Source organism: Neltuma alba, unplaced genomic scaffold, assembly GCF_004799145.2.
Source record: "Neltuma alba isolate B1F8T4 unplaced genomic scaffold, ASM479914v2 tig00011406_pilon, whole genome shotgun sequence".
Lineage (NCBI taxonomy): Eukaryota > Viridiplantae > Streptophyta > Magnoliopsida > Fabales > Fabaceae > Neltuma > Neltuma alba.
The window spans coordinates 1,699-72,969 of record NW_021636093.1 but is presented as its reverse complement, the minus strand read 5'-3'; the positions used below and the strand labels follow the sequence as shown (position 1 = coordinate 72,969).

Sequence of the window (71,271 nt, the reverse complement as noted above, 5' to 3'; positions counted from 1 at the left end):
AGGATTTAGAATTGCAGAAGAAGCAAAGGGTTATTATTGAAGCCATAGTTAGCTTACTTCCTACTCAGTCAAGGAAAAGCCAAGTTCCAATGGCATTTCTTTCAAGTTTGTTGAAAGCTGCAATAGAATTGTCAGTATCTATTTCTACCAGATCTGATTTGGAAAGAAGAATTGGTCTACAACTTGATCAGGCAATTCTTGAAGACATCTTGATCCCGTCAAATTCACATCAAAATCTTCATGGTACAATTTATGACATAGATTCGATATTGAGGATCTTCTCTATTTTTCTGAACTTGGACGAGGATGACAATGAAGACAGTGACTTGCGAGATGAAAGTGAAATGGTGTATGATTTTGACAGTCCTGGATCTCCAAAACAAAGCTCAATTCTCAAGGTATCCAAGTTGATGGATAGTTTTCTTTCTGAGGTAGCACTTGACCCAAGCATTTTGCCATCAAAATTCATAGCATTAGCAGAATTACTTCCAGATCATGCACGTATTGTAAGTGATGGACTCTACAGAGCTGTTGATATCTTCCTTAAGGTAAGATGAATCACCATAATTTCACTTAATGATTAGAGTTAATACTGTTGTTAATCTGTACAGTCTGATCGAATTTTAAGAACCAAAATCAAAATTTGATCAAACTGTAAGAGCTAACAATAATATTGTATTTCAAATAGTCCCCAAGCTATATGTTCATTTGGGTTTGGTTATATTAGGTTCATCCAAACATGAAGGATTCAGAGAGACACAGGCTGTGCAAGACCATAGATTGTCAGAAGTTGAGTGAAGAAGCGGGAAGCCACGCGGCACAAAATGAAAGGCTGCCAGTACAAATGATGGTTCAAGTTCTGTACTTTGAGCAAATAAGGCTTCGGAATGCTATGGGTGGTGGTGGGCACAGCCACATGTTCTTTGGTGGACTGCATCATCAGTTTCCTCAGCGTTCAGGAAGTGGTGCAGGAAGTGGGGCCATATCTCCAAGAGATAACTATGCATCAGTGAGAAGAGAGAACAGAGAACTGAAACTAGAAGTTGCAAGAATGAGAATGAGGCTCACTGATTTGGAGAAAGATCACTTTCATATGAAGCAAGAGTTTGTCAGGTCTAATCCTGCCAACAAGCTCTTTAAATCTTTCACCAATAAACTCAGTAAGCTTAATTCTCTGTTTCGGATTAATAGCATTAGGTCCATTCGAGGTAGGGTTGGTTCTGATGGTCGCTTTCCTTTTCCAAGGCGTAGGCGTTATTCAGTTTCATGATCATATAACACTTGGCTAATAATTTGTAATCTATAATATGCCATATTTACATATTGTATAGTATGTATGCGTCCACAGCGTAGTGTCATTGTCATTATTTTCCAACTTCCAATCAATAGTTTCAGAGTAAATTTTGGTTAGATTATGAGGGTGGATGCTCGATTAAACGAGCATTTGCTTATCAAAAACTTTATCAAAATCCCTTTATAAGACGTCAAAGCGTTGAGAGGGAGTAGTTTGGGCTGCTTGCTAATCTTATACTACCTCCGATCCTCATTATAAGACTTTATTTGTGTTTACAAATAAAATTTTGATAGGCCAATGCCTATAAACGAAGTCTTATAATTAGGATAAAAAATAGTAATTTGTAAGAAGATGACCCAATCTAAATCATAATAGAAAGGTAGTTTACTTTGGTAGGGCATTACTTTATACTACTCAATTTGATGCTTGGGAAAGGCAATGGATTCGCTCGGTTAAACATTTTGAATTTTGAATTTCAATGACGCTTCATCTTTTTGTTGTATATCAGAAATTAAGAATCAACTCGAAGTATAAAATTGGAAAGAGACCTGTTTCTTGATTCTAGTATTCTTGGTTTCTTCTCCCTTTTTATGTTTTAAAGCGCTTTTCCTTCTTGATTCAACCTCTTAATATATAAGTGAACTCAAATATTATAATCTTTTATGACCCCACCACAACCATCACATTCATTGTCACCCAAGCAATAGGGGTTTAGACTACTATATGTAGCTTAATTGCAACACATTTTAAGAGACCCAATATCTTTTAATTGAACCCAAGATATCCACTGTCAGTAGCAATGACTAATCTCCTTACAGTGTAGACTTCATAAAAAGGCTTTAGTATTGGCTACAAAACTCTTTTCATATATACTTTTAGGGATCAAACTTCTAACTAGATGCTCAAGCAACCTAGCTATAGGAAACCAAAATTGTCTTGCTGATATTCTTTAGCAAATGAAGATTACTTAAATCATCCTTCTTCGATAGGTGGACATGGTTCTTGGGATTGGATCGGCCCTAGTCTTTTCTCATGTCTTATTACGGGCTTTGGCCCCCGTTAAAAAATTAATTAAAAAAAAAAAAAAAAAAAAGCTTCGCCCTCCGTCTCCGCTGCCTCCCTTCTCGCCCCTTGAGGTCGAAGGTCGAAGCTTCTTTCTCCAATCTCCACTGCGGCACGGACCACTCTCCCCTCGACCACTGCAGTCTGCTTGTCGTCCACTTTCCAATTTGCTCGACATTTACCCAGTCCCTCCTCTCTTAATTTCCATCGAGGTTTCGGAGTTTCAGTTTCTCCACCTTCTTCTTCGTGTTTTTCATGGCGATTCTTTTGAGTTTTGCGTCAATCACAATTCATCTGGCTTAAATTTTGCAGTGTCCGCGTGAACATAAGTCTACGGGAATGCGAGTATCCTTAGCAGGGTTTCGAAGTTCCTTGCCCCTTTCAGGGCTAATCAGGTGCCAACACTGATTTCTGTTCGTCTATCGTCTGTGGGATTCTACCAATTTTGATTTCTTCCTTCTTCATCTATCTCGATACTTAAAAAACGCATTCTAACTATCTGAAAGATAGCTGTTTGGCTGGTCAATTTTCTTCGCTAATCGGTGGCATTTTGATAATTTTGGTTGTTGAAGCCATTCCGAAAGATCACTTGACATAATCCTTACCTTGCAAACTCACTCATTTGTGTGTATATGTGACTGACATTGTAAATATCCACTCTAATTAGGATTGTCTCCTACTCTTATCCCTGACTGCTCTCTGAATTCTGAGGGTAACGGGGTTCATCGCATCATCATATTTATACCGGGATGCACATAATGAAAACTCAAAGCTACTTTATGAAGAAAATGTATAAAATGAGAACTAATATTGATGGAATGATTTTTCTTTTTACCCAACTGGCACTGAGAATTCAATCCTGTTGAGCATCGATGGAATGATTTTTTCTTTTTACCCAACTTCTATGTGAGATTTGGACGTAGGGTGTCCATAAATTGCCTCAACTCATTTGCTGGAGTAACTCTCTGAATAACATCACTGCCTATTTTATTGCATTTATAATATGCAGAAGTTCTTTCTGTTAATCTTTGGTCAATTTCTGTAATTGAGGAGTAAATATAATACTCCTCCGGTCCTTAATATAGGACCCAATTGTTGAGTTGGTTTTGGTCCTAAATGTAAGACCCATTTCTCATATTTATCAATTTTCTCTAAATTAGCTCTATGGATGGTATTAAGAAAGATAATTATGGTATTTTAGGAAAAACGTGTCACATTTTTTGTAATTAACTAACTTACCTAACTTCCTTAATGTAATCAAATTAGTTAAATGGGTCTTATATTAAGGACCGGAGGAGTACTACATTTTATGGAGTCAGGAGAATCACTTTGTTATAAGCAATTCGGATTCATGGCCGTGTGATGCTGTCAACAAGAACCTCAAGAGCCTGGTCATACTATATTTTGCATTTTCTATCTTCTCATTTCACATGGTGGCCTGATTGAAACCAAGGCCAACGACTTTATGAGACTTTCATTTAATGTCAACTCTAGGAGGAAATTGCAGAAAGTGATGCAGTTTTGTGAAAATGGGACAGTAAACCGCAACTTGCGAGAAAATTATGATTATAATATTTTATACATCTTGTGAAATTCTCAGGTATTGACATTCCTTGTGCAAGATTTCTTTCTATTTCTCACAGACAATTTGAGCAAGAGATGGAGACTGTGATTAACGTGCTGCAGCCTGGACCATTGGGAATCATAGAACATAAATTTTCAGCTAAGGAGATTAGTGAGGCTAAAGCTACAGTCCACAGAGCTGTAGCAAATTGGAAAAGAAATGCGAGCCTAGAGGAAAGAAACATTGGTCTGAAAGACTATATTCAGAAATGAAGAAATCCCGGTATCAGTGTATTGTTTTTAAATCCTCTATCTTATTTCCGATTCTGTTTCTTTCCTTTTCTCTCTCTTTTTTTTTCTTTGGCTGCTCCCTTAAATTGTTGTAATGGATTTTGCAAATGAGTACTTGTTGATAAATCTGATATTACTGGGTGACTGTCTGTTATATAGAGTGAATAAGCATTATGAGCAAAGCCATTGCATGTCAATTGTGTAGGTCAAGGCAATGACCAATTTTGCTTTGTTTTTGTTTGTCCCGGGAGCAATTTTATACAATTGAACACACAAATACACAAAAACATGTCAACTCCAGCACCAAGCCCAAGCCCACGACCTCATCTAAGCATGATAGGTTGCTCTGCAACTAGGGCAACTTGCCATTGACTTCGGTTTTGTTTATTGATTTATCTATCTTTTAGTTGAGAACGAGCTGAAGCAATCCCACATAACTGACCGGGAGGTCACGGTCTCTGATTTGTAATTGTAGACAAAAGGATACTAAATCCTCAAGATCCTGGTTTTTTCTTTTTTTTTGGGTGAAAAGAATCCTGGTTTTATTAATTCAACTATGGTTATCCCAGCACAAATGAACATTTGATTCATGGCCGCATTAGCTTTCCAATTGTGTAATTTCTCATTAGCGAATGAATTGATATTGGAGCAGACATGATGTTAATATTTTCCAAAGGGAAAATTAATTTGAAGGTCCTTATAGTTTTGTTCAGGTTTGAATCAGGTCCCTAGAATTTTTTTTCTTTTTATTGGCTCCTTTAACTTTTTATAGCTATATTTCTCGGTCTTTATCGTTAGATTTGATTAACACCGTTAAAAATTTCCACTAGCCAAATATGTTTGATGAAGATCTGCTTTTTCCTTCACCTTCAGTTCCTTCACCATCACTCTTCCGATCCCCATCCAACCTCTCCATAAAAACCTTTTCTTCCTCGGTTGCAAAGCTAGGGACCCTCTCTGACTTTTTTTCCTGGCTAAAATATAATGATGGATGGGGTTTGGAAGACTTTAAGGGATGTCACTTTTACTTGCTTTTGTTTTTCAATACTGGTTTATTGCTTTTATTTTCTGTCGAGTAAAAATCTTTTGATACTCTATCCTTTGCACAAAAAAGATTCATGCAAACCTCCCCACTTATTAGCTATAGCCAAAGAACTAAACCAAAGCTGTTTACAATGACGATCACTCACTCTCTCTCTGTTCGAGTGTGTGTGTGTGTGTGTAATCTTAGTGAGGTCAAGAGAACTGTACCCTATTGAATTCGTGGCTTGCTAGTTAGAGCTATTCACTTGCTAGTTACACACTCATCACTCTTAAGTGAGAACTATTGGTGTTCCATTGAAGTTTTGAGGGTCTCTGTTTTTTGTGTTTGAAACAGAGCCGAACATAGTCTTTTACTTAACAAAAGTGCTAATCACTCTAAGTACTCAAAGGACAGTTACAGTTGTGCCTAAAGACTGGTCATGGCTGCTGCGGCACCGTCTTCCACTTCTACCCCGTCTCTAATGACTTCTTTGCCTGCAAAGTTATCGAGGAGCGCCTCCTCACCGATTCCCTCCATTGCGACTGCCTCCAAAATGAACCCAACCACATGCCTCTCTTCCCCATACCCTCATATTCCTCAGATTTTTGACGTCTTCAACAACGGTGATTTCCTCTGTTGTTCTATAGCTTTGCAAGCTCCTAAATCTCCTTGACCACATCATCGACCGTCCCTTGCTAGAGACTGGGGCCGCTTCCACCATGAAGCAGCTCCTCGAAGCAATTGTGCACTAGCATTTACAATAGGGAGTATGGTGTGGAAGGAGATGATCAGCCTGTTTGGCCAAGTGTTGGGAGGGCAATAAGCAGCTTTTTTTTCAAGCATAAGCCCGATCGAAGAATTTGTATTGTTTGGCTTCGCGATTGAGTACTCTGCCTTTTGTATGAAAAGTTACAATAAGCTATAAGCTAAAATTAACAGTTCATAACTTATAGCTTATGGATTATAGCTTTTGAAATATGGAGAGAGAAAAAGTTAAGAAATTTATTACCTTATTTGCTTTTTATTATAAGCCTCAAATAACTAATTTGTAGATAAAAAAACAGTTAAAATTAGTTTAAAGTAATAAATAAATTAGAAATATACTTTTATTTTCAAATATGCTACTAGAAATATACTTTTATTTTCAAATATATCCTTATAATAAATAATAAAAAAATAAAAGAAAATATATGAGATCAACAGGAGTTTATAAATAATTTGGTAAAATTATTTTTTTAGTAATGTTTCATCATTTATTAAAACTTATAGCCATTTTGATAATTTTATAAAGAAGTTTACTTTTACTTAATTATAGTCCAAACAACTTTTTACCAAATTTCACTTTTACAAACTAGTTTTTTTTAACTTTAATCCAAATACAATTCAACTTATTCAATTTAGTTTTTACTCAATTTTATTTTTTTTAAAACTACTTTTTCAATAAGCTATTTTTCTTCCAACAGACCTAATGTTGAATACTGAGTCGGGATGAGAAAAACCAAACTGTAACCGAAAACCGAACCGAACTGAATTTAATTTCAGTTTTTCTGTTTGGTTATTTCGGTTTTTGTTATATATTCGGCTTTTATTTTTTAAACAATTTGGTTTCGGTGTTCGATTCGGTTAATAGGAAAAAAAAATTTCGGTTATAATCGAAATAAATATATTATATATTTATATTTAATAAACATTATTATAATAAATATATATGTGGGTATATGTGAACTTTTTAAGTATATTTATATTTAATAAATATGGTTATGATAAATATTATTATAATAAATCACATTGAATGATGAAATATTTATTAATTAATAGTTGTAATTGTGTTTTATTATTATTTTTAATTTAAAATCGTTTTTCATATTTATATATTTCGGTTAATCGGTTAATCGAACCGAAATTTTCGGTTAATTCGACTTCGGTTAGTTCGGTTAATCGGTTTCGGTTCGGCGTTTAAAATTTACTCTATTCGGTTATTCGATTAATTTGGTTATCACCGATAACCGAACCAAAAAACCGAATACTCACCCCTAGTACTGAGAGAAGGGGAGGGAAAGAGCGTTCGGTTAGACTTGACGCTTAACAGGCTAATGAAAACAGTGTTATTCAATATTTAACTGCAAGGACTGACATATATGACGGTGGAAAGTAAAAAGGTATAATAAAATGAAAAACAAGTTCAAGGACGTAGTTCAAAATCAAGTCAAATTATAAGGACCTTTGAATTAATTATTCCTTTTCCGAACGAAGATGAAGGACTTGTTTGAATTGTTATTGGAGAAGCCAAAAGCGCTTGGGAAAGTGTGTAACTAAGGTTACTGGCTTATTTGAGTAAAATTCATTGTTTGGATGTGTTGCTTTTGTAACTGACTTATAAACAAAAGTAGCTTATTTTTGCACACTATCTGGAGGAGCTTCTTCATCGTTACAAAATGCAATCTACCATTAACAAGCAATTTCTCTCACCTATCATTCCTACCCGACCGATCAACCCTCTTCAAAACAGAGAAACTCCTTTTGCTCTGCATTCGACTGTGTTCTAGCTCAATGAGAGTTACTTTTGAAGCATTGGGTGGTTGCAAAAGCCAATCTACCGTTACATATATTTATTTACCCAGATTTGCCCTTCTCTTTCTGCTCTTCCAAGCTTGTCGAACTTGGAGAAGAATCAAAGTAACTCAGCGACGCCTCTCTCTCATCTCTCTCTCTCTCTCTGACTCGCACTTGAAGAAGGTTCAGCAGCATGAACTAGCCCCCATCTCTAGCATTCTTGGACAGCCCATCAAGCCCACCTTATAGAGAAGAAGATGACCAGAAGCTCTCACCCTCTCCACTATTTTTTCTGGCTTCAATTGCGGTCCTCCAGCTGAAGAAGATAACAAAGAAAAGTGCACTCCAAACCAGTGAATAAAGATATGAATAGTGAAAATTTGCAAGCCCACGTGTTTCTTGTGTGGCCCCTCACAATTCTGTAATCTGATGGGGAAGGAAAAGATAAAAATAGAACGAAAAAAAAATACAAGAAATATAAAATTAAGACAAAGCAAAATATTAAAAGAACTGCTCAATGGGTCATTGTTTTAAAATATTTATATTTATAGTTTTTTTAAAGTAATTTGTCTCACTTATAAATTAGTATAAAATATAATGATATATATAAATATTTTATGTAGATCATCTAATATATGTTATAATTAAATAATTTAATAACTCTCTTATTTTTTTTAAAATTAATTATATGGGTCGAATATTAAGGATTACTTTTAACACAAATTAAAACAATTTTTAATTCTCACATTTCTCTTAAAATTATCATATGTGTATATATATTATTTAATAAAATTTATGTCTTTTTTAATCATTTTACATCTAAAATATTTTTATTTTATTATAATAATTTTAGGTTTTTTTTTAACTGTTATCATATTAAAAACATAAAATATCAAATACTACTATTCAATAAAATTCATACCATTTTTAGTTATTTTACAACTAAATTTATTTTTTTATTAATTATCCAAACAAATTTTAACTTTTTTAATTGATTTTTTAAAAACATCTATCCAAACATATCCTAACTAACTTTTACTCTAACTTTAATTACAAAAGTCAGTTAGGTTAAAAGTCAATTTTGTCCAACGTCAATCTAAACATACCCGAAGTTATGCTTGAAGCATATGAATTTAAAAAAGCTGCAGTGATGATCATGTCGATGCACACAAATCTAGACAAAAAAAAGGGTTAAATTTTCACAAATCGGATGTCAACACAGTTTTTTTTTTTTTTACCAGCGTCAACACAGTATTTTACACTATACTCCTTATGCAGGGTTGATAAAAGTTACTTGAAGCGACATTATGTAAATATAATTGTTTGCAATGTTTTAGGACTCCCTCCGTATTTTAATATAAAAGTTGTTTCAGTAATTTGAGTAATACATTTTTAAATAAATTAGTTAATTATAATATATGTAATATGATTTTCTTAAAATATTTTATAATTTATATATCAATTTATAAGTTAGATAAATTAATTTTAAAAAATAATATAAAAGATAAAGGGAATTAAAATCTTATATTTAGAATTAAATTTAACAGCCAGTTAGTTTTTATTAATATTTAATTAATATATTTAATAGTAAATATTTAATTTTAATTTTAGAACAATACTTATATAAAGCTTCTTGTATTAATTATGTCAAGTTTTCTAATAACACATATAGTGATATGTTTTATGACCTAAGTATTTTTCTAAATCTTATTAATCTATAAAAGCTTGTATCTTCTAAGTAAAAGTATGAGGAGTGAGCATATTTAGACTTTGTTTTATAAGGCATTAAACAAACTTAGAGTAAAATACTCTAACCTCCCTTTAATTTTGTCTTAATTATACAGACCTCCCTTCTATTTTAAAAACATACACTTAAATTCAAACTGTTAACTCTATTAAGGATATTTTAAAAAGATGTTTTTAATTCAAATTTATATTGAAATACTTTCTATTTGTCAAATTACTCTTCATGATATTAAATCCCAAAATCTTGATTAAAACTATATCGAAGAATTTAAGATTTTCTCATTTACCTTAATTTTACTTTTTTTATTTTTGAAAATTGTTGTTTGTTTAATGTTTTTATCGTATTGGGCTAAAAAATTAAGTAATTTAATTAATGCAAACATAAATTTAAATTATTTATATAAGTTTCCAAACTCGAATAATTTGTATTATGTAATAAAAAAATAAACATTCAAAATATTTTCTAGCCATTTAAAAAAGTCTCAAGTTTTAATATTTCATGAGAAACTAAAATTATATAATTCTATAATATAAGTGAAATTAAAAATTTTATAACATATTAAAAATTTTGAAAATACATGTATTATAATTATTTTTATTGTATCAAAAAAAATTTTTTATAGATATAAATGTTTAAAGGAGGATATTTTGGTCAAAATAAAAACTTAATGGTCAACTAACGTTTGGATGGGCAGAAATTAAATCTTAAAAATATAAAGAAAATTTGTGTAACATATATTTCAATTTAAAAGAAAGTTTATATATGTTTTCAAAATAAAAAGGAAGTTTATGTAATTTAAGTAAAATAGAGAGATAGTCAATATATTTTACTCATAAAATTATGGGTTAGTCCAATTTTACTCAATGTAATCCTTTATATGTTAGAAATGGAAAAATGTGCATGTTTCGAATAGGGGTGGAAATCCCTTATAAGCATGTTTTATATAAGTTAAGACAAAACTTCTCTCACATATTTATCTCGTATTCCGTAAATCACTATTAAAAAGTTATTTATAAACTATTCCAAACAAGCCTAATATCAATCACTTGTCCCTACAACTTACAACATCATAACAGCTGGTAAGCTGAAAAATTACAGAAAAATTTCAAACATAAAACATAAATTTGCTGAAGAACTAATCCTAAAAATCACAAAACAAGAAACTTTGCTGAAGAATAGTTTCTATCGCAGGCGATTATGGATTTACTACAAAAATTTAGATATTTTGGACAATAAATTTTAATTTTCCCCTGTAAAAACTAAACTGAGAACTTGGCTTCTCCCGCGGAGAGTGGCGCGCGTCGAACCTGGAACATGGAGAAGAGTGAGGAAAAGCGATATCAGCCGAAGCTCTGCAAAAGATGCAATCAATCTTACGATCCCACTTCCAACACTTCCACGTCTTGCCGATTCCACCCTTCCTTCTTCGTTTGTCGCCGTCACGACGATCAAAAGAGGTACCTTCCATTTTCGTCTATTGATTCAGCAACTCACATGCAATTGAAGGACAGCCTGAGTTCTTTGTGAAATGAAATCTTGAAATTCTTATCATATAATTGATTTCCCTCATCATCTGTTCTTTCTAATACACATCTTCCGGAATCGTTTACATTTGTGAACTATAGATTCCATACCCTCTGAGAATTATAAAAGCATCATGTGCTTTCAATTGGGGAAAAAAATATTAATCTGTGCAGGGTATTTACCATATTTTTAGTTGGTTTTCGATTTTATTTCCTTCTAATTTTTTGCTTTCTGTCTGTTTGAATTTCCCCTTTATTGTGCATATCTGTGTGAGGAAATAATGTCCTGGATTTTTTGCTCCATTAATCGAAATTTAGAACAGAAGGAGTTCTTGTTTTTATCTCCAAAAAGTCAGAGAGGCTTGTTTAGGGTTATAGTTTATCTATATATAGGATTTTTACGGTTTTGAGGGAGGTTCGTATCCCAATTAGATAATGCGGGGGAGATTGCAGTAGTTTATGCTAGTCGAGAAGGTGAAAAAAAACAGAATAAGTTCCCTTATTTAGATTGATGTCAGGCACAATGTTGTAGTAGACTAAATTTTAAACCTTATATCTTTTCCACTTACATCAAATTAATCATCTTTTGGTAGTGATTCAGGCCCATTTCTCTTAACTATATTATGTCTGGACGAGAATTGTGAAATTTTTTACTTCACATTTCAAATCTGAACTGGATATTCTTCCATTTCATGGTGTGCTTTCATTGTAGATTGAGGTAGTATTAGTGTTAGAATGCTAATTTTGATTTTTGTGGAATTCACAATATATTGTGGCTTTACAGTCCATGGCATTTTGGTTCGTGTAATTATGGTTTTAATAAATTTATACATCAGTGTTGGTAATCATACAGCTCATGATTTGGAGTTCAGATCATGTTAAATGCATTCTTTTCCACTGAGTTTGTGTAATGTTTCATCATGATGGAATCCTCTACTATTCCAGAGAAAGTTAGTGACAAGCAAAATGAAGCTGAAGAACACGCCTTAATTCAGCAATGTTCTTGTGCAAGAACTAAATACTGCCGCTAAGCAAAGTTGCAATGTAACACTCGAATGCAGGATTCAGCGACATAAATATAGAAAATCCCACCGAGACACCTATAGAAAGTCACTGAGAGACGTAGAAATATAAAAAATAATGTACACTAGCGCTTTGGAGGCTAGCACTCCCCACATACTCCTCTAATGTTTCCCACACCTTTTCCATCATAATTCATTTTCCTAAATACTCTGTTTCCCACACTCCCATGAGTTCAGAGAATTCCTGGCACTTTTTTATTTGTTTATCTTTCAATTCTCTAATCTCTAGTTTTTTTCAGGTTTTTGCTTTCATTTGCTTGCTTCCTCTCTTTCCCTTTTTTTTTTTGGGGGGGGGTGTATTTTTTTGGGCTTGGCTTTTTCCTCCGCTTTCATTAGGCAGTTTCTTTCCATTTCAGCATTGCTAAAGCTGTTTGCAAGAGAAATAAAGCTAGAAAATTGGACTCTTCTAATACAACAGTAACATAACAGAGAATTATCATTGTAAAATTGTATTCAGGTTTATCTAGCACAGGACAGTGTACCAAGCCTACCTCAGGTCCAGAGACCACATATTACGGTGAAGCATCATAACATGATCTGGATAAAAATTCCAGGAACTTGCTATATGTCTTAGAAATATTTACGCATTTGCTTTTGGTTTGCAACTTTAAGACTCCAAGCTTAAACTGTTTTGCTCATCATAAGGGAAGAAGTTTTGGAAAACAAAAGGATAAGACTAATTTAGATCGGTACAAAAAGAATTCAATTTTTTTATTGTAATGGTTGCCTCAGAAACTGGCAATGACTGTTGGGAAACTTCCATTAAAACCTGCTTGATGATATAATAATCTCTGCACACAGTTGATGCGGGATGCACTAGCATCAAGAATTACAAGCTAGAGATCAAACTATCTCTATTTTTTGTTTGCTTAAATTTTGGAGCTTGCTTCTGGTTTTAAAAAAAAAAGGATATGGAGCTTGTTCAATGACCTACATTTACCCAAGGAAACACAGAACCTAACAATTTGATGGTCCTGCATCAATAGCTATTTACTATTGAACCTACACCTGCACTTCCGCTATGGATCTTGGAAATAGCGAGGACCAGATAAAGCGTTATTGGTGCAGGACCAGTATAGCACTAAAGTAATTGGAATGTAAGGAAAGATAAAGGGGAGAGGGACAGCGTGTAGTCTTAGGTTTGTTAACCAAGGTATTGTCAAACTAAAATTATCTCTCATTCCATAACATTACTTTCTTACCACTCAAAAATCCCAAGTCTGCTCCAAATTCCACTATTAACTCTTTAAAGCATGTTTCCTTTTTCTTTTCTTTTCTTTTCATCACTTTTTTTTTTTTTTTTGGGACATGCTGATATCTATCCTTTCACATTACATCAACTACATTTCCTCAAGTTCTCAAGTAGCTGTGCATTTTCTAGTTCGTCCAAACACTACAAAATTGTATGACTCTTGTATTAATGGGCTGAGGCTTAGTGGGACTATGCTTCCAGGGCTGAAAATTTGAGTTCAAATTCTAATCAGATTCAAAATTAACCCATAAAAATTGTATACCAATGGCCTATTGCTAAATGATACAAGAGTTGTCTTCAAGATCAGAGGTGAAAGATGTAAATTTAAATCCTAATTAAAAAGCCAACCAAAAAGAGACTATAGGCTATGCATCATTGATGGTTATGAATCATGTAGACTTGTTGCCATCTCACTGTTTTCTGTTTTCCTCCCTAATTTGGAAACTTAGAAGGAAACTGAAAAGTGTTCCCTGAGTTTTCTTTTTTCCAGTATATTTCTTGTCTTTGTTAGTATCTTATTATTCTGTACAGAGTTCTGTATGAATTTGAGACGCCATTCAGTAGCAATAGGGACATTTTATGAAAAATAGTTTTTCTGGCTTTCAGTATGCTGGCTTATTGGCCTCTGTAAATGCTCGGGAATTATATTGTGTAATGACTTAAACTAAATAAAGCAGAGTAGGCTAATTTATGCTTTCCTGTGGCTGTATACATATACCCATATCTCTACTAAAAATATCTTAGTTGATGGACAAAAATTTATAATCTGTAATACGTATCACTGCGATCTTAAGATTTTATTATACTTGATAAGATGCCTAGATTTAGACATTCCTGATACTCCATAAGTTGCAGAGAAAGCCTGCGACCTATTGTATACGGTGAGATTGTCCTTTTTCACGAATAGATGACCACCAACCACAGTGGCTGCTCTGCTGGTCCAAATAGGAAGGAGTTTGATTTTCTTGTTAAGTAAAATCTTGAATTCAAATTTGAATTCAAATTTTGCGAGCAAAAAGAGAAAACGAACACGAAAGAATTAGTTTGGCTATTGCTATTTTAGGTGGCTATGATCTTCTTCATGTTGCCCTTTTTCTTTCTTATTTTTGAAGGTACTATGAACTGGGGCCCAATGACCCGCCGTATGCGGCCAAGTTTTACGACTGTTGTGGGGCTGAGGACCCAGAGGCATCTGGGTGCACTACCAACTTTCATGTCTCATATGATGATGAGTGATGTAATATCTCATCTCTTTTCTTGTCGGTATTTGACAGTCTCCTAGTGCCATTCATGTATCTTTCTCACTGTTGTATAGGTATCATTTTCAAATTTCTTCAGCTACGCTTTTGTTATCCAATGGGAAGTTTAATTATTAGTAACACTCTCTGTTTATTAATGTTTTTTGCTGAACAGTTTTGCAATTTCTCATGAATATCAGTGGTCAGGTCTGCTCTGGTCCCCATCCTGAGAAAAGGAAAAGGGTGGGAGTGGTGGGGTGTGTTGAAATGCTTTACTTTTACTTTAACATGGCTGATTGCTTTTTGTTTCTTTGCTGACTTGGAATGTGAGAATAGTCATGTTCAGGATATGTGGCCTGTGTGAAATCAAGTTTGGGTGTTTGGGATATTAACCACACCTCCTCAAGGGTACGTGCGGATATAAATAATTGAATCACGTAGGTTAAAAACGTTATTAAAATTTGTTTAAGGTAATAAATGTGTAAAAGTATATTTTTTTATTTTTTAAAAATATTCTTATTTATGGGGAGAGAATATGCATATAAGAGATAACATATACTTGGCGGGGACTAAAAGGACAAATTTTGGTTAGAATTCTCGGCATCCTTGCATTGTACTACTATCTTATAAATATGATAGAGAATGAGTAGAAAAAATGTGCACAAAAGATAATTATTGTAGTGATATACTACCTCCTGTTACGTAACTAATTTTAAAAAATTAAAAGAATTAGTCAAGTTGGTTATTCTAAATTATGCTCCTTAATATGTGTATTGAAATTATGCTTTGTAAGAATCTCTTACAATTAATAACGATATTTTGAAAAAAAAATGTAAGATAAAGTAAATAGATGTCTTATATTTAGAATTAAATTAGATTTCTCAATTAACTCTTATATGAAAGATCTGAGAGGTATGGATTAAAAATGAAAAAAAAAATTGGTTAAAATTCTAGATATCTTTTGAGTGTATTTTATAAATAGAATCAAATCACGCACAAAATAAAAAAGGTATCATATAAATAAGCCCCGGAGAAGTAGGTACTATCTCTCCGAATGAGTACTGAAATTGTTGAAGAAGCAGGAGATCTAATTCAACATTGCATGAGGGGAAAAATCTAATTACATAACAACCAGGGCATTTTTCAGTGAAGAAAAAGAAAAAGAAAAAAGCGGGACGCTAACAATCCCTTTCATTTATATTTAGGTATTTCTCCTTAACGAGTGAATGAGCTTTTATCAATTAAAAAGTAATATTCTGAAATTTCTAATTAAAACATACAAGTGTGGATGATTTCTTTGCCTTTTTTCATTCTATACCCCAAATTCTCACCAGCTAAATTGGACTTGAATTCTACGCACTGAAATGATTTATATTTAAAATTTTATTTTCTAAAATTTTGAATTCAATTGAGAGGAAAATGGGACCTCAAATGAGCCGCAAAATAAAAAGGTTGAGATGGATCAACCACCCCAAGTATTTTTTTAGGTACATCTAATATTCTAAAATATTTTGTGATGTATTAAACACCTTGAAGTATTTTTTTTAAATACGTCTAGCACTTTAAAATATATTTTTTGTATCTAGCACCCTAAAGTATTTTTGTAAATGTGTCTATAATCCAAAAATATTTTTTTGTGCATCCAAGCACCAAGACAAAAAAAAACGTCAGGGTGCTAAACGCCATTTAAAAATATTTTAAAATACTGAATGTACCTTAGTCCAAAATAAAATATTGAAGGCCTGAAAATTTTAGAAAGTATTACTGCCTCTTTTCCTAGTAGGCTTTAATTGTAAGTTTTTGGGGGAACAAATCAATTTAAGGAAGAGATATGACGCGAATGATTTGTAAATACACAGAAAGAGAAAACTTTAATAAAAATACAATTAAAATTTTTTATTAATTTAATGTACTCCTCTGATCCTATTTATAAAGCAAAAAGAGAAGATATTTTTAGTTCTATTTATAGGGCACTAAGAGAAATTTTTTGTATGGATGTACAATTTTCCCTTTCATTTATTATTGTGTTAACTTTATTTATATGAGATATAATATATATTAAATAAGAATAAAGTTGGAAAGTTGTTAAATTTTAAATGAGAGTTAATGAAATTTAAGGTTTTTCTTAATTTGTATAAAACATATTAGAAATGACTTATAAATAGGATCAGAGAAGTATATTTTTAATATGTAAAATATTTTACAAGTGATTTATATTAAAAATCAATGTGATACTTTTTAATAACCATAAAGTTAATTAACTCTATTTGCGACTTCCAAAAGAAAAGGTCATTTTCCCAAAAGGCGACATTAACTGTGTTATGAGAACAGAGGAGGTGAAGGATAATAAATACGATGGCAGAACGAAGGGATATGCGCATGTGGCAAAAACATGGGCTCTGCATTAATGAATGTCTGCATAAGCTGAGGGCTTGGGTTATGAGGCTCACACTCTTCATGAGACTACATTTAATTTCACGCCTGGAAAGTTTGACAAGACCCTTATAATCATTTAATAAAAGTGTTTTTGTATTAAAAAAAATATTTTTATATAAGTTGAGATAAAAAAAAATTTTACGTACTTACATGCTATATCGTAAAATCGTTTTTAAAAAACTAATTACTTATAATTTGATCGAATTTTGATTTTGGTCTTGTAACTGTTGGATTGACTCATTAAACTCGAATGCGATAAGGCCAACCTTTTTAATAACGACTTTCACATGTACCCCTCTAATGTCAAGCAACATCCTCCATTTTGACTACCTTAAATGGCTTGGTTTAATGGACTCAACTTGTTTTCTTAACTTTACTAATTGACTTCTAGAAGATGCCCTTAGGACCTGTTTGTATAGCTTTAAAAATCACTTATAAATAAATTTTAAATAAAATAAAATAAAATTTTTCTTATATACTTTTCTCGTGTTTCGTAAATCATGATTGAAAAGATACTTATAAGCTATTTCAAATAAGTCCTTAGTATTTTATCATGATTATGAGTTGAATTATACTCCCTCCGGTCCTTTTATAAGTTACAAATAATTAAATTATATAGATTAAAAATAATTAAAGATAATAAATGTATAAAAAATATATTCTCTCCAATCCTATTTATAAGCTTCAAATTTAGGGAGGGGTGTGTTTCATTTTATAAGTTTCAATTTAGTGTTTGTCTTAACATTTAATACACTTTTTGCAATTTTGTCCTTAATTATTTATTTTCTCTTTTGTCATAATCTTTCTTATCACATCTCCCCACAAATTCTCTTTTATCCTTTTATTTATTTATTATGAAGGCATATTTGGAAACAAAATTATATTTCTAACTTATTCATTGCTTTTAACTAATTTTAACTAATTATTAGTTATCTACAAATTAGTTATTTAAAACTTATAATAAGGACTAGATGGAGTAATTTTTTTTTTCAAATACACTCTTATTTATAAAGAGAGTGAGTGAATGAGTGAGAGCATAAGTGAAAAACTATTATAATTGATGCTGCAGAGACATATAATCAATTATGGGTAAAAAAACAAATTTGCTCCCTCTGTTCCTGTTTATAAGTTTTAAATTTGATAAGAGACGTGATTCATTTTATAAGTTTCAATTTAAGTTTGTTTTAATATTTAATGTATTTTTTTAATCTTGCACTTAATTATTTTTCTTTTATCATGTTTTCCTACATATTTTCTTTTATCATTTGTTTCATTTATTATTAGAGTATATTTGAAAACAAAACTATATTTCTAACATATTTATTATTTTTATTTAATTTTAACTAATTATTTATTATCTATAAATTAATTATTTGAAGTTTACGGGAGTAAAATTTTAGACGTCTCCAAGATGTGACTTCTGAAACGGAGGATAGAGATATTCCAAAAATTTTAACTTCACTGTTAAGGGAAAGCTCTCTTCCTTACAATTTTCTTCATTCACAGAATTTGAAGTAATGACCGTAGTTAAAAATTTGAATAAGCTCCATTTTATCTTTGTACTATTCAAGTCAACTATTTTAAGTTCAACTCAGTATTATTGCTGGCCAAATATCTTGCGCTTAATTTTTTTTTTTTTAAGAAAATGAAAGAGCCAACTTTTTTGGCCCCAGAAAAACAATAGAAAGAGCCAACTTGAATAAACAAAACTAAAATGTTCCAATTATCAATATCATCAATATATATTAAATATAAAAATTATGCAAATTAATTTATTTATAAGTTATATATAGAGTATAGTTTATTTTTCATACTTAATCAGATAAACACAAGGAAGACCGGGTGTCGCTTTTCCCGGAGAGCAAAGGACCCATCCTCACTGAAAAGATGCAGGTCTGGCATGGTGGTGTGCTTTTTAAAAAAAAAAAATTATAATTTAATAATATAAAGTAAATATTATATATATATCTATTAATATTAAATTTTGAAATTATACTAAAAATTATAATTCAAGATCTCAAAAAAAATTTCAATAATATTAAAATTATTTAAAATGATAAAACTCAAATTTTTTTAAGCACGAAAAAATTGAAGGGAAAAAAAAAATTCTGCCAACACAACTGGCTTAGTTATAAACGATAACTTTGTAAATTTTAGAAAATTAATCATGGAAGAAATAAAAGATTCAGTTGTATTTTACTCCAAAAAAATTCAAAATAAATATCATTATTACATATAGTGTAAAATGTCAAATCTTTAGTTTTGTTTGGAAAAAATATTAGATATAATCAAAATCTTCAAATCAAGTTAAGCAGTAACTATCTTATCTTTTCAAGGAATTTATATCCTCTTTTTATAAAATTTTTTATTATATTCTCTTTCGAGATATAGATTATTGTTGTCGTTGAAGAGAGTCTAAATGACGTAAAATCCTTGAAATCCATGCATGACCAGCATTTTCAAATTTGTATAAATTCTGAGACCAAATTCTTCCTTTTCCTTTTTCTTTTCACTCACGCCTTTTTATTTCCATTCTCTGCCATTTTCTTTTTTTTGATCCCCACTTCCCATGTGGACGCCAGTTGTCCCTAATTTTGTTCCTCCTTTTTTTCTTTTAATAATTGTCTAAACATTGATCCATAAATCTGACAAAAAGCCTTTTATTTTGCACATATGAAGGAAGGTTGGCACAATTTTTTATAATAAAATTATCAATGAGTGGTTATTGGGATTCATATTTTTCCCCTTAGTTCTTATGAAACTAAATTACCTACCAACAAGATCTTGCATTAGGAGGGATATTCAAACTCACAAATTTTTTTGGGATATGAATTGCATTTTAACTAATCATACCAAAATCCAAAAAACCAAAGTGCATTATTGCTGGTAAGAAGAAGAAAACAAGAGAAAACTAACAATTGCTTTATTTCCACATGAATGATATAAGATTTATATAGCAAAACATAGTGGCATTATTATTGGTTGGGACAGGACATGTGGGTGGGATTAGAAACAATGACAACTACAACCACCTAAGGTCTTTGTTTTATTTATTTATTTATTTATTTTACTTACTTATTTCTGTTGGCATTTAAATAAGAAAGGCAAGGAGAAGTGAATGAGTGTCAAGTTGGATTATGAGAAATTAATAATAAAAGAAAAGACAACTCAAGGTTGTTGAGCTTCCAATTTCTTAATGACAAGGCAGAGAGGAAGAAGAAGGAGAAGGAGAAAAGGCATTACAAGAGACAAGGAACTTGGCTAAATCTGGGAAATTAGTTGACATGGCAGATTCTTCCATTTTGTCAGATTTTATAGCATTCATTTTCATAATGATGCTTTCTTCACTCATCAAACTCTTTTAATTAATGCACTGATCATAATACTCCAACAACTTCTGATTTGAAATGTAAATATGTAGAGAGAGGATGCACATTTGTTTTAGTTATGTCATTATCCACTAATAGGATTAGATCTAGTAGAAGAAACTAATATCTCAAAACAAAGCCAATCATCGTTCGAATCTCGCCGGGAGAGATTTTTATATTTAGTGCCTGACAATATCTTAAGCAATATTATCTCTAATAGAAAGATATGTATGTCTGGTCAAAAATAAAACAATTATGTCATCAACTCATAATGATCATTGACTACTACCATAAATTATACGTACAGTGACAACCTGCAATTTCAAGACAAATCAGAAATTAATATTAGCATTGATTCTGTGCCCTTGTTAAGGATTATGTTACATTAATTAGTACGAGTATTTAGTGTTATAATATTTGATTTTATGATGGGTTGAATTATTAGTTGGGTGTAATCAGAAACTAGTTTGTCTTTGCGCGTGTTTTGCCAATCTCCCTTTTTGTACTCATTTTCCTTCCATGCAATGCACGAGACGATTAAAAACTTTAATCTGTTTCGAATGGTAGGAAGGAAATGGAACAGAGGACAGGAAAGGAGAGAAAAAATTTTAATAAATTTAATTTAAAAAATTAAAAAAATAAAGTTAAAAAATTTTAATTAATTTTTCTTACTTTTACATCTAACATCATCTGTTCATTAAAATTTTATAATTTTACTTCTCTAATTTTCTAAATTGAACTCATCAAAAAAATTTTCCCTTTCCTCTCATTCCCTATAATGGGAAAATCACTATGAAATTTCAAGAAAGAATGTAATTAACGAAAAATTCTATAATAAGTGAGTATATAATAACAAATTTCGATGCAGAAAATATCAATAGGGTGATGCTTATTGACATCTATAGAAAAACTTTAATTTGTTTTTCTTAAAGTATAGATATTTTCCTATTCAAGACAATTTTATTCAAAATACTGTCAAGTATCTTTTTTAGTAAGAATTCGAATATTGGTTTGTCATATTGAAAAACTAATTTTTTATCAAAAGAAAATTACTCAGAGACATGATATCCAAGCCCAGCTGGAACGTGCAGTCAAATGCTTATGTACGATGGCTTCAAACTGATATGACTATTGCAGTGAGTTTGTTGGATTTAAATTAATATCTAATATAATTAATACCTGTTATTATCAATGACAATTTAAATACGAGAGGGTCTAGTACTTTGACGTGCTTGGAAGGGATAATGATTAGGATAATATAAGGACATGTTTGGAAGCCTATTAGAAATGGAATTGCTTGTTTGCTTAAATAATCCTTTGTCATATATTTTGTTACTCGCTTCTGCTTCATGCATTTCTATCAAAAGGAATAGGAATAGGAAGGGGAAAGGGACACATATGTCTTTTGGCATAATAGATAAGTGAAAAAATGAATTTTTAACATTTCCCTTAATTTTTTATGCATTTAGAAATCAAATATTACCTCCGGTGCTTAATATAGAAACTAGTTAACTAATTTAAGTAGATTAAGAAAACTAGTTAAGTTAGTTATTTATAATAAATAGATGTTGTCTTTTCTAAAATATCCTTGTTAATCAAATGTACTGGCTAAAACTACTATTATCACAAGGACTATTTTGAAAAAAAAGAAGAAGATAAATATAAAAGACAAAGCAGATTGAGATCTTATATTTAAATCAAAATAAAAGTAAACAAACTCTTATATTAAAGACTGGAGGTAGTATCATTTAGTCATATTTATAAGTTAAATCATTCTACGTACAGTGTAAGCAATTATTTTCAAAGTGTATATATTAAATATGCTTAAAGTTGAAAAATTATTAGATTTTAAAACAAAGTTGATGAAACTTAATACTTTTCGTGGTTATAATCAAACATGTTGAAAAATACTGATAAATAAGATAAGAAAATGTATATGTTTTTATAATAAGAAATTCAATAAGAATAGAGGGATTATTTTATATAAACTAGGTGGGTCTCCCTAATATCAGGAGAATCTTAGAAATTATAAGTGTTGTCTGCATATAAATTTCATATTAATGTTAATAATTTACACTGATTTTGAAATTGATGCTTGTTAAGTTAAGCTCCGCTGGTGGCTATGATCAACCAAAAGAAAAGGAATCATTACAATTTTTTAAAAAAAACAAAAAGGCTTAAAATTAAATTATCTTCATGTAGTCTTTATGTGTGTTTTCATCCATTGACTACTGTTAGAAAATGTTCCCTGAGGGTAAAGGTTATAAATAGAAACACTACACATATTGATTAATTAATCAATTAGAAGTGAGAGGGTGGCACGCTTATATGAAAGGTGAAGAAGGAAGTTTTACCCAATAGCGTATGAACCACGCAAACAAAATAAAGGGAGGGCTTGATGGCTGTTAGCTAGTGAGTAGTCAGCTTCACACCACACCCGCTTCTTTTGTTGTTTTACGCCATTCACCCCCTAATATTTAGTTGAAAGATTAAATTTGATATCAAATAGTACATTCTTTTCCAGAGTTAATTAATTAATTTAAATAGATTAAAAAAAGTTTGTTAAGTTATTTATTTATGATAAATATGTGTCATCTTCTCTAAAATATCCCTGTTAATATTAGTTAGGATTATCATTTGATGGAACTTTTAACACATAAAACTACTAGAATAAGTATTTTTAAAAAATAAATAAATATGAGAGACAAAATAGATTAAAATCTTATATTTAAAATTAAATTGAATGTCAAACTTGCGTTTATATTAAATACTGGGGATAGTATATGAGATCATAGTTTACTTTGTCTTTGATATTGATCTTTTTTTCCGGATTTAATTTATCTAATGTATAACTGAGAACTTGATTTAGCGGCTCTTTCCAAAAGGCGTGAATGTAAATAAAAAACATCTCAAAACAATATATAATCTAATATTATGCGACGGTATTTTAAAAAGATTATATCATATTTATTATTTATTTATTTATTTATTTGATTTTTTAATCTATCTAAATTAATTAGTAGCCCTTATACTACAGACTAAAAGGACTATGTTAGTTGATATATTGGTTATCGACTTCCTCCCTATCAATTCATCCACTTGGAGGCGCACATATAAAAAGGAACCCTTGTCTCCTATGAAAAAAGTTCTCATTGAAATTTTATTGATGAGAATGACTTAAACCAGAATATCTGTAATTCATATTGAAACTTGTAGACATGAAGTCGGATGAAGATTTACTTTCTTGATGTCTTGAGTGTGTTTGGATGCTCCAAAATCGATCCCAAGCTGCTTCAAGATTGTACCCTTAGAGCTTCCAAAACTTGTTAGTTAGAGCTCTATATTAAAACCTTCCAATTGGACAAAAAACAAAAAAAATGATAAAAAAAATACCTATTAAACTTTAAAATGATAAGTAAATAGTTTTGACAGATTTTGTCATGTCAAAACTATTATAAAAATGGTTAAAACTATTATAAAAGTAGTAAGCATATCTATTTGTCTTTTTGAAATTCAATAAATATTTTTTTTGTTATTTTCCCCAAAAAAACCACTTAAAACTATTAACATTTTTCCTCAAAAACTAATTATTTCCAAGATAACACAGAACAATCCAAATACCAGAAACAAAAAATACTTCTAAACCATTTACTCCATAAATTTATCAAGTTAAGCATGTTTAGAGAATTATCAATCTTTAAAGCAAGCTTTTTAATCATGTTAGATGTTACATTATGAAAATTTAACCTTTTCTTACCAAGCGAGGCTTAAATTAATTAATTTTTTTTTAGTAACGTGGGCATTTTTTTCCCCTAATGAAAGATACTAACTTGCGTACGCAATTTTAATCCTCTTTACTTGAAGCTGTTGCTATCAACCTTAGCGTGCACAGCCATGCTATATTCCGCACAAGGCAAAATTGAAACATTAAATAAAATCGTTTCACGTTTGACGCAATAAATAAACCAAGTTGCCAAGTCATGATCATATTGATGCACACAAATCAAAATAAAACAAAATAAAAGCTATTTTCGCAAATCCTATCTCAACAAACAGTATTTAACAAAATAATTTAATGTAAGATTGACAAGGAGTTAGTTGAAGTTGCTCTCTCTAAATGTATAAACTTACAATTTTTTTATTAATATATTTAGGTTTGATTCTTTCCAAATTCTCTTATGTTTTTAATCTTAATTCATAAAAGCTTCTGTGTCTTCTTTGTAAAAAGATCAAACTAGCGTCAAAAATAATATGGATAGTGGATGATTGATTCTTCCGAAACTATGTTTGGAAAATGATGCCATGTTATTTTAATTAAAGGCTAAAATAGTGTTGACATATTTGGCCAAAAAAATATTTCTGAGATATTTTATAAAAAATAAATTAATGTCTTCCCTTCATAGTTAGTTAATCAGAAAAAATATAGAAAAGATCTTCAAAAATTATAAATAAATACTCTATAAGAAAATTAACGCCAATTATATATCCCGAAAATTACAAATAAATGTCAACGGACTAATGTTAGTTCTTACGAATAAATGCAAAAAATGGTGATGATCCAATAAACATTTACATAATCAGACAAAGTGGTTGGTTATAACGATATTTTGGTTTTTTATTTTTGTTAGAAATAACATTACTATTTACTACTTTGGGATTTATTTATAATTTTAGAAACTTCGTCAGCAATAATTTTCTTATAGGGTATTATTTGAAATATATTAAGGTATTTTGTGAATTTTTTCGGCCAACCAAACACTAAAAGGTTTTTTTTTTTTACCAAAATGCTATAAAAAGTAAAATTATATACCAAAATATTATACTTTTAAAAGTATTTATCAATATACTGTACTTAAAATCGTTTTTGAAAAGAACGATTTTCAAATTATATACAAATTATTCTTGGCGTGATCGACTTCAGAAGTTATTTTTAGCGTGAACGATTTTACTTTTTGAATTTAAAAATTCAAAAAGTGAAATCGTTAGAATGATTTTATTTTTTTTCCCTATTTACTCTCTGTGCGAGAATCTATGCCAATTTTGCATGTAAGAATCTCTGACACTATGCACGTGAGAATCCCATTCCCTTCTTGTGAGGCTCTAGCATCATATATGGTTTTATATATAACATGTTGCTCTGTCTTCTTCTCGTCCTCTTACTTCATCTTTAAAATCTGGGCTCTCTCTTCTTCTTCTTTTCTCACTTGCTCTATTTTCATTATTTTCTTACTTTGTTATTTTTTCACTCTTGCTTCCAAGCATTTGACAAGTTTTTTTACTGCTGTTGTGAGTATGTTGTTTCTCTTCTATTTTTTTTCTTTTAAAAAATTTGCAGTTATGATATAGAATTTGATTTTTCATCCATACTACCCTTGATGAGTTAATATTTTATCATTCTAATTTTCAGGAGGTGAGTGGTAGGTTTAACAATTTGGAATATTTGTACTTTTTCTAAGCTAGGTTTCTCTTATTTTAACAGTAAACTATCATCTGTTATATTGTTTCAAGATGTTAAGATTTTGATATAAGCTCTCATTTTTTTAGTATATGATTATTATTTTTTCTTATGAAATTATACTCTTCTAGAAGTTTAAATTTGGTCAGATAAAGCTGAAAAATAATTATATATACACCCTAAATATCAAATATGTGGTATATATTAAGTTGGTAAATTAAAAAAAAAAGAAAGAGAAGAAAGCGTTCTACCCACTTCTAATAAACTACTGCTTTCATATATTTTTCAGGTAAAAATAAGGTGTAAGTAATGAAAAATTGAAATGAATGAAGAGTACTCATAATTTCTTTTTTTCATTTTGCCTTTTCCATGCCATTTGCTATGTTGCATTTTTTAATTGGTGATGATATGTCATGATATAAGTGTTTTGAATCAAGAATAAAATACTTTGGCTATTCTTCTAGGTTGCATCAATTACATAGATCTTCCCTCTATTCTAAAAAATACAGCTTATTGCAATTAGTTAACGCTGTTAGTAGGAGTATTCTAAAAAGATCATAAAAATATTCTTTTTAACTGAAATTTATATTAAAATAAAATTTATTTACTATTTTACTTCTAATTCTAATAAATTTCTAAATTATATTTTTATAGTTATATTAATTTCATTTAGTTAAGGCAAAAAAAAGATTTGATTAAAACTTTAATGAATTTTTTAAATAAATATATATTTGACTAAATATGCTTATAAATCTTTGTAATAAAGAAGTGTTTAAAAGTTTTGAATTATAAATTTAAATAATTTATAAAATCTTTTAAATTTATATCATTTAAATTGGCAGAGATTCTTGTATGGGGAGTGAAAAGAAAAAAAAGTAAAATCATTTTTGGCGTGAATGATTTCATTTTTTGATTTAAAAAAATTCAAAAAGTAAAATTGTTCATGCCAAAAGCAACTTCTGAAGTCATTCACACTAAAAACAACTTGTGTGTAATTTGAAAGTCACTCTTGCCAAGAATGATTTTAAATATAGCATATTAATAAATACTTTTAAAATTACAGTATTTTGGTATATAATTTTATTGTTTGTAACATTTCAGTAAAAAAAAGCCACCACTAAAATTAGTACAATACTTCCATCAATTTTTGTATATTTATTATGCTAAATTCTCTAACCATACATGACTACATATATCATATTTTTAAAATATTATCATTTAATTATTAACCCATATAAATAAAATAGGACATATTGCTCTGCATTATTAAAGAACTTGAGATAATACGTATAATGACGTTTTTTTTGCCGGAGAAATAAAGAATTGAGAAAATTTTACAAAAATATTTCTTACATTTTAAAATTTCAAATCAGTCTAGTTTACTACACTTTGATAACAATTTATTACATTTGAAAAGCAAATACCAACAAATTTTTGTAGTTACTTCTTATTTGAGATTTTAAAAATTCAAAGAGTATTTTTTTGGAAATTGTTCAATAGTTTAATTTATTGCAAATTTTATATTACATATCAATATATTGATTATAATGAATTAAGTATTTCTTTTTGAGGTAATATTTCACTTTTTTGGTGAAGAAAGCGATTGAAAGCTGAGGCATCCTAACTAATTTGACCATTGCATAGGCCAATGCTTCAAGCAATTTTTTTTAATACATAAAGCTTTAAGCAATTTTTTTCTATAAATAAAGCTTCAAGCAATTTTACTCATATTACAAATTACTCATTTAAATCTTGGACGCTAGGAAATCTATTTAAGATACGGATTTCTTTTATTTCTTTGCTATCAATATTAAGATAGGGATTTCACCAAAAAGGATTTTGAATGATTTTAATTAAGATAATTCAAACCTATATCCACGTGCAAGACAAGAATTCTCATCTAGATTATCTACAACTTATATAATACATAAAAACATGTAATAAAATACAAAATATAAAACAAGCTGCAACACTATTTGATTTCTCAAACTCCATGCAGTATATATAAAAACATGCCTAATTTTATGCTTCAATGTAAAAAAATAATTTAATTAAACTATTTTTTTTTCCAATTTTTATTCGTAACTTGTTAATGTTTTGTTCCAAAACTACACAGCAAAGAGCAACTTTCAGCCATTTTCATGTTAAGTTGTCGGTTTGTTATTTACAACTATCTCAAAAGGATGGCATATTTTTAAAAGTAAATAGTAGCATTTAATTATTTTACAAATAATAAGAAATGAGAAGCAAAAATACGAGCAAAACAGGACACGACTGCCTTGATTACTATTGATGACAGAGCCATTGAGACCGGGGAAGCAAAGGAAAAGAATAAAAGAAAGTGTCTTCCTTTTAATTTTATTTTTGATGAAACTTTACTTTATTAAATAAATATTATATGAGGAACAAATGAGGAAAATACTTGAATTATTTTGGTGATTATAACCCCTTTTCCTTTTTTTTTTTTGGAAAAAAGAATCAATTTGGCATAACAACCATTTGGACAAATAATGTCCATAACTGTACATTGAAATATCTAAGAAAACTATAATAATTTTTAATGAATAAAATAGTTTCAAATGTTTTAGATATTTATTGCAATTATTTGAATTTTAATTACAATTAATATTAACATTTAGAATTTTAAAAATAATTATTTGATCATCGAAAGTAATTAGAATATCTCGTTTTTGCATTATAAAGATATATTTAAAATAGACCAAAAATAAAGAACCGAACATAATTAATACAAAATAAAACTATTACCTCATGAATTTTTTTTTTTTTTACCAAACTCATGAACACTAATTTAAATTATAAAATTCATTAACATATATAATGCTCCTCCGGTTCTTAATATAGGACCCAATTCTTGAGTTAGTTGATCCTAAATATAAAATCCATTTCTCATATTTATCAATTTTTTCTAAATTATCCCTATGAATACTCTCCAACCATAATCAAGTAGAAAAGGGAGATGGGGTATTAGAAAGGATGATTATGATGTTTTAGGAAAAATGTTTCACTTTTCTTATAATTAACTAACTTACCTAATTTTTTTAATCTAATCAAATTAGTTAAATAGGTCTTATATTAAAAATCAGAAGAGTATTACAATAGAAGTTATGAACATGTTAAGCTAAATGTTAGGCGGGTAAATTGAATATCAATAATAATATTTTGAGTTTATAATTTATAACATTCAAGTTGTAATATTATTCAAATTGATTTTTTTGGGAAAAAAGTTTCAAATTTTTATAAAATAATTTACGTAGGAAAAAAAAAAGAATCTTTTTATTTTTCAAGCTTTCCTGAAAAGAAGTGCCAGGTTGGAATATAGGATAGGGAGACTAACAACAAACCAGCTATCTGGTTGCTTCTTACACAGTTAAGGGTAATGTTGTCATTTCATTTTCTGATATCATACACAAATGGGAGTTGAAAGTTGGAGAGTGAGAGTGAGAAAAAAAATGGTAAGAGAGAGAGAAAGAGAAAAGTGAGTTTTCCAGAGTGAGAGTGTGAGAGAGAAAGTGAAGGAAGTCCTTGTGTGGCCACTCTGGAGACAGGAAAACCAACTCAAATTATTTGTTTTTCTGTAAATTCCTCTGTGCTTCTTCAATCTCCATGTTCTTATTCTTCCTCTTCTCAATTATTTCTCTGTAACTTACTCTGATCTGCATATTCCTTCAGTTTCTTTCTCTCTCCCGGTTTCTTCTTCCTATGTCGGTACGTTAGCATTTTGTCAATCTGCTAACTGACTCTTCCCCCTAGCCGCATCTCTCTCCTTTTCGCTTCTGCTTTTCCGGGAAACCTTCAACCATCGTCGCCTTCGCCATGTCTACCAAATCTAGGTAAATGGTGCTCGGTTTTTTTTTTTTTTTTTCCTGGAGGTTCTCTTGTACTGCTAAGATCTGATTTGTGCTTTTCAGTTGCTTTTTTTGCTGGGAAATGGATGTGGGGTTTACTTTAAATTTGTTGATTCATGGGTTTGATCTGTGGATTGTGGTACTCGTCATACGGTTTTAACCTAAAATTTCGCACTCGCAATGTTTTCCCCCTTAATCCTTTTCCATTTTTTCTGTTTAGATTTCAATGTTTTTGGTTTTCTCTCTTATATCTGGGTAAATTTTAAAAGGTGGGCGTCAGTTAGTTTGTTTTATTTTTGGTAGTTCTTAATTTTTGCTGATTCCAGTGGTCTCAGGTTATCATGATCTCTGACATTTAATTTTTGCCCTAAAGTGAAAAAACTATGGTTCTTAATTCCTCTCTATCATAGTTCTTTGCTGAGTATGGCTTCCGGATATGTCATATTTACTTTCTTTGGGATCAGATCCATGGATACGATTAGACAGGATAATAAAAATAGAGCATTTTGTTCATTTATCTTGTCTCTCACATTTCATTTAATTTGATATTGATATGCTATCAAAATTATGGATTTGTTAGATCCAGTTTATCTGAAACTCCCAACAAGGTGTCGCCTGCAACTCAAACTCCAAACAAGACATCACCTGCAACACCAAGAGTCAGTAAACTTAGCAAAGGAGTGCCCAAAGCAGAACATGAGTCCGCATCACCTTTACAAAATTCACGCCCTTCTGTTGAACGATCACCACGATCTGTGAATTCAAAGGTCACTGTTGAGCGAAAATCACAAAAACTCGGCACCCCACCTGAGGTAAGTTATAGTAAATGCACGGGGTGCTCTTTCTCTCCGTCCCTGTCTCACTCTCTCTGTTGGAGACTTGATTCCCCCCCCCCCCTTCTTGGCTTCATTATATCAAATAGCTACACTTGAGCTGGTTTTTCTGTTGTTTTTCTTTTCTATATTTGAAGAAAATTTTTAACTTTCTTGTGACATACATACTAGTCTAACCAAGAAACATCTTGTTTGAGCAACTCGCGCAACCGTTGACCTCTTGCCAATTGATTTTGAGTAGCTTTATCGAGATCAAAAGCGAATTGTGCAAAAGCTTCCAATTCGAATTTTTCTTCTGTTGGATTTCAAACTTCAGATGATGCAATTTTTTCCGGAAAGGAAACGTTTTAGGAATCTAAAATTCAACAAGCTTCTTATTCTGTAATCCAATATTTCCAACCAAGATTCCTTTTTCTCTCTCATTCTTGCGATATGTATTGTACAAGTTTTCAGAGGACATGCACTTTATTATTTGTGTTCTAACATGCATTTATTGTATCAATTGCTTGGTTTTTCAGAAGCCACTTCCAAGAGTTGCTAAGGGTTCAGAATTACAGACCCAGCTGACTATAGCTCAAGATGATCTAAAGAAAGCAAAGGAACAGCTGATTCAAGTTGAGAAGGAAAAAGAAAAAGCAACTAATGAGTTGAAAGAAGCACAGAGAGCAGCTGAGGAAGCACATGAAAAACTCAAGGAGGCATTGATGGCTCAGAAGCGGGCAGAGGAAGACTCTGAAATTGAGAAATTTCGAGCTGTCGAGTTGGAACAGGCAGGAATTGAAGCTGTAAATAAGAAAGAAGAAGAATGGCAGAAAGAGCTTGAAAGTGTGAAGCATCAGCATGCTTTAGATGCTAATGCTCTTCTCTCTACCACACAAGAGCTTCAGCGAATTAAGCAAGAACTTGCCATGATTACTGATGCGAAGAACCAGGCGTTGAGTCATGCTGATGATGCAACTAAAATTGCTGAGATTCAAGCAGAGAAAGCTGAAATTCTTTCCGCTGAATTAGCACGTGTGAAGTCTTTACTAGACTCAAAGCTTGAAACAGAGGCTGGTGAAAATAATATTGCATTGGAACTAAAAACAGAGATAGAAAGTCTCAAACAAGAGCTTGAAAAAGCCAAAGACTATGAGGCAATGTTAACCAAGAAAGAGATTTATATTGAACAACTTAATGTGGAGCTTGAAGCTGCAAAGATGGCAGAGTCTTATGCCCACAGCGTGCTTGAAGAGTGGAAAAAGAGGGTCGAGCAGTTAGAAGTGAAGCTTGAAGAAGCAAATAAGTTGGAGAGATCAGCATCAGAATCGCTGGAATCTGTAATGAAACAGTTAGAAGGAAACAATGATTTGTTACATGATGCAGAATCTGAGATTGCTGCCCTTAAAGAGAAGGTGGGATTGTTAGAAATGACAGTTGCAAGGCAAAAGGGTGATGTTGAGGATTCAGAACGTCAACTTCTCATGGCTAAGGAAGAAAGTCTTGAAAGGTCCAGGAAGATTGAGTCTCTGGAATCTGAACTTGAAACAGTGAAGGAAGAGAAAGCCCAGGCCTTAAATAATGAAAAGCTTGCTGCTTCTAGTGTGCAGACTCTATTAGAAGAGAAGAACAAACTTATCAATGAATTGGAGAATTCTAGAGAAGAAGAAGAGAAGAGTAAGAAGGCAATGGAAAGCTTAGCATCTGCCTTACACGAAGTGTCTGCTGAAGCCAGAGGAGCCAAAGAAAAGCTGTTAAGTAGCCAAGCTGATCATGAAAACTATGAAACCCAGATTGAAAATTTGAAGTTGGTTTTGAAAGCTACTAATGATAAATATGAGTCCATGTTACATGACTTGTCTGAAGAAGCCAGAGAAGCCAGAGAAAAGCTGCTAGCCAGCCAAGCTGATCATGAAAAGGATGAGACTGAGATTGAAAATATGAAGGCAGTCTTAAAAGCTACTAATGAAAAGTATGAATCTATGCTTGATGAGGCAAGGCACGAGATTGATGCTCTTACACGCAGTATTGGAAAATCTAAAGATGACTTTGAGGAGTCCAAGGTTGAGTGGGAGCAGAGAGAAGTTCACTTGGTCGACTGCTTAAAGCAAACTGAGGAGCAGAACTCTTCTCTGGAAAGAGAAGTGTGTAACTTGGTTCAATCACTCAAGGAAAGTCAGGTAGAAGCTTCTGCCAGAAAGGAGGAAGAAGCTCAGCTGAAGGAAAACCTGAGAGAGGTTGAGGCTGAGGTGATCCACCTTCAGGAAGCTCTCAAGGAAGCAAAGGCTGAGAGCATGAAATTGAAGGAGAGTTTATTGGATAAAGAGAATGAGTTGCAGAGTATTGTGCAAGAAAATGAGGAACTCCGAACTAGTGAAGCTGCTTCTATTAAGAAAGTGGAGGAGCTATCTAAGTTGCTTGATGAAGCTACAGCCAGAAACCAGATTGGGGAAAATGGTGATCTTAGTGACAGTGAGAAAGAGTATGATTTGCTTCCTAAAGTAGTAGAATTCTCTGAGGAGAATGGACATGTTGGAGAAGACATATCCAAGGTAGATATTTCAGCCAATGGGGAGGGGCTAAGACAAAACTCCCAGGAATCAAGTATTCTCATGAATGACAAGCCTGAAAAGGCTGAATCCCCCAAACATGAGCATGCAAATGGAAAATCAAAGGAAGATGAGAACAAAGAAAAAGATGATTCAGTTGAAGTTGAGTTTAAGATGTGGGAGAGCTGTAAGATAGAGAAGAAAGAGTTCTCACCAGAGAGAGAACCAGAACCTGAGTCCTTTGAAGAAGAAGTTGACTCAAAGGTAGAAGGTGGTGGTGAGGGATTTGATCAGATAAATGGACCCACTTCAACAGAGACCATTGATAATGGTGGAAGCTCACCATCAAAGGAGCAGCAGCTGAAGAAGAAGAAGAAGCCATTGCTTGGCAAGTTTGGAAGCCTGCTGAAGAAAAAGGGTACTAGCAATCAGAAATAGTAAGACAAAAATACTCACTTTCGGCTTCGCCTGTATCAGGCAGGTATATTGGATATTAATTTGTTTGCACTTGTTTGCCTTCTGATTTTCACTTCTCGGAATAGCTTTTAAAGGTTCACGAGGCTTGTAATATGGTTGTAGGATTTTTCTTCTTTAGTTACCCCTTTTTTTGGATGTGGTTCTTCCTGTTGGCAGTAAATTGGATGTGATGATTTTTTTTTTCTTAATTCGTTTCTGGTATTGTCCCTTGCCATCCTGTTTAGAGTTGACAAGAGAGGTGGCAAGTTGGATTGTATTTCCCCGTCATCTGATTTCTAATGAATATCTAGATAGAAGTTTCATGTTTCATTTCTTACGTTTTACTTAACCCGGCTGAAAATATATCGCACTGGAAAGTAGCTAGACGGCTACAGGAGGTGAACATGTTAGAGAAGTTTTATGTAATAAAATCTGAATGAGCTGTTTTTTTTTTTTAAATTTATTTTAGGTTGTTTTGAAAATCCTAGAATTGATTAAGAAGTTTTTTTAACGTTTTATAAGAAAAATTCTCTCACATACATGAGTAGAAAATCACTTAAAACAAGCTAATTTAAACCCATTTGGCAAGCTGAATTCAAATCAAATCACAGAAAGCACAATTTTGGATAATTTTACTTGATGATACACAAATTAAAAACACTTGCAGGCACAAAATTTCGTGGATGTATAAAAGCTACATATTGAACACAGCGGGACTTTAGGCTGCGTCGCAGTTTCAGCTGCATTGTGCGTTGTGCGTTGTGCGTTGTGCGTTGCATATTGCATAGGACAAAGGCCGCCTATCTAGTTTCCCATATATAATATAATGGATAGATTATAACTTGGAAAGATAGCAAGATAGATTGATTTGGACTCGAACCTCACAAGATAAAGGAACAAAGTAGTTTGGTTGATTTAAATTTGACCATGTTTGAATCTTCACCTTCTTCTTCTTTAAAGTACAAGCGAATCTTGAACAAAGTAACCATAGTCCCAAATATTCTTCAATTATCTCAACTTCCTTGATTCGATTTTCATTGTCTGCTTGTGAACTTCTCTTTAGAAAAGGTGGGCCCCAACGTGCCTATTTAATTTCAGGCCAAAGCCATTGCAGTTAGTTTATATATATATATATATATATATATATATATAAAGCAAATAATGCAGAGAATGCAATAAATAAGTGAAAAATGCAATATATTTTTTAAAAACACCCTTATTTATGAAAAAGATGAGAAGAGAGAATAAGTGAAAAATAATAATAAATGAGAAAAAATACAAGGGAAAATTTGTAAACAAGAAGGGACAATATTACTATAATTTTAAATCTTCGGGGGTAAATTTACACCCATAAAAATTTCAGAATACTCAATACTCCTAAATAAAAAATTTCAGAATAGATTTGTACCTTAATCCCCTTTTTTTTGTCGTTTCCTTATCTTATGAAGTATTTTGTGAATGTGGTGAATTTTCCCAAGGATTTTTTTTTTTTAAAACTCAATGAATCAAAATCCACGTAAGCATGGGGTTAATCCGATGGTTCACCCATAGCCCACCCAATATGGCAGACCAGTTCAATTTTAGCCCACCTGTTATGTCCAGGTTTTGGGCCGGCCCAACTTGATCGAGTACAAGAGCGTACTTCATTCGCACCTCATATTTTTTGGGCCAAATAATCATATTTTAATTGAGCTGTATTGTTTAATTGTTTTACATCTATAATTTATAAAAATGGTAAAAGGTTAACATTAACGCGTGATTATTTTTTAAAAAGAAATACAACTTATTAGCACCTGAGATAAATTGATTTGGTGTCAACTAATATATAAAAAATAATACTAATTAATTTAAATATCTCAAGAACACATGCATAAAAAGAATATTTCTATAATTTCAAACAGATACATAAACAATAGTCTTTAATAACCTCAAATAAACACAAACTTTCCGTTCCTTATTTTTGAGGCGGAATACATAAATGTAAAGCCATTATAGTGATAATTTTTTTCTTTTTAATTTTTTGGAATCACTCAAACTTAAAGCCCTTATTTAATTTAAGAGAACTTTAAAACCGAGATTGCTTAAATCACCTATTGTTGGTAGATTTTGAATAATTCTAATGAAGTTCACACAGATAAATTATTTGATTTTCATTTTTTTTTTCATTTTTTGTTGAGATGAATTTTGGCAAGTTGAGCAACATTGGCAGCCTCCTTAATAGCATTGAAAACAAGTGGGGCTTTGGCTAAAGCTGCTTCTTCTTCTTCATTGAGTTCATACTGAATTGTTGTTTTGAGGATGCTTGAGTCTTCTCCTTTCTCTTTTACTTCAAACTGAATTTTGAACAAAGTAAACCCTAATTGCAAATATCCTCCTTCAATAAGCTCATTTTCTTTTATTCGATTTTCATTGTCCAACTTTGTGACCTTCTCTTTGGTAAAAGTTATCCCCAATTTACCTATTTTAAGAAAACATAGGGAAGAAGAGAAATTAGGGTTTGGTCGTTGTATAATACTAACAACAACAATAACATCAATAAATTGATTGACTTATAAATTCCTATATTTAATATTTTAATCAAATTGGGTCAGGTTCGGCTAGGTAAATTTTCACAACAATAACTTTTCTTTTGGTGAATGCTATATTTGTGCAATTTTTTTTTTGGTGAAAGCATACCTTTGATCCTCTAATTTTGCATAAAAATTTTTAATTTGATCTCTTAATTTTAAATTTATTATTAGTCTCAAATGATAATTTTTGTGGCAATCATTATTACTTTTAAGAAACTAAATTTATTATGGTAACATTTGAGAATGTTTTGTCAAAATTTATAATTTTAGTATCTATTTTTGTAATTAATAAAATTAACGGTGCTAAGGTTAGACAACTGAAAAATCACTTCACAAAAATTTAATGACCAAAATAAAACCTTACGTAGAATTAAATTATCTAAAGTGCAGTTTTACCCCTTCTTTTTATTAATTTGAGATTTTCATTTAATATTTTATAATCAATTACTTATATACTAGATTTAACTAAAATAATTAGGATTCCTAGCCCAGTCACAAATCATACCTCAAGGCCTTGGGCTGGGCTCTGTGTAATTAAAACATGCTCAATAAGAAAACTGACGATTGTGTAAAAATTACAACTGACAATTTCAACCCAAAAAAAATGGTGTAAAAACACCCGACGTAATTCATAAATGGGATAATTAATTCAGAGGTCCTTATAATTTAACTTGATTTTGAATTAGGTGCCTGAACTTTTTTTTTCATTTTATTACATCCTTTTACTTTTCACCGTCATATATGTCAGTCCTTGCAGTTAAATACTGAGTAACACCGTTTTCATTAGCCCGTTAAGCGTTAAGTCTGACCGAACGCTCTTTCCCTCCCCTTCTCTCAATGCTCAACATCATCTCCTTCCACACCATACTCCCGATTGTAAATGCTAATGCACAATTGCTTCGAGGATCTGCTTCATGGTGGAAGTGGCCCCAGTCTCTAGCAAGGGACGGTCAATGATGTGGTCAAGGAGATTTAGGAGCTCGCAAAGCTAGAGAACAATAGAGGAAATTGCCGTTGTTGAAGATGTCAAAAATCTGAGGAATATGAGGGTATGGGGAAGAGAGCCATGTGGTTGGGTTCATTTTGTAGGTAGTCACAATATGGAGGGAATTGGTGAGAAGGCGCTCTTCGATGAATTTGCAGGCAAAGAAGTCATTAGAGATGGGGTAGAAGAAGTGGAAGACAGTGTTGAACCGGCCATGACTAGTCTTTGGGCATAACTGTAACTCGCCTTTAAGTACTCAGAGTGATTAGCACTTTTGTTAAGTAAAAGACTATGTTCGGCTCTGTTTCAAACACAAAAAACAGAGGCCCTCAAAACTTCAATGGAACACCAATAGTTCTCACTTAAGAGTGATGAGTGTGTAACTAGCAAATGAATAGCTCTAACTAGCAAGCCACGAATTCGATAGGGTACAGTTCTCTTGACCTCACTAAGATTATACACACACACTCGAACAGAGAGAGAGTGAGTGATCGTCATTGTAAACAGTTTTGATTTAGTTCTTTGGCTATAGCTAATAAGTGGGGAGGTTTGCATGAATCTTTTTTGCGCAAACGATAGAGTATGAAAAGATTTTTACTCGATAGAAAATAAAAGCAATAAACCAGTATTGAAAAACAAAAGCAAGTAAAAGTGACATCCCTTAAAGTCTTCTAAACTCCATCCATCGTTATATTTTAGCCAGAAAAAAAAGTCAAAGAGGGTCCCTAACTTTACAACCGAGAAAGGAAAGGTTTTTATGGAGAGGTTGGATGGGGATCGGAAGAATGATGGTGAAGGAAATGAAGGTGAAGGAAAGAGCAGATCTTCATCAAACATGTTTGGCTAGTGGAAATTTTTAATGGTGTTAATCAAATCTAACGGTAAGGACTGAGGAATATAGCTATAAAAAGTTAAAAGGAGTCAATAAAAAGAAAAAAAATTCTAGGGACCTGATTCAAAATTGAACAAAACTATAAATACCTTCAAATTAATTTTTCCGTCATAAATTTATATGTTTGACTTGTAACTATTCTAGAAGGATTTGCAAAAAAGATAAAATTGTTTTCCTAATTATGTGGTATAGGTTTAAATGAAATTTGTTTAGAAGCCTTATGATAGTTATAAATTTCAAGTCAAACTTGGAAAGTTACAAACTTCTCCAATATACATGCATAAATTCTCTAAAGAATATATTAGTAATAAATCAAATTTAGGAAATCTATTAATACAATTAATTTCCTCACCTAGTTCTTGTCTGTAATCGTTCATTATTGTGTTATTATTGACTTTCTTGCTCTCTTCTTCAACATTAAAACAATTGAATATAATTAGAACAAAAAGAAGAAGAAGAAATAATGAAATATATGTACCGGGGAGTAGAGTTTTAATGAGGATAGTTCCAAGTCCACCATCACCTTCAACGAGTTCCACCTTCCGAAACAAATTTGGTAATTCTTTCTCGAGGAATTTTCCAAGTCGAAGTGTACCATAGAGATCCCACGCCTCCCTCGCTGGCACCCCCAATTCCGGCTCATGTTCAACACTCCCATGCATGTTGATTTTCTCAAACTCTTTGTTCAAAAATATGAATGTTAGCTGTGGCGGTTGTTCTTTTAAAAACTTATTTAGATTAAATTAAATAATTTATTTAAAAGATTAATCATAATAGAAAAAACCTTAAAATTATAAAATCACTATTATAGTTAAAAGAAATAAACTTATATCACGAATAATATCAATAATTAATTGAAGTGTTGGACTTCTAAAATCCAGAAATACTATTCAATCATTAGCCTAAACAAAACTCATGCTTTAAAATATATGAACCGTTAAATCATTTTAAAATAAGCTATGGAATCCACTAATTAAAAGTCAACACTTTCAAAAGAGTGTCACATCCAAAGTTTTAGAAGCCTCTGGCTTTTTAACAGCCCCCCGTATCAGAGTATAGTAATCAAAAGTATTAGTTTACAGCATTAAAGTAGATAAGCCTTATGTGGCAATATGTAATAAATCAGTACATAAGACAAAAGAAGAGAGGCTATGGAAGTTATAACAACACACTAAGCATCTGGAGCTTTCCCCCGTCACTTGAACTATCAGCTGAAGATAGCAGAAACCACGGGTTGAGACAAAAGTCTTAATAACTAATTTTCCAACTCATCATACATATTAACATGTGCTTGTCAGACGTCAAGTGAAACAATTATTAATTTTCAAGGATTATAGATATATCAATAAAAATATAAATCACGTATAGCAAGATAATTTCAATCATTTAAATCCTCACTATGGGGGCTAACACACAAGCCACATAAATTTATCCCTTACTATGAGGGATCAATCAGACATATAGGTATATTCCTCACTATGAGAGACGAATAAGTAGCCAAAAAGGCATATCTCTCACTATGGAGGACAATGAAAGCTAACCAATGTGCACCAATAGCAGCTTTACCATGTGATAGAACATAATTCAACTCAAAATCCAAATAATAATCAATTAATCACAATATAACAAGAAATGCCTCAATCTTTTTTTAATATAATCCATAAGATATTAATAATATATTTTTCTAAACTTCTCAATCATAATTCCAAAAGTCTCACAGAACAAATTTTCATAACCCAAAAGTTATAACATAGTCATTCAAATTCTAAATAGCACATCATTATTCTAAAATAGTAAAATACTCACACATAATATATTAGCATATATAACAAGTAGAAAGTAGTTTCTTCTCACCAAAACAATAAAAAAGATGACCACAAGGTCAATCTCGTGTTCAATCAATAATTAATCTACACAATTAATATGACCGCATACTAATATAAGCTAATTAATTAATTAAGCTCATATATTTTAGTTAAATTTCTAATTTAATTTAATTTTATAAAATTTTTAATTTATAAGTTAAGTTTCAAACTTAAAAAATTCTCTAATAATATATTCTCAACATTTTTAACATTTTGAACTAATTAAAATCTCAATAATATGTCAAATAACCAGATAAATTATTTAACTAAATTTTAATCAGTAAAAATATGATAATTCTCCTGTCTTTAATATAAGATATATTTAACTAATTTAATTAGATTAAAAAAAGTAGGCAGGTTAGTTAATTATAAGAAATATGATATATTTTTCCTAAAACACCATAATCATCTTCTTTAATATTTTCTCTTTCTCTTCTTTCCTACTTGATTATGGTTGAAGAAAGTTCATAGAACTAATTTAGAAAAAATTGATAAATATGAGAAATAATTTTTATATTTAGGACTAAAATCAAGTTAACAATTAGGTCTTATATTAAGGACCAGAGAGATATATCATAAATAATAGATTTTTTTAAAATTAAAAATTAATTTTTAAATATTAAACCAATAAATGGACAAATCTAAACTTGTAAAAATGATTTACTATAGTACATCTACAATATGGTTAACACTCATTAAAACTCAAAACTTACTCCACACCTAAAGTTTAAAATTTTCTCTAATAACTATAGTAATACTATCATTAGAAAGGTTAAAATATATAGAAAATATTTATAAAGAAAGTTTCATAAAAAGAAGTAATTTTATATACCTAAACTATCCTCAAAACTTATCCTCTTCCTCACTAAGACTCTTGATATGCTCCTTACTCTCTCTCCCGCACTCTCTCTCTCTCTCTGTTGCACCTGATGGAAAACTGAATTGTGGGGTATATATAATCCCCCACACATTTATTAGGGGAGCTCCTCGTAATAAATTCTTTCCTCACTCTCCACTGAAAGTTTGATGGAAAGTTATTTCTTTTTTTTTAATAAATAAAATATTATTATTTTATAATAATATAATATAATATTATTTATTTTATTTATTTTTATTTTATTATTATTATTTTCTTACATAAATCCTGAAATAAAATTTAGGATATTACACTAGTTAGCTTGTGATGCTTTTTATTTGCTTTTGAGATGTGCCGTTTATATAGGACCTGAATGGAAGAGTTTTTGGAGACAAATATTATAATACCTCTGATCCTTCATATAAGAACTAATTTGATATCTAACTTAGTCCTAAATATAAGATCCCAATTCATTTTATTTTTCATATTTATTCATTTTTATTAAGGTAGTTATTATAGTAGTTACATATATTAAAAGTTTCATCATATGATAGTTTTAGCTAATACACATGATTACCAATGGTCTTTTAAGAAAAATAATACTTATTTATTATAAGTAACTAGCTTAAAGTCTGTTTGAAATCACGTTTATAAACACTTATAAGTATGTTTTATATAAGCTGAGACAACTCCTTTCACATACTTACTTCGTATTCTGTAAATCGCTATTGAAAATTTGTTTATAAGTCATTCCAAATGGACCATCAACAAATTTTCTTAATCTAATTAAATGAGTCAACTCGTTTTTATATTAAGAACTGATACGTAGTATTTAGAATCGTTAGATTTCCAATTTGTTCACCATTGCTCCATAACATTTAATTTCCAACTAAAATCGTTTAATGTTTCCTACACTTTTTGAGAAGTATTGTGTGGATGTCGTGAATCATGCCAAAGATCCTTTCACTTATCAAAATTTGTTGAAATTATTTTCTAATGTTTGTCCACCCCCATATGAAAGATTTCTTGTACCGAGCCAAAGCCGATGAACTTGTAGTAATCTAAATATTTGTCCATCCTCACATGAAAGATTGCTTGCTTGTACCAAGCCAAAGCCGATGAACTTAATTGTAATCTAATGTCAAGAAAGCTCGCTCATAGATAGAAAGTAGTGAGTTTAGGGAATGTTTGGATAAAAACCAAATTATAGTTATAGAAGTGATTTTATGAAGTTTAAGATAAATATATGAGAAAATTTTTTTATTTACGTAAAAATATTTTTTTAAAGTGCTTTTGAGAACTTCCAATCTCATTTATATCCTTAAATTATTAGTACCTACCTTTCTCGTTTAAAAATAGAAAATCAATAAAAATGCTTAGTTTGAAACCCAGAAATTAAAGTTTATAGACTGAGTTATAGTTGGTCACAGTTGAGAGAGTAAGTAGAAATTGGATTAAAATTTAGAAGATTAAAAAACTTAATTTTTCATGTATACACACACACACACACTCATATACAAGGCAATGAAAGATTAATAAAGGCTATAAAAGGCATGATAAGAAGAAGAAAGCAACAACGATAATTAGACAAGTCAGATTAAATCGCGAATTACTTCGATTTTTTTAGTTATCATGAAGTTAGCTTTATATCCGAGAAGATTCTTAACAATATTAATGATGATAATAATATAAAAACAAAATAACAATGATAATCTGTAAGGTGTGGTCAAATCTTGGAACATTTCAAATTGTATATGTTATGAATTATCTTGAAATCATTTTTATTTAATAGGAGTAAAATTAAAATAACAAGATAAGGGAGTTGATTAGCTTAAAATTATAAATTCCAAAGGGTTATATTAAGTTTTCCTTTCCTGCACTCATTTTTTTAACTAGGCACATATATTCTTCTATTAGAGACAGTACCGTTTCAAGTATTTTTGGGCATTAATGTAGGAGTCTCTCATAGTAAAAAGCCGAACATTAATTGGAAACATTATAAGAAACTAAATTATTTCATTAGACCCTAACTTCATTGGTATATCCTACACTCATTTTCTACTCCTTCATGAGCCGTTAAGCCCAACTGCAAAGGTTGGTGTACCTACTCTGTTTTTGTTTTTTCCTTCTTGTCTCTACCATAAGCCACTCCCTTCTTCCTTCTAATTTTCATTGTCTTCTCTCTCTCTTAATTATAACATTTTTTGTTTTCTTCTGACAAAATTATTCATAGTTGTCGTTATGTGTTTCCTCTTTTTGGAAATTATTGTGTGGATGTAACGAATATTTCTGAAAGATTTTTTTATTTTTTATTCATTTTAGCTCTTGCCGAGCATTTCTCTCCTGTGAAAGATGGGATGCATAGTTGTTATTATTTGTTTCCTCTTTTTGGAAATTATTGTGTGGATGTAACTAATATTTCTGAAAGATTTTTTATTTTTTATTCATTTTAGCTCTTGCCTAACATTTCTTTCCTGTGAAAGATGGGATGCACACGCTTCGTTTGGTAATTTAGACAAAATTTAAATCCATTTGCTTATATTTATTAAGTTTAATTTTTCATTCACATATTGTTATGTGTGATTTACATTATTAATAATGGTTATGAAATTTTATCAATGTGATTTTTTACTTTTGAGATAATTCCGTGGCTTCAAATTTGATCGGAGAATTGGATCTACTAATATAAGAAAACAGCCTTTTGTCCTTAGAACCTAACTATTTACTATGATTTTTTTTTGGGAAAAAAATAAGATAATTTTTTAATTATTTTTAATTGAGCCTAAGTTAGTATATACTTTACATATATAATTCTTTATAAATAAATAATCAAATTATTTTTCGATTGTTTGTCACTAAAACCGATCACTCTTAATAGTGAATACATCAAAAATGTTCTAAGGCGAATATTCAATCATCTCAGTGGTAGCAAATACTAACGTCTGATAATTTTTGATTTTTTGCTGAAATATTTTTCAAAATTCTAGTATAATAATCTCAGCAATAATGTTTGAAAAGTTACTTTGTTTTTTAAAAATATATTGGCAGAACATTTATTTTCCAATAATTATTTCTCTTTTTCATATATACTCTTATTTTCATGAAAATAGGACAAAAGTATCACGTCATATTAGGAGGCTATAATTAGCTAAACATACGATACTATAGGGGTGTTTACAGGACAGGACGACATCGGGATGGGTGGTGAACAGGGACAGGACCGGACTCCATCCCGTCCCGTCCCTTTTTTTTTTTTTTCCCCTTCGGTTTTGGACCTTATTCAATTTTTTTATTGGGCTTGTGACTTTGTTTCTTTGATTTTTTTTTGGGCCTTGAAAGTCTAGATCATAATTTAATTTGGGCCTTTGAATGACATATTGACTTTTAAATGTGACAAAAAGGCCTCTGGGTCACATATTATTGCTTCGAAAATAAAAATTAATTAGACTGTAAGCATCTCCTGCATGTCCCTGCGTGAAGTAGAGTTGGCGTGGGGAGAGACACAGTGAGAATTAATAAGTCAGCTCGAGGATCCCTCGTATGCTATCAGGTCTCTCAAATACAAGAAAATTAGTTGCAGGAGCATGGGAGTCTTATAATTTTGACAGATTGGGAGATTGCATAAGGAGAGCACCCTTCTTACCTTAGTGATTGAAAAGGTAGGGATCAAGAGTTGAAGGCTAAGTAGACTCGAAGAAGAAGGAAGAGGGTGGGAGGGAGACCGGAATGTGACAATGAGGCGCTGGCCCAAGAAAATTAATCGGTGATCTCGTCGGGAGAGTGAGCACGAGCTGGTGATAGACAATGACGAGCGTAGTTGGAGTCGCATGGCACGAGATGCCAAGATGAGAGGGAGATCTGTAGGAGTAGAAGCCATCACTCAAGAGCTCTGAATGGTATTAGAAATTAGGGCAAGGGAGTGGTCTTCGTCAAATTATCAAAATATTTGCAAATTTTTTTTAAAAAAATTATATACCACGGGACGGGACAACCTTGTCTTGTGTCTCATCCCGTCCCGAAAATTTTTGTCTTGTCTCATCCCGTCCTAGAATCATTAGGACCTATTGGGATGGGACAATTTGAACTACGACACTATATGGAGTAGCTATTGTGGACTTATTTCAAATTATCAAGAGATAAAAAAGATCTTTGGGTAGAAACCAAATCATAGTTTTATAAATGATTTCATGGTATATGAAGTAACTAAATAAAAAAGTTTATTTTGATTTATGAAAAAATATTTTTAAAAAGTATTTTTGGGATGTTTCAAACACCCAAAAATATGTTTCGAGTTAACTAATTGAAGATAGACAAAATTTTTGCATAATCTCAAGCACAAACTAGCATGAAGTACAATAAATTTTCGATAATTTCCACCAAATTAAAACATAAATAATAATATTTGTTAATCTCAAACGTGCACGCCAAGATATGCCATGCATTTGATGATGTCATATATTTTGGGGTGAAATCCTCAGTTTATTACATCGATAGTATTGACGCTGCCCCTAACATGTTTTTAGCAATAGCAAGTGACCTAAGGTATGTATGTAAATATTGGTTTCTTATGAACCAAAAGCTTCGGGGTTTAGTAACATTAAATACGCTGATATAGAATAATGATACAGGTAAATACTTTAAACGTCAACGAATACTTTCAGACAATTTGTTAGGCAGAGAAAAGAATATATAAAGTGAATCTAATAAAATGCTTTTATACTTCATTATCAGTTCCCTGTGTCTTCTTGCCCCAAAACAGTTCTCATTCTCTCTGTCTATTTCTCTTAGTTTATGGCAAGAGAACTTATATTTGATGGTGATGATAAAACACAAAATGAAATATATTCACCAAAAGTTATTTTAATAACACTTCCAGTTCCTCCATCACCTTCAACAAGCTCCACCTTCAGAAACACATCCGGCATTGTAGCCAAAAAAAAGAAAAAAGAAAAAAAGAAGAATCCGGCATTTCTTACTCGACAAATTCTCGAAATCACAAGGTGCCAAAGAGAAACCACGCCTCACTCACCGGCCGACATGCCGTGCTGAAGAGATCCCACGCCTTCCATGCCAGACATGAGTACTTTTTTTTGCGTTGGCATCTGGTATCTTGAGTCAAGCCATCTTTCGAGCACAATAACGGGCTCAAACTAATCCAAATCGAGAGATGACAAGAACCATTAAGGTTGGTGTCTCTGACCCCTAAGATGGGACATTTTTAGGTCTCAAACTCAAGACTTGCGGTTAAGTTAGAACAGTCCCATCCAACTGATCTAATCGTTGAGGTTACATGAGTACCTTCTTCTCTCCGCCAAATATAAACGCTTCTTCTCTCCGCCAAATATAAATGCTTCTGTTGTTTTGGATGAGTGGCATTTTTCCAAGTTGTGTGGGTTATATGCTCAAAACAAAAAAAAATCACGCGAGGAAAAGTCTTGTAAGGTACCTAGCACAATTCTAATTTGTGTGGTCACAATATGCCTCGCTAAGATTTTTTCCCCCCAAAATTTGTAGTCCAGTTTATTTGTTACTCTCAGGCATATGTGTGGATGTACGTAGGAAATTTTATTTTCTAACCGTACACAAGTTGTTTATAAAAACAAAAATAAATTGCACTGATTTCTAGGTCTTGAGAAAATTAGGAAAAGCTCTCTAATTAAAAATTTATTTATGAGAGGATTTGATAAATTTTTACATGCAAAAACTACTAGTTCTCTACAGATTTTATATGCACAGATTAGAGAAATTCTTGTATGCTCCGGAAGTACTAGCTCACATCAACTCTGACCAATTACAAAATAACAACTCATTCAGTTTTAATCCTACTTGGCCGTCCACATAAACGGCGCCACAGGAAACGCAATTCCTATACTTGCCCTTGACTTCTCCCGTCACCGCCATTATTTACTCTTCTTTGCTGCATTATTCCTCTTCTGTCACCCATGAAACCTTGCTCCTCCATTTGCATTTGCATCGTACAGACTTGCACATGATTTCAACCTTAGAAATTCCTTTTAACACAAAAGCACCTTCACCACAAAAGCAAATCCACACACACGCATGCCTTCTGCCCCCATTCCTATGAAGAGAATAATGAGAACGAGAAACCTTTGGCCCTCCAAGCAGTTACCCACAAAACCCAAAAAGCCAAGGCCATGAAGGAATCAATTAAACAATGTCTAAAATTTATAAAGTTCAGAATCTGGGAAAAGCCTTGAGAAGAAAATGAAAGGGAAGGAAGGGAAAAAGAGACGAATCCAATGACTTGGTGACGACCTTTCCGATAACACTGCAATTCGCGATCAGTGCGAGAAACCAATTGATTGTTTATTGGTGGTGAAGGGGTGACCTTAGGAAAAACCAATTCGTGGTCGGTGTCGCATAAGAAGAAGGAGGAGGTGGTGTGGGAGGGTGATTGACTCTGAGAGAGAGAGAGAGAGAGGAATGGGGTTGCCTGGAAGGAGGAGGACAAAAAGGTAGGGGTAGGGAACGCGAAAGAACGATGGTGACTAGAGAAGCCAAGTGAATAGATGAAGATCACGTTCCTGTAGCGCCGTCAATCATCCGTTGATGAGAAGAGCTAGCCAGGATTAAAATTGAATGAGGTGTTATTTTTTGATTGGTCAGAGTTTATTTGAGCTGGCATTCCAAGAGCGTGCAAGAATTTCTCGACAGATTATTGTTACCTGACCTTCTTACCAATGAAATTTTTAATGGGGTTTTCTCCAATTTCCCCTCTTTTAAACTAATAATATTATTAAAATCTCCAACAATTATGAAATTGTTGAAAATATGAGCCAGAGCAGACTTTTTTAATAACGAAAAATCATTCACTGCTTGATAGGATTATTTTTGATAAAATATCACATCACCATTTTGTCGAAATATGTCACAAAAATATACATAAAATATCACATCATCTGTTTTAATTAAATGGCAAGCTGAATAATTCCAGTCAAATCACAAAAACACAATAATTTTGGATAATTTTACGTGCCGACACACTAAAAACAAGTGCACACATAAATTTCATATGATTATTTTGCTACATAGAATCCATCCATAGATATAAGGATAATAATTTTTTTAGTTCCCAAAATTGGATCTCATTTTAATTTGATTTTTTCAAATTTGAAACCAGTATTTTGAGCCTTGAATCAAAGTTTTAGAGACAAAAGAAAAATACTATTTCAGGGATAAAAAATCTTTAGGTGGATCAAAATAAAGGCAAATTTCTGGATCAAAACCAAAATGACATCAAATTTCAGGAACTAAAAATGATATTAACTCATGAATATGTATAAAAAAAGCTAATTAAAGCTACACATATATTGGATTCAAACCTCATAAGATAAAGGAAGTTTTATCCTAATTAAATACACATAAATGTGGTTTATTTTGGTGTATCTGCAAGTTTGTTTTTGTTGAGATGTTGTTTGGCAACTTGAGCAATGTTGGCCAGAGCTTGAATGGCATTGGAAACAATAGAGCCATTCTCAGAAGCCTCTTGCTCGAGTTCATACTCAACTGTTGATTTCACAATGCTTGAATCTTCACCTTTCTCTATTATGTGGAAGCGAACCCTAAACAGAGTAAACCCTAATTCCAAATATCCTCCTTCAATTACCTCAGTTTCCTTTATTCGGTTCTCATTGTCAACCTTTGTGAACTTCTCTTTGTAAAAAGTTGGCCCCAGTGTACCTATTTAATCTCACACGATCAAAGAAATTGCAATTATTAGCAAGGAGTATAAAAAAGTATATATCATACGCAATTTTTTTTTTTGTGTACAATTATATGATATCTAAGATTGTTGTATCATATTTGAGTATCGTTGCGATCTAATTTTATCAGCAAAAATTTATTTATTTATAAGATGGAATTAATCAAGTCAATTCCGATTAATTAACTATTATTAGTCTATATAAGACTGAACTGATTAATTTGTGGAGATCAAAGAAGCTAAATAAGTTATTTTAACGTACTTATATTTATCTTTTTTTTTTCAAAATAATTTACTTGACTTATAAAGTGATACTCCTTTGATCCTTAATGTAGGAACTAATTAGGAAGTTGATGTTGGTATACTAGGTAAGACCTATTTTATATATTTATTAATTCTTTTCCAAATTAATCCTATTGATGTTACTCCAACATTACTCAAGTAGGGGAGAGAGAGAGAGGGAATTAAGGAAGATACTTAGGATGTTTTAGAAAAAAAATATATCATATTAACTAATTCAATTAATATCCTCAATCTATTTAAATTAGTTAATTAGATCTTATATTAAGAACTGGAAGAATATATAATAATTTAGTGATACACATAAGTATTTCAGATAGATCATGTAACATTTGACATAATTAAGTAATTTATTTAACTGCTTTAATTCTCAAATTAAACAATTGGATCTTATATTAATGATTGAATATAGCTAGCATAACATTCTGGATAAAAGTTGGCCCTAATGTACCCTACATAATATTTTTCTAGCTATAAATTATAAAATCTCGATGAATTTAATTAGATTGGCTATTGAAACAACAACGAGAGCATGTTGTTATTAAATATTATAGAGTAATACTACCTCATGTTCCTAAAATAATAATTAATTGGGGTTGAATTCGAGCATTCATACAAGACTTTAATTTACTTTGTCTCTTATATTTACTATTTTTTTCTAAATTATTATCTCCATTAGCTGCATATGTTTTGCTTCAAGCAATGTTAAATGATTTAACAGGATAAGTTTGGGAAAACCAACACAACATAAGTTTAACAAATAACCAATTTAATTAATTTTCTTAACTTACTTAAATTAGTTAGTTAGATAGTATATATTTACCAGGTACGAATGTTAATTTGATGACAGTTCCAACTCCTCCATCTCCTTCAACAAGCTCCACCTTCTGAAACAAACTTGGCATCTCTTTCTCAACAAGTTCTCCAAATCGAATCGTGCCGAAAAGGTCCCACGCCTCGCTCGCCGGGACTCCCAACTCTAGCTCATGCTCAAGATGCCCAGCAGCCATCTCAGATCTGCAAGATTTCTAAACACAGTATACGCGGCTTGATCTGCAGAATATGAAGTATTGTGTTTCTGTTGAGTTGCTTCTGAGTTGTGTGGTTTATATGATCACAATGAGGGTCATGTGGGGACAAATTAAATGTTTCTGGCTTTACAATCTGTGATCACAATGACTCCCTTTGATGTAAGAAATCTACGCAGCCCTCAACTTCATTTGATTTTTTCTTTCCACTATCTTTCGTTTTGTGAAGTGCGTAGCGTGTGGATGTAGTGAATTGGAAGAATATTATTGCGGAAAATAAATCAAATCAAGTCATTATTTTTATTTTATTAAAATTATATATTTTTTAAATTTTTTTGAAATACTACTATATTAACATAATCTTTATTAAATAAATTATGTTATTTTTTAATTAATAATATTTACAATTATAAAAGGGAGCAGACAGAAAAAGAACATAAAAATTGTATAATCCCAAATCAGAAATTCCTACAAAAAATTATTAATTTATTGTTATTTGCAAGTTAAGTGTTTTTAAAACCTGCTAAAATGTAGAGAATTAAACAAACCTCATTTAAAATTTTGTCATTTTCAGGTTTCTTTTCGATCATTTTCTCTTTATAAAATGTATTATGGGGTGGTTTGGCTGGATTCACACTAAAAAAATATTACTTTTACGGTTTGCAAGATAAAAATTATAATTTTAGTTTAGGACTTGCCCATTTTGGACAATTTTTGGTAATTGGCCAATTTTGATCTTGGCTTAGGACTTACCCACTTTGGTTTTGCTTTTGCCTTTCATGCATACTAGCTTGTCCAATATTATAATTTTTATTGCCTTAATTTAGACATTGTCTGACATTTAGTTTTTTAAAATATAATGTAATTTTGTATTTGGTTTATAATTGGATTGATTCTGTATTATGGCTGGCTTGGTTCTATATTTTGTATGTTATATTGCTGGCTATCTTTCATAATGAAGAGGGGATGCTAAAAAAGCAGCCATTGTATTTTAAAAAGGAAAGTCACAATACTTAAACGGTCATTCATAGTAACTGTCAAGTATTGTGGGAATTACTTGACAGTTCTTTCTCAAAAACCATCAAGTATATATCACAATACTTGATGGTTTTGGAGTTAGAACCGTCAAGTAATTTCAAATATTTTTTGTGACCATAAATGACGCTAGTATAGTTGATGGTTTATAACCGTCAAATATTGATAAAATTATGAATTACTTTCATATATTTATCTCATACATAGTAAAATTATTTAAAATAATTAATACTGATACAAGCCTAACTAATACTCTTGTAATGCCCATCAGATGAGTCCATATACAAAGCCCATGAAGCCGGTCATATACAAAGCCCATGAAAAGGAATGTATAAATGTATAATTCTATCCTTAATTTATTGTTATATTGACTTTATTCCCATGGAGTATAATATATATTAATTAGGAATAAATTTAAAAATTTGTTAAATTTTAAATGGGAGTTAATAAAGTTTAAAATTTTTATTGGCCTGTATAAAATATGTTAGAAGTAACGTATAAATAAAACTAGAGGAATATATTGCTTATGATTAGTATATTTATCATCACAATCAAACATGCTCATATCAATCACAACTAGCATATCCATATCACTGACGGTCAGCACACTTGTATCTACGAGCCGTGTAAGTATATATCTATGTAATTTTAATACAATTGAAACCAGATTTATTTGCAAAAGAAAAATAGAGATTTATATAACGTTCTCGATAAAAATTAGTTTCAAGTTCAAAGTAACTTGAGGATACTCTAAACTAGAAAAAAAAAAAAAGCCACCAATTTAAACATGGAATACTAATCATCAGTTGGGTTGATCGGCTAGCTTGTTTTTGTTGAGATAAGCTTTGGCCATTTGAGTAATGCCTGCTAGGGATTGAATTGCGTTAGAAGCAATAGGCGCATTGGCCAAAGCATCTTCCCTGAGTTCATATTCAACTGTTGATTTGATGATGCTCGATTCTTCTCCTTTCTCTATCACATGAAAACGAATTCTAAACACAGTAAACCCTAATTCTAAGTATCCTCCTTCTACTACCTCAGTTTCTTTGATTCGATCCTCATTGTTTACCTTTGTGAACTTCTCTTTGTAAAATGATGGCCCTGGCGTACCTAATCAATCGAACTCATATCACCCAAATTACTCAATGCAATTAATATTAGGATAAGGATAACTTTGAAAAAGGCACAAAAATATCCATCAAATATACTACCTCTAGTCCTTAATATAATAATTTGTTTGACTTTTATTTTGATCATAAATATAAGACCCCAATCTACTTTGTCTCTCATATTTATTTATTTTTTTCTAAGGCAGTCCCTTTAATAATAACAGTTTTAATCAATTCACTTAATTAGCAAGCATATTTTTGAAAAGACAATACATATTTAGTATAAGTAACTAACTTAATTAGTTTTCTTAATTTACTCAAATTAGTCAACTAGCTCTTATATTAAGGATCAAAAGTAGTATATATGCATATCCCAATTCAAGACCTCCTACTCGACCTCGTCTAAGCGCGGTAAAGTTTCTAAAAACTAGTTTTAAGTTTTAATTTTGTAGTAAAATTACCTAAATGACTTTAATTTGAAATTCAAATGATAACAACAATCTAAATAATTTCAAGAAAAAAATTCTTGCTGAATATCAATGGCGGCAAGAATAGTTTAACAAGTATAACAAGAACCTTAACTTGTTAAATGGCAACTAATTATGTCACAAAGCGTAATTAGGTCATTTCACAACAAAACTTAATTCCAGTAGAATAAAATCGAGCGAGATACTTACCAGGTACAAACGTCAATTTGAGGATGGTTCCAACTCCTCCATCACCTTCAACAAGTTCCACCTTCTGAAACAAACTTGGCATCTCTTTCTCAACAAGTTCTGCGATCCGGATCGTGCCGAAGAGATCCCACGCCGTGCTTGCCGGCACGTCGAGCTCTAGCTCATGCTCAAGTTTCCCAGACATGTTCTCCCTTTGATTTTCTGCACTCACTAGCTTCTTCTAATCCAAAATAGGGTGCGTATTCTGAGTCTTTTGTGATTTATATGCTCGCAATGAACGATAAATAGCGACAAATCTTAGGAATTGCTAATCACAATGCCCCCTTAAGATTCCCGGAATATGCTGTACAAACCAATCTTTATTTGTGTTTTCTTTCTTCTTCTTTTTTTTCCTTCTAATTATGTTGTCAAGTAGTGTGTGGACGTATATGAAATGGGAATAACGGTAATAACAACGAAAACAACAATAACAATAATACTTCTCTGAAATAGGATAGAGAAAGAATATATTTTTTAGTCCTATTAATGAGGCATTGAGAAATTTTTTTTGTATGGATGTACAATTTTACCTTTTATTTATTATTGTGTTGATTTTATTAAAATGAGATATAATGCATACTACCTCCGGTGCTTAATATAATAACTCGTTTGATTTTTATTTTAGTTCAAACATAAGACTCCAATCCACTTTGTCTCTCATATTTATTCATTTTTTCTCAAAACAGTTCTTGTAATAATAGTAATTCTAACCAATACACTTAGCAAGGATATTTTAGGAAAAATAATATCTATCTATTATAAATAACTATCTTAACTAGTTTTTTTAATCTATTCAAATTAGTCAACTTGCTCCTATGTTAAGGACCGGAGCTAATATTAAATAGGGATAAAGTTGAAAAGTTGTTGAATTTTAAATGCGAGTTAATAAAATTTAAAATTTTTCTTGATCTATATAAAATATGCTGGAAGTGGCTTATAAATAGGACCGGAAGAGTAGATATTATAAGACTCCCTCCGGTTCCAAAGATAAAATCCATTTTGTAGTATATTTAATTTACATTACAAAATAAGCCTTATGTTTAGGATTGGAGGAGAAATAATTTTTGTCAAGTAGTGCGTGGACGTATGTGAACTGGGAATAATAATTCAAAAGAACAAGTAAATAATAATCTTTGCCGACGATCTGCGCGTGCGCCTGTAGCTAGCATGGTACCAGCCAAAAACTGAATTTTTCACTTTCGAAACTTGTACAGAATTCCTTGTAAAAAACGTAAATTATTTATGGACTTCTTCTATAAAGGACAAATTACGCGGACTTGTAAAAATTTTGTTCACACAGTGCCAATCTTTTCGGTCCATGTTTTTGAAATTAGTACAAGCTTTTAATGAAAATGAAAATAATTATGTTGATGTCTTAGGTCTATACGTATACACAAATCTCTTTTCTATCTTAATGCCAGTTTGTATGTATTTTGAGAATTAATTTAATTTTTAGTTCCTGTCTAACCTCATTTTTGTTTTAATCCTTAAAATTTGAAACTAGTGGTTTTTATCCCTGAAATTTAATTTCATCTTAGTCGCAGCTCTATAGATTCCCCGCCCTTAAAACAGTGTTTTTTATCCCTGTAAATAAGGACCGAAACTAAAATGATGTGAGATTTCAGAAATCAAAATTGAAATGAAGTTAAATTTTTAGAGAATAAAAATGGCATTAACCAATATTTTAAAAATAAAAGAGATAGTTGAGTGATCTTAACATATATTAATAGACATACATATAATTTTTAATATCGTTTTGGAAAGACTATGCTAATAGTATAGTTTATAATAAATTTTATCATATGTTAATAATTGTTTAATATATTATACGAAGTTTAATAAATATTAAATTAAATAGTGGCAAGCACCATTATTTATAAAATGTTGTACGCCGGCTATGAAAGAGGCATAAGAATCGAACAAATGAGAGTCTGAAGCTACTCTGGAAGAGCAAAAGAGCCTCACTTATTTTGTTGGTAGTGCACGAAAAGTTCAGAAGAATTAAAAAGGATAAAACAGTTGGAAATTAAAGAGAAGTAATAAAAGAAAAGTAATAGATGTCGCACAAAATTTAACCTGAAAAAACCCCTGTGGATAGGCTAGATATGAATAGAGTTTTTAAAAGACTTAAAATACTAACATATCTCAATTACAAATATAATAGATATATAATATGCTTCCGATCCTAAATATAAGGCCTCTTTTGCAGTCGACTAATTTTTTAAAAATTAAGAAAAACTAAACAAATTACTTTAAAGTATTATATTTATTGTTTTTTTCAAAATAATTTTCCTAACGTATAAAATAATATATAATCTCTTTTGGCCAGCAAAAATAATATATAATCTAACGACGCACCTAAATATTTCTATAACTAAGTAATTTTTTTTAATTTTGTTAATCTTCTCAAATTAGTTAACTAGGTCTTATATAAATAAATAGAGGCATTATATTTTAAGTTAAAATAATCATGAATTATTGAAATAAACAATATATCATCATTACAGTCATTTATTTGATGTTTTAATCTCTATTTCAATGCGATGTGTGTGCACGCGCGCATTTACTTTTGTGAATGTAAAGAATATACTCCTTTGGTCCTGTTTATAGAGCAGAGAAAGAAGTTTTTATTGTCATATTTATAAGTCACTTCATTAAATTTTTAGCATGAATGTGCTATTTTATCCTTCATTTATTATAGTGTAGATAATTTTTTTTTGAAAGATGTACATATTAAATAGGGGTAAAGCTGAAAAGTTGTTATGTTTTAATAAAAAGTTAATATATTTTAAGGTTTTTCTTGATCCGTATAAAATATGCTGGAAGTGCCTTATAAATAAAACTTGAAGAGTAGATTATTTTGTAGCCCTTCCAAGTGGGTAAAATGGCACAGATTTCCGTTTGAAGACCAAATGAGGGTCATAAATAAGTAGGGAAAAAAACATGACTTTTCTAACTTTTCAGGTGGCCAATCATTAAAGGTTGGTACTGGTACTTCGGCAACATGCTACCAAAGCTCCAGTGGCCAACTACTGGAGGCTGGCACCAAAGCTCCGACAGCAGAAAACCAACCAAGAGTATTGAGCTGGCAATCTTTAAAAAGGGAGAAAATAGTGAAGAGCATTTGTACCATTTTGAAAGATTTAAAAATTCTAAAATAGTGCAAGGGATTTTATTTAGAATTTTGAAATTCACTAATTTTTAGGATATTTTATAGTCTTTTTTCCTATATTATTTCATGGAGGGAAAATTTTATTAAAAATTTACTGAGACTGTCTTTGCCTAAGCTTGTAGCTAGGTTGCTGGAGGCTTGTTTTTGTTGAGATGAGTTTTGGCAATAAGAGCAATCTCAGCCAAAACTTGTGAGTTGATGAGAGAAGCAACAGGCGCATCCTCCTCGTTGAACTCATACTCCATTGTTGATTTGACAGAGCTTGAATTTTTTCCTTTCTCTATCACTTCTAATCGAACCCTAAACGCAGAAAACCCTAACTCCAAGTATCCTCCTTCCACTATCTCTACTTCTTTGATCCGTCTGTCGTTGTCTATCTTTGTGAATTTCTCTTTGTAGCCTGCCGGTCCTTCAAAACCTGATATCCAACTCAAAAAAGAAACGGAGATCAATTATAATACATGAATGTTCACTTAATTTGTAGAGAGCATGAAATATCATTGCCACCAAAATATGTAAAATCTTAAAATGATAGTGTGAAATTAATTACATACATAATTCCAATGAGATCTATAGGAAACAAATTTTTGTGAAATGACCTAAGTGCCCTCATGTTAAAAAATCCTTCTACCACCCGCTGCCAATCCCTACTGACCAATGACTGGATAATTTTTGGGGTTGGGATAGTCAAAGGTGGGATATGATTCCCCAACTTTTGGTTTCTAAATGTTTAAGTTATGTTATTATTAGGCCACTAAAAAGGTGTTTGAGTAAGAACAAAACTATGATTTCAGAAGTACTTTTACGGTATACGAAGTAAATATGTAGAGGAGTTTGTCTCGATTTACAGAAAAGTACTTCTGAAAAGTGATTATGGAGTGTTCCAAACACCCCCTAAAGCCAACCAAGTTTTTCAACGTAGATGGAATTACTACTTCGCTCTAAGGATTAACAACGTAAGTGTGTGTGTGTGTGTGAAATCACAACACCACATTAATCAATGACAACTATTCCTCCTGTCCTTAATATAAGACCCAATTGTTGAGTTAATTTTAGTCCTAAATATAGGACCCATTTCTCATATTTATTAATTTTCTCTAAATTACCCCTGTGGATACTTCCTCAAACATAATCAAGTAGAAGAGGAATATGGGGTATTAAGAAAGATGATTATGGTATTTTAGGAAAAACGTGTCACATTTCTTATAATTAACTAACTTATTTAACTTTCTTAATCTAATCAAATTAGTTAAATGAGTATTATATTAAGGACTGAAGGAGTATTATCTTTGGCTTTTAGAATTGTTACCAATGAAGTGACCTCATTTTGTATAACTAAAGTTGTTATTTGTTAATGTGAAGTAGTTATGATTATTTCATATGATTAAAGTCATTTCTTAGTGATTTAGTGTCATTGATTTACCAACACTTTATTATACTCTGAATTTTGAGATGGTAGTTGTCATTTTATATAAGGAAAGTTGTTGATCGCTCATAAATTATCTATAGCAGCCCCCTACATTCAAAAATTAAATAGTAATTTTTCTTCTATTATTATGTATTTAATCTGGCACTCATATATATACACATGAACATAATTCTTAACATGATTTCTTTTTTCAATTTATCAAAATTTTAACTATCACTTCGACTCCCTTCCATTCAATATAATTATAAACTCCTTTAATTTATAAAATTCATAGGATTAAGATACATCCATTATTTTGAGGTATTTTTCCAATAACATCCATTATCTTAAACTAATTTTTAATACAATTTAGTACTTTAAAATATTTTTTCGATAGTATTTAGTATCTTAATGTAATGTTTAGTGTAATTTTACCTTTCAAATAGTTTTCTCAGTACCAAGAGGCACGACAATGAATAATCAAATTATTTTTCGATTGTTTGTCACTAAAACCGATCACTCTTAATAGTGAATACATCAAAAATGTTCTAAGGCGAATATTCAATCATCTCAGTGGTAGCAAATACTAACGTCTGATAATTTTTGATTTTTTGCTGAAATATTTTTCAAAATTCTAGTATAATAATCTCAGCAATAATGTTTGAAAAGTTACTTTGTTTTTTAAAAATATATTGGCAGAACATTTATTTTCCAATAATTATTTCTCCTTTTCATATATACTCTTATTTTCATGAAAATAGGACAAAAGTATCACGTCATATTAGGAGGCTATAATTAGCTAAACATACGATACTATAGGGGTGTTTACAGGACAGGACGACATCGGGATGGGTGGTGAACAGGGACAGGACCGGACTCCGTCCCGTCCCGTCCCGTCCCTCTTTTTTTTTCCCCCCTTCGGTTTTGGACCTTATTCAATTTTTTTATTGGGCTTGTGACTTTGTTTCTTTGATTTTTTTTGGGCCTTGAAAGTCTAGATCATAATTTAATTTGGGCCTTTGAATGACATATTGACTTTTAAATGTGACAAAAAGGCCTCTAGGTCACATATTATTGCTTCGAAAATAAAAATTAATTAGACTGTAAGCATCTCCTGCATGTCCCTGCGTGAAGTAGAGTTGGCGTGGGGAGAGACACAGTGAGAATTAATAAGTCAGCTCGAGGATCCCTCGTATGCTATCAGGTCTCTCAAATACAAGAAAATTAGTTGCAGGAGCATGGGAGTCTTATAATTTTGACAGATTGGGAGATTGCATAAGGAGAGCACCCTTCTTACCTCGGTGATTGAAAAGGTAGGGATCAAGAGTTGAAGGCTAAGTAGACTCGAAGAAGAAGGAAGAGGGTGGGAGGGAGACCGGAACGTGACAATGAGGCGCTGGCCCAAGAAAATTAATCGGTGATCTCGTCGGGAGAGTGAGCACGAGCTGGTGATAGACAATGACGAGAGTAGTTGGAGTCGCATGGCACGAGATGCCAAGATGAGAGGGAGATCTGTAGGAGTAGAAGCCATCACTCAAGAGCTCTGAATGGTATTAGAAATTAGGGCAAGGGAGTGGTCTTCGTCAAATTATCAAAATATTTGCAAATTTTTTTTAAAAAAATTATATACCGCGGGACGGGACAACCTTGTCTTGTGTCTCATCCCGTCCCGAAAATTTTTGTCTTGTCTCATCCCGTCCTAGAATCATTAGGACCTATTGGGATGGGACAATTTGAACTACGACACTATATGGAGTAGCTATTGTGGACTTATTTCAAATTATCAAGAGATAAAAAAAGTGTTTGGGTAGAAACCAAATCATAGTTTTATAAATGATTTCATGGTATATGAAGTAACTAAATAAAGAAGTTTATTTCAATTTATGAAAAAATATTTTTAAAAAGCATTTTTGGGATGTTTCAAACACCCAAAAACATGTTTCGAGTTAACTAATTGAAGATAGACAAAAAAATTTCATAATCTCAAGCACAAACTAGCATGAAGTACAATAAATTTTTGATAATTTCCACCAAATTAAAACATAAATAATAATATTTGTTAATCTCAAACGTGCACGCCAAGATATGCCATGCATTTGATGATGTCATATATTTTGGGGGTGAAATCCTCAGTTTATTACATCGATAGTATTGACGCTGCCCCTAACATGTTTTTGGCAATAGCAAGTGACCTAAGGTATGCATGTAAATATGGTTTCTTATGAACCAAAAGCTTCGGGGTTTGGTAACATTAAATACGCTGATATAGAATAATGATACAGGTAAATACTTTAAACGTCAACGAATACTTTCAGACAATTTGTTAGGGAGAGAAAAAAATATATAAAGTGAATCTAATAAAATGCTTTTATACTTCATTATCAGTTCCCTGTGTCTTCTTGCCCCAAAACAGTTCTCATTCTCTCTGTCTATTTCTCTTAGTTTATGGCAAGAGAACTTATATTTGATGGTGATGATAAAACACAAAATGAAATATATTCACCAAAAGTTATTTTAACAACACTTCCAGTTCCTCCATCACCTTCAACAAGCTCCACCTTCAGAAACACATCCGGCATTCTAGCCAAAAAAAAAAAAAAGAAAGAAAGAAGAAGAATCCGGCATTTCTTACTCGACAAATTCTCGAAATCACAAGGTGCCAAAGAGAAACCATGCCTCACTCGCCAGCCGACATGCCATGCGGAAGAGATACCATGCCTCACTTGCCGGTAGGCCAAGGTCGAGCTCGTGCTCAACACTACCAGCCATTAGTACTTTTTTTTTTTTCCGTTGGCATCTTGTATCCTGAGTCAGGCCATCTTTTATGCGCAATAACAGGTTCAGACTAATCCGGATCGAGGAATGACAAGAACCATTAAGGTTGGCATCTCTAACTCCTGAGATGGGGCATTTTTAGGTCTCGAACCCAAGACTCGTGGTTAAGCTAGAACAGTCCCATCTAGTTGATCTAATCGTCGGGGTTACATCAGTACCTTCTTCTCCACCAAATATAAATGCTTCTGTTGTTTTCGATGAGTGGCATTTTTCCAAGTTGTGTGGTTTATATGCTCACAACAAAAAGAATCACGCGAGGATAAGTCTTGCAAGGTACCTAGCACAATTATAATTTGTGTGGTCACAATATGCCTCGCTAAGATTTTTCCCCCCCAAAATTTGTAGTCCAGCTTATTTGTTACTCTCAAGCATGTGTGGATGTGCGTAGGAAATTTTATTTTCTAACCGTACACAAGTTGTTTATAAAAACAAAAATAAATTGCACTGATTTCTAGGTCTTGAGAAAATTAGGAAAAGCTCTCTAATTAAAAAGTTTATTTATGAGGAGGATTTGATAAATTTTTACATGCAAAAACTACTAGTTCTCTACCGATTTTATATACACAGATTATTGGTACTTGACCTTCTTACCAATAAAATTTTTAATGGGGTGTTCCCCAATTTCCCCTCTTTTAAACTAATAATATTATTAAAATCTCCAACAATCATGAAATTGTTGAAAATATGAGCTAGAGCATTTGGAACCATTATCCGGATCGAGGGATGACATGTGTGACACCTCTTTTATTACCATATTATCCATTAATTGGAACTATTATAATCCATTTCCCATAGCTTAAGAATGAGAAATTTCAAAGTTTAAATTTCTTCCAATTCGGTTTGTTCGTACACTATTCACTTGATTTTAGATCAACTTTGAAAATTCATAACTAATTCTAGAAAAATTAAAATGAGGTGATTCCAATTTTCACGTGAAGCTTGCTAAGAGTTCTTCAAGGGAAAAATACTCATTGGCCTTAATTCCATCGGAAACAGCACCAGAGAATTTGACAATGTGCACTGTTCATATGATAAATTTTTAAATTTCTAGTATTTTAGCTCCACTTTGAAAGGGCATAACTCTTAGCACAAAACTCTAAATTTAATGGTTTATCACTTTTTTTAAAGCTAAAAATGATATCTATAAGCATGCCAAGTTTCAAATCCAGATTCATCTTATTGCTCAAAATCACATTGGTCAAACTTTACTCTCAAAAAGTCAACCTTTATCTTTTTTTCATACCATTCTTACTTTTTCTTTTCCTTTTCCTTTCATCTAGCTTTCCTAATCATATGACACATACTTAATCATGATTCCTTAACCAATTACTCACATGTAAGGCACCCTTATCACTGATACAACAATTCGATATAATTTCATACATACACATAATAATGTATATAATTACGTAGTATTATTTCAATAATAATAAACTTCCTCCTCTTCCAAGTGAATCCCTTTTCTTTCTCCTTGCTCTTAGTGACACCACCTGGGATTCCTATGACTGTTTATATATTGAGGGGAGTGAGATTTCATTGAAATCTCAGTAGCAATGAATTACAATCGTCATGTAAATCAAGCAAGTATAATGTGACACGTTATAAACTTCAAACATCCTCAAGTCACATAAAATCATATTTCGCATCATACCAAAAGAGGAACATCAACAATTTCATATTGACATATTTTTATGTATTTAGCCAAAGCACAAACAAATGTCATAAAGTCAACCATTATCACCACATAAATTCTTCAATTCAAGCAATCAACATAATCATATTAAACAAACAAGATAAACAATCAAATTATAATTCAATGCTACTTTTTATCACTTGATTAATTTGATCTCCTCAAGGGACAATGATCCTCCTTAATTCCCCCTCACAAAGCCTATTAAATCAAGCATAAGCATAGGCCACATTAATAGCCAAACCACTTAAACATAATACTTTTTCTTTAACTTAACATTTCCACCTTTTTTCTTGGATTTTTAACAAAATAATTCCTCCTTAAAAATCAATAACTTCATGACTCATTTTTACACAATTTTTCATGAGGAATTCAAATATGGAATCAGATTTTTGAAAATCAAACTTCTTCCCCATGAATTCCTCTTGGCCGAATAGGGGGTTTTAAGCTTCTAAAATTTCTATTTTTGATTCCAATGATTTTACACACTTCTCTTTAGTATATCCCTACACAAAAACATATTTTAAACCCATTGGAATCATCAAATCAATACAAAACAAACTCTTCCAGCAAGAACACCCCTTGGCCGAAATGTGTATTTTCTTTCAAAAACCATTCCATATACCACTTAAACAAGCTTATTCCACTTGATATTTAAGGTTTCTATCCTTCCCTAAACCTTTCATGATTAGACCGAAATGGGGCAGCATCTAGCCTTAGAATTTCAAGCCAAAACTCTAACTAAACTAGCTTGAAATTTAGGGATCAGAGGGTTTAAGCATACCTTGATATTTTCTTGATGTAAGTTGAATGATTCCTTATCCAAAACCTCCACAAATTCAGTCTCCCTTGATCAAAAATGAAAATGGTAGCACCTCCCCTCTTTTTCCCAATTTTTCCAACATTTTCTTATATTTTAGGAAGAGATATTTATAGAAAAACCAAGCTGCCTTTCCCCTCTGATTTTTGGACATCCAAAATGGCTGAAATAAGGTGAGTTGGCAGCCATTAAATGCCTCATAGCTTCAGATCTAGCTGAAATAAGGTGAGTTGGCAGCCATTAAATGCCTCATAGCTTCAGATCTATCCATGCATCCAAGCTCTAGATTATTTCAACAATTATCTCCTAATTTTGCATTTTATTTAATTAAAAATAGAGCTGCCCAGAAGCTGCACAAAATTGGGATTGAATTAGGCCTAATTTGGGCCCCACAAATGGTTTAGGATGGCCCAAAAATATGGCCCACAATCGAAATCAAAATTCCAAACCATTCTGAAACTTTATCAGTTACTATTCACTATCAACATTCCAAAATTTTTCTAGACCTCCAAAAATTCATTTCTCTCTATGATAATTCAAATTTTAATATGAGAACATGATTTGTAAATTTTCAGAATTTTTAGCCACCTCTAGGTATCTATTTTGAATTTTTCCCGATTAGGCCTCTATCGGTGTTACTGCGGGAAAATAAATTCCCTAAAATTAATTCATGGACTTTCAAGGCCTAAAACCAATTTTAGAAATTCAAATAAATATTTAGATAATTTGTCCATTTTTTTCCAAAATTATTGAGGCCTTTAACTAATTAAAATAATTATTTTCTTCTGATTTTCTAATATTTTCCCGAAAACCTCCGTTCACGGGAAATTCCATAATAATTTATTTTCACCATAATTTCACCTTTCAGGCATCAACCAAATTTCTAAAACCTCTAACTTATACTTTTACCATTTTTTGAGAATTTTCTAGAATTCTTCTCCAAACTTCCCATTTTGTCCTTCATAAACTAATAATTACGAAAATGGTAGCCCGGATCTTATCGGGGTTTTATCTCAAAAGTTATTTTGTCTCCCAGTCTAGTTTCTACATTGGCCCTTATTCCAATTTTTAACTTTCTATGTCAGGTAAAATTTCTCGGGATATAACAACAGGAATCATTAAGGTTGGCGTCCCTGGCCTCTAAGATGGGACATTTTTAGGTCTCGAATTCAAAACTCGTGGTTAAGCTAAAACAGTTCCAGCCAGCTGATCTAATAATCAGGGTTACATCAGTACCTTCTTTTCCACCAAATATAAATGCTTCTGTTGTTTTCGATGAGTGGGAGTTTTCCAAGTTGTGTGGTTTATATGCTCACAACAACAAAAATCACGCGAGGATAAGTCTTGTAAGGTCCTAGCACAGTTCTAATTTGTGTGGTCACAATATGCCTCGCTAAGATTTTTCCCCTCCCAAAATTTGTAGCCCAGTTTATTTGTTACTCTCAAGCATATGTGTGGATGTGCGTAGGAAATTTTATTTTCTAACCGTACACAAGTTGTTTATGAAAACAAAAATAAATTGCACTGATTTCTAGGTCTTGAGAAAATTCGGAAAAGCTCTCTAATTAAAAAGTGTATTTATGAGGAGGATTTGATAAATTTTTACATGCAAAAACTACTAGTTCTCTACCGATTTTTGGTACTTGACCTTCTTACCAATAAAATTATTGGTACATACACAGATTATTGGTACTTGACCTTCTTACCAATAAAATTTTTAATGGGGTGTTCCCCAATTTCCCCTCTTTTAAACTAATAATATTATTAAAATCTCCCACAATCATGAAATTTTTGAAAATATGAGCCAGAGCAGATTTTTTTTTTAATAACGCAAAATCATTCACTGCTTGATAGGATTATTTTTTATAAAATATCACATCACCAGTTTGTCGAAATGTATCACAAAAACACACATAAAATATCAAATCACATGTTTTAATTAAATGGCAAGCCGAATAATTCAAGTCAAATCACAAAAACACACAATAATTTCGGATAATTTTACGTGCCGACACACAAAAAACAAGTGCACACACTATGATTATTTTGCTACATAGAATCCATCCATAGATATAAGGATAATAATATTTTTAGTTCCCAAAATTTGATCTCATTTTAATTAGATTTTTTGAAATTTGAAACCAGTGATTTTGATCCTTGAATCAAAGTTTTAGAGACAAAAGAAAAATACTATTTCAGGGATAAAAAAAATCTTTAGAAGGATCAAAATAAAGTCAAATTTTTGGATTAAAACCAAAATGACATCAAATTTTAAAAACTAAAATGATATTAACCCATAAATATGTGTAAAAAAAAGTTAATTAAAGCTACACATGTATTGAATTCAAATCTCATAAGATAAAGGAAGTTTTATCCTAAATACACACACATGTAGTTTATTTTGGTGGATCTGCAAGTTTGTTTCTGTTGAGATGTTGTTTGGCAACTTGAGCAATGTTGGCCAGAGCTTGAATGGCATTGGAAGCAATAGAGCCATTCTCAGAAGCCTCTTGCTTGAGTTCATACTCAACTGTTGATTTCACAGTGCTTGAATCTTTACCTTTCTCCATTATGTGGAAGCGACCCCTAAACAGAGTAAACCCTAATTCCAAATATCCTCCTTCAATTACCTCAATTTCCTTTATTCGGTTCTCATTGTCAACCTTTGTGAACTTCTCTTTGTAACAGGTTGGCCCCAGTGTACCTATTTAATCTCACACCGTCAAAGGAATTGCAATTATTAGTAAACAGTTTTAAAAAATTATACATTTTCTTTACAATTATATGATATCTAAGATTGTTGCATTATATTTGAGTATTGTGATCTAATTTTATCAATAAAAATTTATTTATTAATAAGGTGGAATCAAGTCAATTTCACTTAACTATTATTGGTTCATATAAGACTTGTTGACTAATTTAGGGAGGAGATTAAAGAAGCTAAATAAATTACTTTAATGTATTTTTATTTATAGTTTTTCTTCAAACTAATTTGCTTGGTTTACAAATTAATACTCCTCTTATCCTTAATGTAGAAGTTAATTAAAGAGTTAATATTAGTTCTATATGTAAGACTTATTTCATATGTCTATCAATTTTTTTTAAAATTAACCCTATTAATATTATCGTAACAACAATCAAGTAGAAGAGAGAGAGAAAGATTTAAGAAAGATATTTAGGGTATTTTAGAAAAAATATATCATATTAATAAATTTAATTATTATTTTTAATCTACTCAAATTAGTTAATTAGGTCTTACATTAAAGACTAAAAAAGTATATAATAATCTAATAAGACACATAAATATTTTAAATTGGACATGTAACATATGTTATAATTAAGTAATTTATTTAACTTTTTTAATATTTTCAAATTAAATAACTGTATCTTATATTAAAGATTAAAGGCAGCGAGATAACATTTTGGATAAAAGTTGGCCCTAATGTACCCTGCATAATATTTTTCTAGCTATAAATTATAAAATCTTGATGAATGTAATTAGATTTTCTTTTGAAACAACAACAATGAGAGCATGTTGCTATTAAATATTACAAAGATTAATACTACCTCATGTTCCTAAAATAATAACTAATTGGAGGTTGAATTCGAGTATTCATATAAGACTTTAATCTTCAGTGTCCTTCATATTTACTATTGTCTCTGTTAGTTGCATGTGTTTTGCTTCAAGCAATGTTAAATGATTTGACAGGGTATGTTTGGGAAAACCAACACAACATAAGTTTAAGAAATAACTAATTTAACTAATTTTCTTAACCTATTCAAATTACCAGGTACGAATGTCAATTTGAGGACAGTTCCAATTCCTCCATCTCCTTCAACAAGCTCCACCTTCTGAAACAAACTTGGCATCTCTTTCTCAAAAAATTCTCCGAGTCGCAGCGTGCCAAAAAGGTCCCACGCCTCGCTCGCCGGCACGCCCAACTCAAGCTCATGCTCAAGATGCCCAGCAGCCATCTCAGACCAACAAGACTTCTAAACACAGTGCGTAGCTTGATCTGCAGAATATGAAGTATATGTTGTGTTTCTGTTGAGTTGCTTCTGAGTTGTGTGGTTTATATGATCACAATGAGGTTCATGTGGGGACAAATTAAATGTCTCTGGCTTTACAATTTGTGGTCACAATGACTCCCTTTGATGTAAGAAGTCTACACAGCACTCAACTTCATTTGATTTTTTCTTTCCTCTATCTTTCCTTTTGTGAAGTGCGCACCATGTGGATGTAGTGAATTGGAAGAATATTATTTGCGGAAAATAAATCAAATTAAGTCAGAATTTTTATTTTATTAAAATTATATATTTTTTAATTTTTTTGAAATACTACTATATTAACATAATCTTTAATAGATAAATAAATAATATTATTTTAATTAATAATATTTACAATTCTAAAAGGGAGCATGACAGAAAAAGAACCTAAAAATTGTATAATCTCAAATAAGAAATTCCTACAAAAAATTGTTAATTTATTGTTATTTGCAAGTCAAGTATATTTAAAACCTGTTAAAATGTAGGAAACAAACTTGATTTAAAATTTAGTCATTTTCAGGTTTCTTTTCTATCACTTTTCCTTTATAAAATGTATTATGTGGTGGTTTGGTTGGATTCACACTTAAAAATTACTTGTACGGTTTACAGGATAAAATTACTTTTATATATTTATCTCATACATAGTAAAATTATTTAAAATAAGCTATAGAAAGCCCATGAAAGGGGTATATATAAATGTTTAATTTTATTCTTAACTTATTATTATATTGACTTTGTCTTCATGAGGTATAATATATATTAATTAGGATAAAATTAAAAACTTGTTAAATTTTAAATGAGAGTTAATGAAATTTAAGATTTTTCTTAATTTGTATGAAATATGTTGAAAGTGACTTATAAATAGATCTAGATTAGTATATTTATTATCACAATCAAACATACTCATATCAACCACAACTAGCATGTCCATATCACTCACGGTCAGCACACTCATATCCACGAGCAGCGTAATATATATATATATATATATATATATATATGTAATTTAATACAATTGAAACCTGATTTATTTGCAAAAGAAAAAATATAGAGATTTATATAATATTCTTGATAAAAATTAGTCTTAAGTTCAAAGTAACTTGAGAATACTCTAAACTATTAAAAAAAAAAAAAAAAGGCCACCAATTTAAACATGGAATACTAATCTCATCATTAGTTGGGTTGATCGGCTAGCTTGTTTTTGTTGAGATAAGCTTTGGCCATTTGAGTAATGCCTGCTAGGGATTGAATTGCGTTAGAAGCAATAGGCGCATTGGCCAAAGCATCTTCCCTGAGTTCATATTCAACTGTTGATTTGATGATGCTCGATTCTTCTCCTTTCTCTATCACATGGAAACGAATTCTAAACACAGTAAACCCTAATTCCAAGTATCCTCCTTCTGCTACCTCAGTTTCTTTGATTCGATCCTCATTATTTATCTTTGTGAACTTCTCTTTGTAAAATGATGGCCCTGGCGTACCTAATCAATCGAACTCATGTCACCCAAATAACTCAATGCAATTAATATTAGGATAAGGATAACTTTGAAAAAGGCACAAAAATATCCATCAAATATACTACCTCTAGTCCTTAATATAATAATTTGTTTGACTTTTATTTTAATCCTAAATATAAGATCCCAATCCACTTTGTCTCTCATATTTATTTATTTATTTCTAAGGCAGTTTCTATAATAATAACAGTTCTAGTCAATTTACTTGATTAGCAAGCATATTTTGAAAAGACAATATATATTTAGTATAAATAACTAACTTAATTAGTTTTCTTAATTTACTCAAATTAGTCAACTAGCTCTTATATTAAGGATCGGATGTAGTATATATGCATATCCAATTCAAGACCTCCTACTCGAACTGGTCTAAGCGCGGTAAAGTTTCTAAAAACTAGTTTTAAGTTTAAATTTTGTAGTAAGATTACCTAAATGACTTTAATTTGAAATTCAAATGATAACAACAATCTAAATAATTTCAAGAAAAAAATTCTTGCTGAATATCAATGGCGGCAAGAATAGTTTAACAAGTATAACAAGAACCTTAACTTGTTAAATGGCAACTAATTATTTCACAAAGCGCAATTAGGTCATTTCACAACAAAACTTAATTCCGGTAGAATAAAATCGAGTGAGATACTTACCAGGTACAAACGTCAATTTGAGGATGGTTCCAACTCCTCCATCACCTTCAACAAGTTCCACCTTCTGAAACAAACTTGGCATCTCTTTCTCAACAAGTTCTGCGATCCGGATCGTGCCGAAGAGATCCCACGCCGTGCTTGCCGGCACGTCGAGCTCTAGCTCATGCTCAAGTTTCCCAGACATGTTCTCCCTTTGATTTTCTGCACTCAATAGCTTCTTCTAATCCAAAATGGGTGCGTATTCTGAGTCTTTTGTGATTTATATGCTCGTAATGAACGATAAATAGCGACAAATCTTAGGAATTGCTAATCACAATGCCCCCTTAAGATTCCCGGAATATGCTGTACAAACCAATCTTTATTTGTTTTCTTTCTTCTTCTTTTTTTCCTTCTAATTATGTTGTCAAGTAGTGTGTGGACGTACATGAAATGGGAATAACAGTAATAACAACAAAAACAACAATAACAATAATACTCCTCTGGTCCTATTTATAGGATAGAGAAAGAATATATTTTTTAGTCCTATTGATGAGGCATTGAGAAATTTTTTTTGCATGGATGTACAATTTTACCTTTATTTATTATTGTGTTGATTTTATTTAAATGAGATATAATGCATACTACCTCCGGTGCTTAATATAATAGCTCATTTGATTTTTATTAATTCTAAACATAAGATTCCAATGTTAAGGACCGGAGCTAATATTAAATACTAATTCTAACCAATTCTAACCAATCACTTACCAAGGATATTTTAAGAAAAACAACATCTATCTATATAAATAACTAACTTAACTAGTTTTTTTTATTCTATTCAAATTAGTCAACCAGCTCCTATGTTAAGAACCGGAGCTAATATTAAATAGGGATAAAGTTGAAAAGTGTTGAATTTTAAGTGAGAGTTAATAAAATTTAAAATTTTTCTTGATCTGTGTGAAATATACTGGAAGTGACTTATAAATAAGACAGGATAGTAAATATTATAATACTCCCTCCAGTTCCAAAGATAAGACTCATTTTGTAGTATATTTACATTACAAAATGGATCTTATGTTTAGGACTGAAGGAGAAATAATTTGTGTCAAGTAGTGCGTCGACGTATGTGAACTGGGAATAATAATTCAAAAGAACAAGAAAATAATAATATTTGCCGACGATCGGTGCGTGCGCCTGTAGCTAGCATGGTACCAGCAAAAAACTGAATTTTCACTTTCGAAACTTGTACAGAATTTCTTGTAAAATACGTAAATTATTTATGGACTTCTTCTATGAAGGACAAATTACGCGGACTTGTAAAAATTTTGTTCACACAGTGCCAATCTTTGGTCCATGTTTTTGAAATTAGTCAAGCTTTTAATGAAAATAAAAATAATTATGTTGACGTCTTAGGTGCATAATTACACAAATCTCTTTTCTATCTTAATGCCAGTTTGTATATATTTTGAGAATTAATTTAATTTTTAGTTCCTGTCTAACCTCATTTTTGTTTTAATCCTTAAAATTTGAAACTAGTGGTTTTTATCCCTGAAATTTAATTTAATTTTAGTCGCACCTCTATAGATTTCCCCCCCTTAAAACAGTGTTTTTGGTCCTGTAAATAAGGACCGAAACTAAAATATGTAGATTTCAGAAATCAAAATTAAAATGAAGTTAAATTTTTAGAGAATAAAAATGGCATTAACCAATATTTTAAAAATAAAGAGAGATTTGAGTGATCTTAACATATATTATAGACATACATATAATTTTTAGGGATAATTAATCCACAGCTCCTATAGTTTCAAACTATTTTGAATTAGGTCCTATAGTTTTTTTTTTCTTTTATCATCCTTAACTTTCACCTGTTTTTAATTAGGTCCTTGCATTTATTTTCTTTTTATCAAGTCCTTATAAGTTCACCTTATTTTTAATTAAGTCCCTGAATTTTTATTCTATTTTATAAATTCTAATAGTACTATTATATAAACATAAAATAGTATATATTATTATATTAGTTATAAACAATAATATTCTAAGATATTGATTATTTAATGATTTTAATTTTTCAGCAAAAAAATTAATTGTTCTAAAAAGCTAAAAAATTCCTGAATTAATTAATTCTATTACTTTTTTATTACATAATTATAATTTAATTTAATTATAATATGTTATATTTCAGTATAATCTATTTAATTAAGCTTATTTTAATTATAAATAAAAAACCAAACTACATGGACCTGATTAAAAATTTAGTGAAATATAAGGACTTAATTAAAAGAAAAATAAATACAAGGACCTAATTAAAAAAGATAAAAGTATAAGGACCTGAAAAAAAAAACTCTAGGGACCTAATTCAAAATTCGTTGAAACTATAAAGACTTGCGGATTAATTAACCCTAATTTTTAATATCGGTTTGAAAGACATGCTAATAGTATAGTTTATAATAAATTTTTATCATATGTTAATATTGTTTAATATATTATACGAAGTTTAATAAATATTAAATTAAATAGT

At 31.2% G+C, this 71,271-nt stretch overlaps 9 protein-coding genes across 10 annotated transcripts in view; 3 read left to right on the top strand and 6 right to left on the bottom strand.

Annotated features, from left to right (window-relative positions):
* Nucleotides 1-1,345, top strand: part of LOC114712968 (BTB/POZ domain-containing protein At1g03010-like) — a 5,118-nt gene extending 3,773 nt beyond the window's left edge. Inside the window, exons 3-4 of the mRNA XM_028897536.1 lie at nt 1-548; nt 728-1,345. The exon at nt 1-548 is cut by the window's left edge and continues 649 nt beyond it. Of these exons, the coding sequence (XP_028753369.1) occupies nt 1-548; nt 728-1,270 (1,091 nt within the window). The 3' untranslated portion in view covers nt 1,271-1,345. The remainder of the gene's footprint in view (nt 549-727) is intronic.
* A 1,073-nt stretch (nt 1,346-2,418) lies between these two features.
* On the top strand, nt 2,419-4,407 carry LOC114712970 (uncharacterized). The gene is made up of 3 exons (XM_028897537.1): nt 2,419-2,568; nt 2,669-2,751; nt 4,000-4,407. The coding sequence occupies exons 2-3, from the start codon at nt 2,696-2,698 to the stop codon at nt 4,190-4,192; spliced, it is 249 nt and encodes an 82-aa protein (XP_028753370.1). The 5' UTR covers nt 2,419-2,568; nt 2,669-2,695; the 3' UTR covers nt 4,193-4,407.
* Nucleotides 4,408-29,353: 24,946 nt separating this feature from the next.
* Nucleotides 29,354-33,901, top strand: LOC114712976 (WEB family protein At3g02930, chloroplastic). Of its 2 annotated transcripts, none has more exons than XM_028897544.1 (3): nt 29,354-29,739; nt 30,341-30,566; nt 31,106-33,901. In XM_028897544.1, the coding sequence occupies exons 1-3, from the start codon at nt 29,723-29,725 to the stop codon at nt 33,551-33,553; spliced, it is 2,691 nt and encodes an 896-aa protein (XP_028753377.1). In that variant the 5' UTR covers nt 29,354-29,722; the 3' UTR covers nt 33,554-33,901. The 2 variants fall into 2 exon arrangements, with proteins under 2 accessions (XP_028753377.1, XP_028753376.1); XM_028897543.1 differs by having other exon boundaries at nt 30,335-30,566.
* A 1,542-nt stretch (nt 33,902-35,443) lies between these two features.
* LOC114712971 (S-norcoclaurine synthase-like) lies at nt 35,444-39,583 on the bottom strand. Its single transcript, XM_028897538.1, has 3 exons — nt 39,537-39,583; nt 38,497-38,697; nt 35,444-36,029 (listed from the first exon to the last, which is right to left on the bottom strand). Exons 2-3 carry the CDS (start codon nt 38,678-38,680, stop codon nt 35,734-35,736), a joined length of 480 nt encoding a protein of 159 aa, XP_028753371.1. The 5' UTR covers nt 38,681-38,697; nt 39,537-39,583; the 3' UTR covers nt 35,444-35,733.
* An 8,161-nt stretch (nt 39,584-47,744) lies between these two features.
* Nucleotides 47,745-49,822, bottom strand: LOC114712975 (S-norcoclaurine synthase-like). Its single transcript, XM_028897542.1, has 2 exons — nt 49,586-49,822; nt 47,745-48,440 (listed from the first exon to the last, which is right to left on the bottom strand). The coding sequence occupies exons 1-2, from the start codon at nt 49,770-49,772 to the stop codon at nt 48,133-48,135; spliced, it is 495 nt and encodes a 164-aa protein (XP_028753375.1). The 5' UTR covers nt 49,773-49,822; the 3' UTR covers nt 47,745-48,132.
* A 1,620-nt stretch (nt 49,823-51,442) lies between these two features.
* On the bottom strand, nt 51,443-52,815 carry LOC114712985 (S-norcoclaurine synthase). Its single transcript, XM_028897558.1, has 2 exons — nt 52,612-52,815; nt 51,443-51,935 (listed from the first exon to the last, which is right to left on the bottom strand). The coding sequence occupies exons 1-2, from the start codon at nt 52,793-52,795 to the stop codon at nt 51,628-51,630; spliced, it is 492 nt and encodes a 163-aa protein (XP_028753391.1). The 5' UTR covers nt 52,796-52,815; the 3' UTR covers nt 51,443-51,627.
* Nucleotides 52,816-55,944: 3,129 nt separating this feature from the next.
* Nucleotides 55,945-60,235, bottom strand: LOC114712986 (S-norcoclaurine synthase 2-like). Its single transcript, XM_028897560.1, has 3 exons — nt 59,884-60,235; nt 59,734-59,810; nt 55,945-56,240 (listed from the first exon to the last, which is right to left on the bottom strand). Exons 1-3 carry the CDS (start codon nt 59,997-59,999, stop codon nt 55,945-55,947), a joined length of 489 nt encoding a protein of 162 aa, XP_028753393.1. The 5' UTR covers nt 60,000-60,235.
* Nucleotides 60,236-64,494: 4,259 nt separating this feature from the next.
* Nucleotides 64,495-68,849, bottom strand: LOC114712972 (S-norcoclaurine synthase-like). The gene is made up of 3 exons (XM_028897539.1): nt 68,823-68,849; nt 66,364-66,553; nt 64,495-65,279 (listed from the first exon to the last, which is right to left on the bottom strand). Exons 2-3 carry the CDS (start codon nt 66,548-66,550, stop codon nt 64,972-64,974), a joined length of 495 nt encoding a protein of 164 aa, XP_028753372.1. The 5' UTR covers nt 66,551-66,553; nt 68,823-68,849; the 3' UTR covers nt 64,495-64,971.
* LOC114712973 (S-norcoclaurine synthase-like) lies at nt 67,670-69,002 on the bottom strand. Its single transcript, XM_028897541.1, has 2 exons — nt 68,778-69,002; nt 67,670-68,103 (listed from the first exon to the last, which is right to left on the bottom strand). Exons 1-2 carry the CDS (start codon nt 68,959-68,961, stop codon nt 67,796-67,798), a joined length of 492 nt encoding a protein of 163 aa, XP_028753374.1. The 5' UTR covers nt 68,962-69,002; the 3' UTR covers nt 67,670-67,795.
* Between the last annotated feature and the right edge of the window lie 2,269 nt (nt 69,003-71,271).

Bases quoted from the DNA above. Each gene is read 5' to 3' on its own strand.
- LOC114712986 (XM_028897560.1), bottom strand. From the start codon at position 59,999: ATGGCTGGTAGTGTTGAGCACGAGCTCGACCTTGGCCTACCGGCAAGT. The intron at 59,811-59,883 runs GTGATTTCGAGA...TTTTTTGGCTAG, and splicing joins TGGTTTCTCTTTGGCACCTT to AATGCCGGATGTGTTTCTGA. The intron at 56,241-59,733 runs GTGAATATATTT...GTTGGATATCAG, and splicing joins TGTTGTTAAAATAACTTTTG to GTTTTGAAGGACCGGCAGGC.
- LOC114712970 (XM_028897537.1), top strand. From the start codon at position 2,696: ATGCGAGTATCCTTAGCAGGGTTTCGAAGTTCCTTGCCCCTTTCAGGG. The intron at 2,752-3,999 runs GTGCCAACACTG...TATTTCTCACAG, and splicing joins CCCCTTTCAGGGCTAATCAG to ACAATTTGAGCAAGAGATGG.
- LOC114712972 (XM_028897539.1), bottom strand. From the start codon at position 66,550: ATGGCTGCTGGGCATCTTGAGCATGAGCTTGAGTTGGGCGTGCCGGCG. The intron at 65,280-66,363 runs GTAATTTGAATA...GAGATTAAATAG, and splicing joins CAAATTGACATTCGTACCTG to GTACACTGGGGCCAACCTGT.
- LOC114712973 (XM_028897541.1), bottom strand. From the start codon at position 68,961: ATGTCTGGGAAACTTGAGCATGAGCTAGAGCTCGACGTGCCGGCAAGC. The intron at 68,104-68,777 runs GTAAGTATCTCA...TCGATTGATTAG, and splicing joins CAAATTGACGTTTGTACCTG to GTACGCCAGGGCCATCATTT.
- LOC114712971 (XM_028897538.1), bottom strand. From the start codon at position 38,680: ATGCATGGGAGTGTTGAACATGAGCCGGAATTGGGGGTGCCAGCGAGG. The intron at 36,030-38,496 runs GTACATATATTT...TTCTTAAAATAG, and splicing joins CATTAAAACTCTACTCCCCG to GTAAATTGGGGATAACTTTT.
- LOC114712985 (XM_028897558.1), bottom strand. From the start codon at position 52,795: ATGTCTGGGAAACTTGAGCATGAGCTAGAGCTCGACGTGCCGGCAAGC. The intron at 51,936-52,611 runs GTAAGTATCTCG...TCGATTGATTAG, and splicing joins CAAATTGACGTTTGTACCTG to GTACGCCAGGGCCATCATTT.
- LOC114712976 (XM_028897543.1), top strand. The intron at 30,567-31,105 runs GTAAGTTATAGT...TTGGTTTTTCAG, and splicing joins AACTCGGCACCCCACCTGAG to AAGCCACTTCCAAGAGTTGC.
- LOC114712975 (XM_028897542.1), bottom strand. From the start codon at position 49,772: ATGGCTGCTGGGCATCTTGAGCATGAGCTAGAGTTGGGAGTCCCGGCG. The intron at 48,441-49,585 runs GTAAATATATAC...GAGATTAAATAG, and splicing joins CAAATTAACATTCGTACCTG to GTACACTGGGGCCAACTTTT.